The sequence below is a fragment of the Nicotiana attenuata genome, chromosome 2 (assembly GCF_001879085.1).
Source record: "Nicotiana attenuata strain UT chromosome 2, NIATTr2, whole genome shotgun sequence".
Lineage (NCBI taxonomy): Eukaryota > Viridiplantae > Streptophyta > Magnoliopsida > Solanales > Solanaceae > Nicotiana > Nicotiana attenuata.
This window is the reverse complement of record NC_031990.1, coordinates 76,002,996-76,065,875: the sequence shown is the minus strand read 5'-3', so window position 1 is coordinate 76,065,875 and position 62,880 is coordinate 76,002,996. Positions and strand designations below refer to the sequence as shown.

At 38.8% G+C, this 62,880-nt stretch overlaps 4 protein-coding genes across 5 annotated transcripts in view; 2 read left to right on the top strand and 2 right to left on the bottom strand.

Moving 5' to 3' along the window:
- LOC109213050 (apyrase-like) lies at positions 15,719-22,080 on the top strand. Its single transcript, XM_019376799.1, has 9 exons — positions 15,719-16,006; positions 17,466-17,594; positions 17,738-17,794; positions 17,914-18,006; positions 20,005-20,207; positions 20,286-20,380; positions 20,797-21,011; positions 21,478-21,667; positions 21,771-22,080. Exons 1-9 carry the CDS (start codon positions 15,761-15,763, stop codon positions 21,890-21,892), a joined length of 1,350 nt encoding a protein of 449 aa, XP_019232344.1. The 5' UTR covers positions 15,719-15,760; the 3' UTR covers positions 21,893-22,080.
- LOC109213038 lies at positions 24,347-26,444 on the bottom strand. The gene is made up of 2 exons (XM_019376790.1): positions 25,988-26,444; positions 24,347-25,194 (listed from the first exon to the last, which is right to left on the bottom strand). The coding sequence occupies exon 2, from the start codon at positions 25,187-25,189 to the stop codon at positions 24,638-24,640; it is 552 nt and encodes a 183-aa protein (XP_019232335.1). The 5' UTR covers positions 25,190-25,194; positions 25,988-26,444; the 3' UTR covers positions 24,347-24,637.
- On the top strand, positions 36,971-40,161 carry LOC109213031 (BTB/POZ domain-containing protein At4g08455). Its single transcript, XM_019376781.1, has 2 exons — positions 36,971-37,484; positions 39,526-40,161. Exons 1-2 carry the CDS (start codon positions 37,080-37,082, stop codon positions 39,991-39,993), a joined length of 873 nt encoding a protein of 290 aa, XP_019232326.1. The 5' UTR covers positions 36,971-37,079; the 3' UTR covers positions 39,994-40,161.
- The window catches only part of LOC109213017 (3beta-hydroxysteroid-dehydrogenase/decarboxylase), a 24,698-nt gene continuing 24,300 nt past the window's right edge, over positions 62,483-62,880 (bottom strand). For both annotated transcript variants that reach the window (XM_019376762.1, XM_019376771.1), the window contains exon 13: positions 62,483-62,880. This exon is cut by the window's right edge and continues 300 nt beyond it. The gene's annotated coding sequence lies outside the window, so the exon portion shown is untranslated.

Sequence of the window (62,880 nt, the reverse complement as noted above, 5' to 3'; positions counted from 1 at the left end):
GGTGACCGTGAATATGCTCAAAAGAGACACAGAAGTGTAGCATCAGCACCAACCAATCCCTAGGCTGTAAGTGCCTGGGCCTAAACCCGCGAAGGTTAGTGACGAGGCTAGACAGGGACTACCAAACCAAACCTGTGCAGAGTTCAATTATATATATGTGCCAATTAAAAGGAAAGAACAAAAGAAAATTTAAACAGTTAAAGAGGGAGGGGAGCATACTATGGGGGAAATACAGTCCGGAAGTATAAAGTCACATGTTAAGTAAGCAACCAGAGCCAATAACAATAATTAATGAGAGCAGGGAAAGTCAACAGATTGCCGGCATCAACCTTCGTGCTTTTACTCTCATCCTCACCAAAAGTATCAAGAAAGTGCACAGGCATCAACCTACCCGTCGTGCTTTCCCCTCTCATACTCTCAAATCATTGGCACGAGAATGACCCTTCGTGCAAATGATAATCTAAAACATGGCACGGAATGACCCTTCGTGCAATATAATCAAAAGCATGGCACGGAATGCCCTTCGTGCATTATCACTCTTCCTCTCCCAACAGTTAATCACAACCCAAACGGCGCGAGGGGATAAACCGAAATAATAAGAAATGTACGGCAAGGGAATTACACAATTAACAGCTAAAATCCGGCAAGGGAGCAACAACAAAATACTTCACATCCCGGCAAGGGAGATTAATCAATATACTCAAACCCATTCCCGGCAAGGGATTATCATATTCTCTTTTATTTCTTTCATTTCTTACTCAATAGTCTTTTTATCGTCGAGCAAACGCTCCAAAGGAATTTACAATTCATTAATTAGTCCTCATACCTTCACATTGGGCAGATGAGAATTCATCAATATCATGGAAGAGTTCAGTAAGAATATCAGGATAGTACATACAAGACCCACGGTCATGCTAGACACGGGAAGTGTATGAGATACTCAGTCACCATGCCTATACACACCGTACTCGATCATAGCAATTTAGCAAATAATAACACTCTAATCCTATTCCTTCAGCCAAAGTTAGATCCCAACACTTACCTCAAAATGCTCCAAAGTCACTTCAAGCCTCTAGTATAGCTTTGTACCCCTCAAATTCGGCTCCACTCGGTTCAAATCTTTATGAAATAATTAACTTGTACAATATTAATATAGCTAAACAAATCTTAAACCCAATGCCTAAAATATGGACTTTCTAAGCTTTCTTCCAAAAACTCCAAAACGACCCCGGGCACCGCTTGGTCAAAAACCCGAGTTCGAACCAATTTCCATGTTCACCATTTCCCCCCACGACAGCCCGATATACAATTTGTTTTCAGAAATTCGACCCCAAAACGAGATTCTATAATCAAAGGAAAATTGAAAAAGCCCTAATTTACCCTTTTTCCTCCATTTAGCACCCTAATCGTTACATGATTTGTCTGCGAATTTGATAAATGATGATAGAAAATGAAGAGAAAACGAGTTAGAGAAAATACTTACCCAAGAACTATTGGTGAAGAATCGCTCTAAAGTCACCTAGGGCTGTGGAGAAGAAGAGCTCGTGTGAAATTTGCGAGAATAATCCGTCACTTAGTCTGATTTTTAGCTTTAAAAATCAACTGGCGGCAAAAATGCCCTTCTCGTTCGCGGGAAGGGGACCGGCGTCGCGGAACGGGTAAACTTGGAGCAGGTCATCGCGAAACGCGGGAGAATAACGCTGAACGACGTAGAAGGAAATGCGTGGGGAGTCCTAGGTTTGTTCTATTGCGAACGCGGTAAAAGGCCAACGCGAAACGCGATGGACGGAGCTAGCAAGTCTATGCGTTCGGCGGAAAATCTGACTTGCGAACGCGGAGACGAGAATGTCTCTGGGGTCCTGAAACTTGGCTTACGCGATCGCGATTATGGAGAAGCGAACGCGTAGAAGGGGAACACCGATGGGCAGTGCGAACGCGTGCCTAAGCCGCGATCTGCGAAGAAGAAAAGGGCCTGTGCAAAAATTGCAGGAAAATCTGCTAACTTTCCTAAGTTCAAAACCACCCCGAACCACCTCCAAATCACTCCCGAGCCCTCGGGGCTCCTAACCAAACACACCACTAACTCAATAACATCCTACCAACTAACTCGAGCGATCAAACCGCCAAAAATAACATCAAAAATCATTGAATCAAAACCCAAAATCATCATTTTTCATTCTAACTTCATAAACATCTAAACTTTAGATATTTAGGTCCGAAACACGTCAAATGACGTCCGCTTTCGACCAAACTTTACAGAAAGTGCTTAACACATATTTAAAACTTGTTTCCGTGCGTCGGAACCAAAATACGAGCCCGATGCCGTTGTCTTTTAATCAATTTTTATTTCATTTTCCTTATAATTCCAGAAAACAATTTCACAGAAAATTCTTTTCCTCGGGTTCTAGACCTCGGATTTCGACTCCGGGCACATGTGCCGAGTCCCATATTTTTCTACGACCTCCGGGACCGTCAAATCGGGTCCGGTGTCCGTTTACCAAAATGATTGAGCGAAGTCAAACTTTAATCATTTTAAAGCCACATTTTGAAATTTGTTTCACGAATTTAACATATAATCTTTCCGGCTACGCGCCCGGACTGCGCACGCAAATCGAGGCAACTAAAGGTGAGGTTTTCAAGGCCTCGGAGTACGGAAAAAGAGAGAAATCCGGTGATGACCCTTTGGGTCGTCACATTCCTCCACCTCTAAAACAACCGTTCGTTTCCCGAACGGACAAAAAGAAGAAGTACCTGAGTTCGGGAAATAGTATTTAGGATACGCGTCCGCTATTATGACTCGACTTTCAGGTCGAGTGCCTTCGGGAGCTGACCTCTCCACTGGACACGCCACTGAAGGACAATACTTCCTTCGACTCACTGGCTAACCTGCCAGTCGTAGAATGGCTACCGGCTCCGTTCGAAGACAGATCCTTGTCCAACTGGACAGTTGACTGAAATCTAACACCGTGGGCGGATCGCCGTGTACCTCGTTAAGCTGATGGGACACATGAAACAATGGATGACACGGCTGTGTACGAAGCTGGGCGGCAGGCACAGGTCCTGTAAGCCACCTCGTCCCACACGATCGAGGATTTTCAAAATGGGCCAATGAATCTAGGGCTAAGCTTGCCCTTCTTCCCGCAAATCTTCATCACGCCCTTCATGGCGACACCTCGAGCAGACGGCCGCTCGTACCAACCCATTGATAAGTCTATCATCCGAACCTTACGATCCGCATTAACTCTTTTGCGTTCTAGTGCTGGCGACCGAAGCTGATTCTGATATGATCGTTGACCTTATCCAAGGCCTCCTGACTTAAATGTTTTCCCAATAACGTAGCCTCCTCCGGCTACAAAACCATTCCTAGCTGGAGACCGACATCGCCTACCATACAACGCCTATATGGGAGCCATCTGAATGCTGGACTGGATAGGTTGTTGTTGTAGGGCGAACTCTGCTAAAGGCAATAAACTGGTCCCCCGAGCCTTCCAAAATTAATGGACACAGGCTCGACATATCCTCCAATATCTGAATAGTCCTCTCGGACTGGCCGTCCGTCTGAGGATGGAACGCTGTGTGGCTCAACTGAACCTGGGTGCCCAACTCCTGCTGAACTGCTCTCCCAGAAGCGCGAGGTAAACTGCGTTACCCCGATCCAAAATGATAGATACCGGCACCCCATGAAGGCGAACCAATACTCTCGGATGTAGATCTCAGCTAACCTCTCCGGATGAAATAAGTGGCTGCAACAGGAATAAAAATGCGCTGACTTGGTCTGCCTATCCAACAATGACCCAAATTGCATCAAACTTCTTCCGAGTCATTGGAAGTCCAGTAACGAAATCCATGGTAAATCCTCTCCCACTTCCACTCGGGAAGCTCAATCCTCTGAAACAAACCACCAGGCCTCTGATGCTCATACTTAACCTGCTGACAGTTCAGACATCGAGCCACATATGCAACAATATCTTTCTTCATCTACGCCACCAATAATGCTGCCGCAAATCCTGATACATCTTCGCGGCGCCCGGGTGAATAGAATTACGAGGACTATGGGCCTCCGCTAAGATCAACTCTCGAATCCCATCGACATTGGGAAGACACAAAACTCGCCCCTGCAATCTCAAAACACCATCATCATCTAAGGTCACCTTCGTGCACCTCCACGCTGCACGCGTGTCTCTCAGGACACACAAATGGATCATCAAACTGGCCGATCACGAACGCCTACAATAATGAAGAACGAGGGACCGTTAACAAGCTAACACACTCTGCTAGGCTTAGAAATGTCCAACCTCACAAATCGATTGGCCAGGGCCTAAATATCCAAGCAATGCGTCTCTTGGCTGACCGGAACATAAGCAAGACTACCCATGCTGGCGACTTCCTACTCAATGCATCGACCACCACCATTGGCTCTCCTCGGGTGGTACAAAATAGTTACATCATAATCTTCAATAGCTCCAACCACCTCCTCTGCCTCAAGTTCAACTCCTTCTGCTTGAACAAGTACTGTAGACTCTGTGATCAGTGTACACCTCACACGTCACACCATATAGGTAAGCCTCCAAATCTTCAAAGCATAACAATGGCAACCAACTCTAGATCATGAACCGGATAATTCTTCTCGTGGATCTTCAACTGCCTCGAAGCATAAGCAATGACTATGCATCCTGCATCAGTACTGCACCAAGCCCAATACGGGAAGCATCACAATAAACTGTATAAGGCCTTGAGCTTGTGGGCAAAACCAATATCGGTGCCGTAGTCAGAGCTGTCTTAGCTTCTGAAAGCCTCGCCTCCACTCATCTGACCATCTGAACTGGGCACCCTTCTGGGTCAATTCTGGTCATCGGGGCTGCTATGGATTGAAAACCCCTCCATGAACCGGCGGTAATAACTTGGTAACCCCAAGAAACTCTGAATCTCAGTCGTCTGAAGCTGGTCGAGGCCAACTTCTTGACTGCCTCAATTCTTCTTCGGGTCCACCTGAATACCCTCTTGCTGATACGACGTGACCCAGAAATGCAACCGAATCAACCAGAACTCGCACTTCGAGAACTTAGCATATAACTGACTGTCCTTCCAGAGTCTGAAGAACCACTCTGAGGTGCTGCTCGTGCTCCTCCTGGCTGCTGGGAGTACACCAGAATATCATCTAGAAAGACTATCACGAACAGGTCCAAGTAAGGTCTGAACACTCGGTTCATCAACTCCATAAATGCTGTTGGGCATTGGTCAACCCAAATGACATGACCAAAAAACTCATCATGCCCGCACCGAGTGCGGAATGCTGTCTTAGGGACATCAGACGCCCTAATCCTCAGCTGATGGTAGCCAGATCTCAAAGTCTATCTTTGAAAACACCTTTGCACCCTGAACTGGTCAAACAAATATATCAATCCTCGGCAGTGGATACTTTGTTCTTTATCGTCCGACTTTGTTCAATTTGCCGGTAATCAATGCGCATCCTCATCGATCCATCCTTTTTCTTCACAAATAACACCGGCGCACCCCGAAGGAGAAACACTAGGCCTGAATAAAACCCTTCTCTAGCAAATCCTGCAACTGGTCCTTTAACTCCTTCAACTCTGGCGGGGCCATGCGATACGGCGAATAGAAATGGGCTGCGTGCCTGAGCCAGATCATACAAAATCAATATCCCTGTCGGGGCGGCACACCCGGCAAGTCTGAAGGGAAAACCTCGGGGAACTCCCGAACAATAGAACAGAATCAATAGAAGGGACCTCTGTGCTTGAATCGCGAACATACGCCAGATAAGCTAAACACCACTTCTCGACCATACGTCGAGCCTTCACAATATGAATAACACTGCGGGGCATGTCCTGAGGTCCCTCTCCACTCCAATCGGGGAAAAAATCTAGCAAAGCCAAGGTCACGGTCTTGGTGTGACAATCCAAGATAGCATGATACGGGGACAACCAATCCATCCCTATATAACGTCGAAATCCACCATGTCTAAAAGTAATAAATCAACAACGGGTCTCAAGACCCTCAAACACTACCACACAGGAACGGTGGACTCAATCGACCACTATAGAAATCACCCACCGTGTAGATACATAACAGGGATACACAAAGCATCACTAGGCATAGCCAGGTAGGGTGCAAAATAAGATGACACATATGAATACGTAGACCCAGGGTCAAATAGCACGAAGCATCCCTTTCACAAACCATATAGTACCTGTAATAACAGCATCTGAAGACTCAGCCTCTGGCCTGGCTGGTAAAGCATAACACCGGGGCTGGGCCCCACCTCCCTGAACCATGTCTCTGGGACGATCTGCTACTGGCTGACCCCTACCTCTGTCGGTCCGAAGTCTACCTCTACGGTCTCTACCTCCACCTCTATGATCCCTACCCCGCCTCTAGCTGGCTGGGCAAGCTGTGGATCACCTGGTGCCTGTGGATCATGGGGCGAGACCCTGCTGCTGAGAACTACTCGAGGCTCGAGGCAAAACCTGACAATGTAACTCGGGTTCACCACAACCATAACAAGCCCTCGGCTGCTGAGACTGCTTGGCCCTGACGACCTGTAATGTCCTCCTGGAAACTCTGATTGGCGGTGCACTGATGGGCTGCTGATCAGAATAATGCTGCTGAGAACCCCCACCGCCTGGAGTACCATGAGAACACCTGGAGTGTTGACTGAACGGGTCTCGGTGACTGGCCTTTACCATAGAATCCCTACCTCCAGATGAGGTACCACTGAACCTACCAAAATGACAAGGCCTCTTATCCGACACATGACCACCTCCCCGTGCAAGAGCCATCTCAACTCTGCGGGCCCATTGGTCGCCTCCTGAAAAGAAATCTCACTACCGGCTCATAGCCATCTGGAAGACGGATCGGCTGAATCAATCCATCAATAAACGTCCGCACCCCTCTCTCGCTCTATGGGGAGTATAACAATAGCATGGCGTGCTAGATCAATGAACCGAGTCTCATAACTGAGTGCTGTCATAGAGCCCTGCTGGAGAAGCTCGAACTGCCTGCGAAGAGCCTCTCTCGGAGTAACTGGGAGAAACTTCTCCAAAAACAACTCTGCAAACTTGATCCCATGTCAATGAGGGCGACCCTGCTGGTCTGGATAAACAATAGTCCCTCCACCAAGTCTTGGCGGATCCTGCAAGTCGAAAAGGTGGCGAAGTCGACCCCATTGTCTCCACAATACCCATAGTCCGGAGAACCTCATGGCAGCTGAATAAGAAATCCTGTGGGTCCTCATGTAGGAGCACCGCTGAAAGTGGTGGTGAAGAGCTTGGTAAACCTATCCAGTTCTCCACAAAGCATCTATGACATCGCCGGTCTGAGTCACAATACCCGGCTGAATACACCGCTAGCTAAACTGCCACCGCTGGCTGAACCTCTGGAACCTGAGTTAGGGAGCCACCTGCTCCGGAGTGCTGTAGCGGGAGTCTGAAACTCCTCCCCAGCATGAGAGGTGACTGGCGCTATGGGAAGCAAACCCGCTCTAGTGACGCTCTCCATAAGGCCTACCAATCTGACCAGAGCGTCCTAAAGGACTGGCGTGGCTATGAACCCCTCGGGACATGAGCTGGGCCCGCCGGAGCTGCTGGGGCTGGAACCTCCTCATCATAATCACATGAGGCTCAACCTCTGGGACTGTTGCTCGGGGCTGAGCTCTACCCCAGCCTCGGCCTCTGGCATGGCCTCGGCCTTACCCTCTGCCCCTCGTAGGAGCTGCTGCTGGGGGCTCGGGCTGCTGCGCGGTAGAAGAAAGAAGCACGTTTCTCGCCATCTGCGATGAGAACAGAGTAGAAGGACAATCAGTATTGAGAAACAGAAATGCACGACAAGAAAGAACAAAAAGTGAAATTTTTCCTAACTCCGTAGCCTCTGGGGGATAAATACAGACGGATCCGTACCGATCCCTTAGACTCTACCAAGTTTGTCCGTGAGTAGCGAGGCCTATGTAACTTAGAGCTCTGATACCAACTTGTCACGACCCGGATTTCCCACCATCGGAGTCGTGATGGCGCCTACTAGCGGAGCTAGGCTAGCCAAACATTTTAAACATTCCCTGATTTCACCTCAACAATAACAATATAAATGTAACGGGTCATTTAAATAAAAGCGGAAGTCTTTAAAAATATAGATAACTGAAAACCAAAAAAATGCGGAAGTTTAACTTTTCTCTACCCAAGACTTGGTGTCGCTATCTTCACGAACTACTAAAGAGTGCTATAAACAATAACACTGAATAGGAAAATGCATAAATGTCTGTCTCGGTACAATGAAAACAAACTGAAGACATAAAAAGGGACTCCGGCCTGCGAACGCCAGCTAGGCTACCTCGTAATGTCCCTGGACTGAAGTCAGCTCCCGATCAATATCCTACTGCTGTGGTCCAGAAGCTTGCCCGGTACCGTGATCTGTGCAAAAAGAGCACAGAAGTGTAGCATCAGCACGAACCCGACCCATGTGCTTGGTAAGTGCCTGGCCTAACCCCGGCGAAGTAGTGACGAGGCTTAGACAGGACTACCAAACCAACCTGTGCAGTTCAATATATATATATGCAATAAAAGGAAAGAACAAAGAAATTAAACAGTTAAGAGGGAGGGGAGCAATACTATGGGGGAAATACAGTCCGGATATTAAGTCAACTATTTAAGTAAGCAATAGAGCAATAATAATAATTAATGAGCAGGAAAGTCAACAGTTGCACGGCATCAACCTTCGTGCTTTTACTCTCATCCTCACAAAAGTAATCAAGTAAAGTGCATGGCATCAACCTTCGTGCTTTTCCCCACTCATACTCTCAAATCATGGCACGGAATGACCCTTCGTGCAAATATAATCAAAACATGGCACGGAATGACCCTTCGTGCAAAATTAATCAAAACATTGGCACGGACTGACCCTTCGTGAAATATAATCAAAACATGGCACGGAATGACCCTTCGTGCAAATATAATACAAAACATGGCACGGAATGACCCTTCGTGCAAATATAATCAAAGCATGGCACGGAATGACCCTTCGTGCATTATCACTCTTCCTCAACCCAAACAGTAATCACAACCAAACGGGGCGAGGGATAAACAAATAAAAGAAATGTCCCGGCAAGGGAATTACACAATTAACAGCTAACCGGCAAGGAGCAACAACAATACTTTCACATCCCGGCAAGGAGATAATCAATATACTCTAAACCATCCCTAGGCAAGGGATTAATCATATCACTTTCTATTTCTTTCATTTCTTACCCAATAGTCTTTTTATCGTTCGAGCGAACGCTCCAAAGAATTTACAATTCATAATTAGTCCTCATACTCTTCACATTGCATAGAATTCATCAATTAACATGGAAGAGTCATAACAATATCAGGATAAGTACATACAAAGACCCACGGTCATGCTAGACACCGCGTGTATAAATACTCGTCACCATGCCTATACACCGTACTCGATCATTAGCAATTAGCAAATAATAACACTCTAATCCTATTCCTTCAAGCCAAAGTTAGATCAAACACTACCTCAAATGCTCCAAAGTCAACTCAAGCCCTCTAGTATAGCTTTACCCCTCAAATTCGGCTCCAACTCGGTCAAATCTATGAAATAATATACTTTACAATATTAATAATAGCTAAACAAACTAACCCATGCCTAAATATGAACTTTCTAAGCTTTTCTTCCCAAAAATTCCAAAAATCGACCCCGGGCCCGCTTGGTCAAAATCCGAGGTTCGAACCAATTCCATGTCACCCATTCCCCCCACGAGCCCGAATATACAATTTGTTTTTTAAATTCGAGCCCCAAAACGAGATCTAAATCAAAGAAAATTGAAAAAGCCCTAATTCTACCCTTTTCCCCCAATTTACACCTTAAGTTACATGATTTAGTCTAGGAATTTGATAAATGATGATAGAAAATGAAGAAACGAGTTAGAAATACTTACCCAAGAAGCTTTGGTGAAGAATCGCTCTAAAGTCACCTAGGGGCTGTGGAGAAGAAGAGCTCGTAGTGAAATTTGGGAATAATCCCGTCACTAGTCTGTTTTTTAGCTTTAAAAATCCACTGGGCAAAAATGCCCTTCGCCGTTCGCGGGAAGGGGACCGCGTTCGCGAAGGATAAACTGGGCAGGTCATCGCGAACGCGTGGAAGATAACGCGAACGCGTAGAAAGGAAATGCTGGGGGTCCAGGTTTGTTCTATGCGAACGCGTAAAAGGCCACGCGAACGCGATGGAGGGAGCAGCAAGTCTATGCGTTCGCGAAAAATCTGACTGCGAACGCGAAGAGGAAGTCTCTGGGTGTCTGAACTTGGCTTACGCGATCGCGATTATGGAGATGCGAACGCGTAGAAGGGGAACACCATGGGCAGTGCGAACACGTGCCTAAGGCCGCGATCGCGAAGAAGAAAAGGACCTGTGCAAAAATTAGCAGAAAATACTGCTAACTTTCCTAACGTTCAAAACAATCCCGAACCCACCTCCAAATCACTCCCGAGCCCTCGGGGCTCCTAACCAAACACACACACTAACTCAATAACATCCTACGAACTAACTCGAGCGATCAAACCGCCAAAATAACATCAAAATCATTGAATCAAACCCCAAAATCATCATTTTTCATTCTAACTTCATAAACTTCAAACTTTAGATATTTAGGTCCGAAACACGTCAAATGACGTTCGCTTTCGACCAAACTTTACAGAAAGCGCTTAACACATATTTAAGACTTGTTCCGGGCGTCGGAACCAAAATACGAGCCCGATACCGTAGTCTTTTAATCAATTTTTATTTCTATTTTCCTTAGTAATTCCAGAAAAATAATTTCACAGAAAAATTCTTTTCCTCGGGTTCTAGACCTCGGATTTCGACTCCGGGCACATGCCCGAGTCCCATATATTTCTACGGACCCTCCGGGACCGTCAAATCACGGGTCCGGGTCCGTTTACCAAAAATATTGACCAAAGTCAACTTTAATCATTTTAAAGCCACATTTTGAAATTTTTTTCACAGAATTTAACATATAATCTTTCCGGCTACGCGCCCGGACTGCGCACGCAAATAGAGGCAACTAAAGGTGAGGTTTTCAAGGCCTCGGAAGCAGGGAAAAGGAGAGAAATCCGGTGATGACCCTTTGGGTCGTCACACTAAAAGTCCAATTCATATCCTGAAAGTTCAATTCATAAACTAAAAGTCAAATTCATATCCTAAAATACTCAATTTATAAACTAAAAGTTCAATTTATAAACTAAAAGTCCAATGCATATCCTAAAGGTTCAATTCATATCCTAAACCCTAGATTCTAACTAAACTATCAAGACAATACAAAGTATAACGGAAACAAAAACTAGAAATAACAAAGATTCAAGGTTATAATTCAAACCTAAAAGTTAGGATTATATCCTAAAAATTCAACCCATACCTTAAAAGTTCGACTCACAAGAACAAATCCTAAACCCTGGATTCTAACTAAACTATTCAAGACAATACAAAGTAAATAATTCAATTCTAACTAAACTATTCAAGGCAATACAAACTCAAACATTCAATTTATACCATATGTAATCAATTCAATCAAAACAAGACATAAACCCTAGATTTCTATAAAATACAATATTAAAAAATCAATTGAAACACTAATCAATTGAAACTAATTCATTGCTAATAAACAAAACATTAGATTTATATACAAAAGATATAAATTGTAATTCAAACCTAGAATTTTTAGGAGGTGGAGAAGGAGAGCCGCAGCAGTGGCAGTGGCAGCGGCAGCGGCAGCGGCAGCGGCGACGGTGCGGCGGCAGCTGGGCGGTGGCGACGCGAGGTGGGGAATGAGATTTTTGTGAGGGAAATAGAGAATGGGAGGGGAAGGTGTTGAGAGAGAGTTGGGAAAATTTTGGGGAAGAACATAAGAGAAATGGGGGGGGGACCCGTTTTTGAGTGTCTGTTTAAAAAAAGCGACCAACGTTGGTCGCTATTTTTGGTAGGTAAATAAGTTTTGACCGTTTGACCAAAATAGCGACCAACGTTGGTCGCTATTTCTAAAAAAAAATAATTCTTTTTTGGTTTTTAAATATTATTAGCTATAAAAAAAATTTATTAGCTATAAATATTAATTTTACTTAACTACAATTATTATAAATAATTATAAACTATAAGCATAATCTTTAAAAAAATTATATTAACTAGGTAAATACTTTTAATAGATTATAATAACATCTATGCANTTGGTCGGTAAATAAGTTTTGACCGTTTGACCAAAATAGCGACCAACGTTGGTCGCTATTTCTAAAAAAAAATTACATAATTTTTTTTTCTTTTTGGTTTTAAAATATTATAAGCTATAAAAAAAATTAATATTAGCTATAAATATTTATTTTATTTAACTATAATTATTATAAATAATTATAAACTATAAGCATAGTCTTTACAAAAATTATATTAACTAGGTAATTACCTTTAATAGATTATAATAGCATCTATGTAAAGGAATTTTTTAAGTAAAGTATATGAGTAATTTCATACACACGCATAAACTATATTGTAATTGATGATCAATCGTATACATTACTACGTACGCATAAACTAATTATTCTATTAATTGATATAATAGTACTCATGTATTATAACAGAGTTAATGAATTACATTCATTCATCACTAGGTTATAAGTCTATGAATCAATTATAACAGATTAATTGATATAAATCGAGACGTTTTGTTTTTAATATTCAACGATACATCTGAGTAGGTTATAAGTCGATGAATCAATTTACACACAAATATATTTGATGAAAAATTATATATACTAATTAGGATCTTGAGAAGGGATCTTGACGAGATATATATATATATATANCCTTGTATTACATAAGTGTTAACGGATTACATTTATATTATTTAGATAGTAAATACAAAATTGATTTTTAATTTTGACCAATGTGGACCTGAAAAGAGACCAACTTTGATCGCTAATTATCCAGAATTAAACAATAGCGACCAACGTTGGGCGCTAATTTTAAATAAGATTTATTTCTATTTTATAAAATATTTTAAATAATAATATAATTATTAAACGTTAGAACTGGGTCCCAAAATAGCGACCAAAGTTGGTCGCTACTTGCTTCCCCTTTCATAACCGACCAACTTTGGTCGCCAGTTTTAAATATTATTTATTTATATTTTATAAAATATTTTAAATAATAATATAATTTTTAAAACGTTATAACTGGGTCCCGCATTAGCGACCAAAGTTGGTCGCTAATTTCAATATTTCTTTGACCAAGCAAGTCTGACCAGCCCAGTCAACATGTTGACCACTTTACCGACTAAATAGCGACCAACCTTGGTCGGTAAGTTATTTAAAATAATTATTTAATAATTTTTTCCACATTAGCGATTAACGTTGGTCGCTTTTTTTGACCAATCAACTTTGGTCACAAATTTTTGGTCGCTAATTCGCAGCTTTCTAGTAGTGCATCACAGGAATCCCTTGCAAACATGCAATTTCAACAATTTGGGATAAAAATGATGAGGTTATTAATTATGTGGACGATTGCTATAAGGTGGAAACGTATACAAAAAAAGTATGCACCCGCTATTCTTCCGATTAATGGTTCACAATTGTGGAATAAATCAGACAAGGTTCGTCCTTTGCCTCCAAGGTTTTTAAGACAAAACAAGCAAGGAAGAAAGCAAAAATTGAGAGGAAAGAAACAAGATGAAGTAGGATCAAGTAGAACTAAGATGAAGAAGAAGCAGACATCTATTGACTGTGGCCTATGTCACAAGCCTGGCCATAATAGGAGAACTTGCAAGTTTAACTATGTGCAGCCAGAAGTAGGAGTTTTTGAGCCAGCTTGTTGGATGCGTGCTACTTCATTTGTTCCCGAAAAGCTGCCGGTAAATATTTTGATTTGATAGTAGAATTAGCCCGGCTTCTTTAAAAAATTTAAGATTCTTTCTTTTACAGGTTAGAAGAGCAGAAACTGTCCAAGATGATAATGTTACTTCATCCGACGTGAATTTTTAACATGGTACTTTTTTTTTCCGGTTTGATTACACTTAGGCTAATAAGTTACTTTTGTTGTCATATCTAAGCTAATGGGTTCTATGCATATTTGATCGATATGTTGCTGATCTTTTTGTTGATGGAGTAGTAGCTGACTTGAAGTGAAGATATTTTTGCTGGTTTTGGTGTTGGTAGTAGCTGACTTGAAGCCAAAATCTTACAACTTGAATTTAGTTTTTATATTTTGCTTTTCTAATGTAATTTGTAAAACTATGTCCACAAACAATAAGATATGAACCAGCTACTATTCCATCAGTTTAAATTTAATATATGCACCAATTACTAATCCAATTGCAGTAAACTATATTGATAGTTAAAGCTTCATATCTTTTTTTCTTCGACTAATCCTGTTGCACGATGCTTCAGAATTTTCTTTTAACAGAAATCGATTTGGCGTAAAAGACTTAAATTTTGTGTTTTGACTTTCGAGTTAAATGAAAAAGAATAAACAAGAAAGAGATTAATGAAACAAAAAGTTAGAGTCAACCCTATTAAATATGACTTCGATTAGAGCTTCTGTATCGTCCGCTAGTATCAGTTTCCTCAACAATGATATCGAAAGGCTTCAAAAATTTCTTCTATTAGGACTCGCTTTTACCTTCGCATAAGAGCAACTTTAAGAATTTGGAATTTAAAAAAGAACAGAGAAGAGAGAAGCTCCTACTTGTTGTCGACAATTTGCTCCGTTTCTTAATATTGTCAACAAATAGCTTTCTTTGTAGACATTTTTTTATGGCAGAGACGAAAGAAACAGACGCAAGCTCTTCATTCAATGAGCTCTTGTGCACAGAAGCTCTTTGTTCCTCTCCAAATCTCAGTTTTAAGATGGAAAAAGGAAAGCGTTTGTATGCTATAGATTTTAACCGGTAGCAGGTAGTTTTTAACTGCATGTGAGCTACACATGGGCCCCTAGGTTAAATTTAACAGCCCTTTTTGAGAAATATGTTAAGTTTAGGGCAAAAGACCAAATATGTTATCTTTTGATATACATTAAGGACCACATCTGTTAAGGGTAATACAGTAAGGACCAAGATAGAGCAGCCTCCATAAATTAAGGATCATTTTGATCATTTCCTCCCATCACAGCCTATGTGGGAATTAGGTCGTGACACTTGGCTAACATGTTCACAAACTCTTTGTCATTACTAAGATTGTTGACGGCCAACTTAATAGTGTAGAGCTCTTTTCATTTCAGTGTAATGGCCAATGTTATAAGGCCAAGTATTTATGTCTTGTAATAGCTTCTATTATTTTTCTTTAGGTGGATCCGGGGTAATCATACTGAAATTCTTTACTAATAGTATTACTAATTTTGTCTTTGAATCCAACGAAGTGCTCATGTGCAGTACAATTCTCCTGTTCCACATGTGCGTATAAGATATTCTTCACTTTTAAAATTGAAAGAAAATCAAACTCAATGTCAGGACGTACGCATTGGATACAGATGGTTAAAGCAATAAAAAAGATTCCAATTGTACTAATGTATTTCAATAAAGAAGAAGCATTATGATCTCGTCCTTCACCTACCCCTTTCTCAGGCCAACACGAAAAAAGTGTTGAAAGTACTTCAGAAATAAATTACTTAGTAAAAAATTGGTCCGCTATTAGAGACACATTTATTCATTTTGTTATATAAACAACACAACTACTAGTTTATGCTATGTCAAACAGCTCTAAGCTAAAAGGAAAAAATGAAGAGGCAAACCAGTTTTCCTCTTCACTTCATAATCTTCTACTTCTTCTTCTTGTTGAAACTTTTAGTATTGCCTCAGTGTTGTGCTTCATCTCAAGTTAGAAGGCTACTTCTTAGCCATGAATCAGAACACTATGCTGTGATATTTGATGCTGGTAGCACAGGCAGTAGAGTCCATGTCTTTCGCTTTGACCATAACTTGGATCTACTTCCAATTGGTAATGACATTGAATACTTTCTCGCGGTACGTACGTTTCCTTTCACTTATTATGAACAATTACTTGTAGTTATTCTATATGTGATGTTAAAGCAAATTATGCAAACTTTACCACCAAAGGACGTGGTACAGTGGATAAGACTACTCTTCCCTTAATCAGAGGCTTCGAGTTCGAGTTCGAAGCCTGGGTATAAAGATATCCTTGATAGGGAGCGTTTCCCCCCGAATGGGGCCCTACGCTGCGCGAATCCGGATATGGTCAGGCTCCAATGCGAGTACCAGACACCGGGTGGGAAACCAACAAAAAAAATTATGCAAACTTTTTATGTGAGCTTTGTGAACTCCGTTTGTTTGAGCTGTTAGTGCCAAAAAAAAAAGTTAGTAATTTCTTTTGAATAAAATTTAAATATTCAAAAACTATACGAACAGTACTATAAGAAACAAGTTTTTTCATGTTAATATAATGAAAAAATATATTTTAAAAAGTTAGTCAAAGTTCACATAATTTGAATATAGGGAAATAAAAAATTACACATAAATTGGGATAAAGCTTGCTTAGATGAGCAGTAGGGAACATAGGGGGAAAATTTCTATTATTATCTAATTTTGCTCCTCTTTCTACCTGAACAAAATCTACTCACACGTGGTAGACTCTTATATAAAAATACAGATATGATGAAATTGTAAGGTTTTTTTTATATATATATATATATAGAGAAACCAAAGTTTGTTATGCTAGGGACAATTTCATAAAGTATAATTTGTCCCACGTTGCAAAAACGAATATTTTGATCATGATGTTGATCTTACTTCTTAAACCTAGAGTTACTTATACAAACAAACTTTCCACGTAGATGTATCCTCCATTAAGGGAAAATAAGAGCCTTTTATACAAGTAAAAGTAGTCCTCAAAGGAAATGATTTGATAAATGAAAGTAATTCCTTCTTTTTTTTTTAAGTAAAGGATATTATATGATCTTAAAAACAATAAAGGAAGTAGAATAGTACTCTCTCCGATCCATAATAAGTGATTTTTTAGCCTTTGGTACATCTCTTAAGAAAATACAAACTCATAGCGAAAAAAAAATGTATTCACTAAATTATCCTTAATATATTATTAACTTGACACATTGGGATATGTAAATAAGGGCAAATATTAAAAAAATAAAATTTATTCTTTTTATTATTAAAAGGACACTTATTTTGGACAAAAATAAAAAGGCCAAAAAGTCACTTATTATGGACCGCAGGGAATAGATGAAACATTTTTTTCAGAAGTAAAGGACAGTATTTGCTTAACCTTCTTTTTAATTATATGTTGAGTTGAGGGTTGAAGGCTTCCTCGATAGTTACAAATACGATGTTACTGAGAGTGGCTGTATTGATACTTGAGAATGACAAATTAAAAATTATATAAATATAAAAAATACATTAGAAAATAAAAAAGAAAATTGTGATTATTAAAATTATTATGTTGTACATGCAGATAAGACCAGGTCTAAGTTCATATGCAGATGATCCAAATGCTGCAGCACTTTCTTTAAAACCTCTTTTGGACAAAGCTGAAGGTGTTGTTCCTAAAGATTTGCAGCCTGAAACACCCCTTAAACTTGGAGTGAGTAATACGCTCTATTTTTTTATACTTCCTTCACAAACAGAGGCTTTTTGTTTCATTATTTATATAGAATTCTCAAATTTCTTCTCTCTTTATTTTTTCTCCAAAATTTATGAAATACTAATGTCTAAACATAAATACAGGCAACTGCTGGTTTGAGGTTAATAAAAGGAGATGCTGCTGCAAAAATATTACAAGCGGTATATATGAGCTTCTTACCTTTTTCTTTTTCTTCTCATTTTTTATAAATTTTAGAATAAATCTTCAGAAAAATTATCTTCCGTTATACTAATTCAAAATCTATTTTTGTCTGGTTAAGGTGAGGGATTTATTCAAGAATGAAACTAGTCTTAATTACAAGGCAGAATGGGTTTCAGTTCTTGATGGTACTCAAGAAGGTTCTTATTTTTGGGTAAGTCATATCTATCACATGGTTAACCCGCTCTCACGACCAATTGTTATCGGTGGGAGTCTTACACACAATAGTTATGAGTTCAATTTTCACCGTTCATCTCTCCTTTATTCTTCCATTTCGTCCAAGAACAAGGTTTGAGTTAGTGCACTAACTACCTTCTTTTTTCTCGCCTAATGGCTCTCCCCTAGTCACTACTAGAAAACTACATAAAATCGTCCAGAAATACTGACCGAAATCGATAGAAAAACTAGAAAAACCGACTGATTTTCGATCGACTTTAATTCGTCGAAATTAGGTTGGTCGGTAACAAATAGCGACCGAAGTCGGTCGCAATTCCCGACCGATTTCGATCTGTCAATAAAATTTCACAAGCACCAAAAAAGAAAAAATCCGCCGAAAAAACCAACCGAAGTAGATCGGTATTTTAATTATGCAATTAAAAAAGGCAGAATAGCCTGGGAGACACTTGTACTTGTTCCGGTTTGTCATCCCGGTCCCTACACTCCATAAAGTTTCATCTAGACACTTCAACTTAATCAAAACAAGACTTTTAAACCCTTCTGACCGTTGACCGGGCTTATGTGGCATTGATATGGCTGAGGTGGACAAAATAAGTGATTTACACGCACATTAGGTGCGTGAGCTGATGATTTTTCTTTATTAAAAAAATAAAATAAATAAATAAAAAATACTATTCTTCTTCTTCAGCCCCTACCGGGCCCCTTCGTTCTGCCCCCCCCCCCTACCCCCCGTCTTCTTCTTCTTCACCACCTTCCCCCTCGTTCTGCCCCCCCCCCTCCTCTTCTTTTTCTTCTTCATCCCTTTCCCCCTTTCGTTCTGCCCCCCCCCCCCTCCCCTCCTCTTCTTCTTCATCCCTTTCTCCCTTTCGTTCTGCCACCCCACCCCCCCCTCTTCTTCAATCCCTTCCCCTTCGCTCTCCCCCCCCGCCCCTCTTCTTCTTCAGTTCCTTCCTCCATTTTTTTCCGATGGTTTTAGCTTTCAAATTTTTTCACAGCCCTTTCAAATTGGGGTAGAGGAATAAGTCAAAATTCAAAAGACCTAATTCTCTACTCATGTATTTTCATGGATAACTAACTTTTCTTTAAAAAAAGGAGTAAAGGAATAGTGGTACTCATGGTGGAGAAGCCATGGCAGGTGGGTTATTATTTTAAGAAGGTTGAGTGGGTGGGTTTGAAGAAGGGAGGAGGGGTTTTCTTTAATTTTAATTTTTTGCTTATTTTATTTTATTTTTTGTTTAAGAAATTAAAATTTTGTTAAATAATATTATTTTGGCATAGAATCTGATGTGGATGCTGATTTGTCATCCACGTCAAGCAAGTGAGCTTCACGCGATTCCGAAGAGTTTAAAAGTCTTGTTTTGATTAAGTTGAAGTGTCTAGATGAAACTTTATGGAGTGTAGGGACCGGGATGACAAACCGGAACAAGTACAAGTGTCTCCCAGGCTATTCTGCCATTAAAAAATGCACCGTCTGATAATCGAACCGGGATTTGTACTGTGGCAAGATACTATTATACCACTAGACCATTGGTAGATTTTGGTTTAAGACAATCTTTTATTTTATTTGTACTCTTTAATTGCATTTTCACGCGACAATTCGATTTTATTAAAAATATAAAATTTCGGTCGGTTTTTTAGATTGACCGACTGAAATAACCGACCGATTTAGGTCAGTTTTTTGAATTAATTTTAATTTATTTTCGCGGGACGCCAAAATAGTTTCCCGCATTTTTGCGCCAAAAAAAACTCGACCGAAGTTGGTCGATTTCGTAAAAAAATTAAAAAATAAAATCTTTTAAAATACCGACCGACTTCGGTTGGTTTTTGACCGACCGAAGTCGGTCGGTTTGGCCGAATTTCTAGTAGTGAGTGTAACGAAAAAAGATTTGAAAAATAAAATATATTATTCAATTGGAATAATATAGGTCTTCGATTTTACTATATTATTACATAACTTTTTTATTATCGGATACAGGTTGCCTTAAATTACTTATTAGGAAATTTGGGTAAAAAGTATGAAAGAACAATAGCTACAATTGATCTAGGAGGTGGATCAGTGCAAATGACATATGCCATCTCAAAAGAAAGGGCTTCAAAGGCTCCCAAAGTAGCAAATGAAGAGCCTTATGTTCTAAATAAATCTCTTTTGGGGGCTAATTATCACCTCTATGTTCACAGGTAACTTTAGTAACTTGATTCTTATTTTTTTTAAACTAATAATTTTTTATTGTTTTACCTAATATGATTTGTTTGTAGCTATTTGAACTATGGTCAATTAGCAGCTAGAACAGAGATTTTCAAAGTTTCTGGAAATTCATCAAGTAGTCCATGCATTTTGGGAGGTTATAATGGTAAGATTAGTGGTCTATAACCTCACTTGTATCATAAGTTACAAATTAACCCCAATATATATTAGACTTATTTATGGGCTTGGAGTTCATGGTTGGATCATGTTTATTGATATTAGCAAATTAAATACTAGTGTTTTCATGATACTTTTTGACTATTGGTTGGAGCAGCAATATGAAGTTAATGGTTGAGATAGTCACAAATAATTTTCGCCTATAATTGAGGAAAATTCATTTTCCTCCTTTTCGTGTTCATTATGTTATTTACATAGCCGGTATACATAGATCATACACTATTATACACAATTATAGATATTATATACATATATTATACTTCTGCCAGATATGTTTAGTTTAACCGTAGGTGAGCAGCTATTTAAGTTAATTTTTCTTTTAAACATAACTATGATTTGTTTAAGGTTACTACACATACAATGGGGTGGCATATAAAGCATCATCACCAAGAAATGGTTCAAGCTTGAAGAAATGTAGATCATTAGCTAAAAAGGCACTAAAGATTAACGCACCCTGCAACCACAAGAAGTGTACTTTTGGTGGGGTTTGGAATGGTGGAGGTGGAGATGGATACAAGAATCTCTATGCTTCTTCTTTCTTCTATGATTATGCAGCTATGGTAAGAAACTTTCACTTATGGAATAAACATGTTTTTCTTTTTGTTTTTTTAAAAACCAATTCAACTTCGTTGGATTTATTTATTTGCTTTAGAATCTAGTGGCTCGTTTTCATTGTTAGCTAAATTTGTTTTCAACAAACAAGTCCCTAACCCTAAAGGGTCACGGGTGTCCACTTTTTTCTTTAGTGTGACTTGAACCGTTTAATATATGACCGTCTCATCTAAAACAAAAATTAAGAGAATAATCTTTCATGCCCACTTACAATTTGAATAAAATAAATTATCCTATAAAGTTTTTTGTATTTTATTTATAAATTTCTTGTGTTATACTTTACGATCTCTTATGAAAGTGATCATATAACTAAAATAATATTTATAATAGATGACAAAATCAAATCTTCCCTAAAAGTTTAAGTTGCTGTAGTGAGTACACATTTATTTACTTAGTTTAATTCTACATTTGCAGGTTGGCATAATTGACGCCAAAAAGCCCTCTGGAAGAGCTAAACCAATACAATACCTAAATGCAGCAAAGCTTGCTTGCAAGACCTCAGTGAAAGACATCAAATCAGTATTTCCTAACATTCACGAGAGAGATATGCCATATATTTGTCTGGATTTGGTATATGAGTACACTTTACTAGTTAATGGATTTGGTAAGTTAATTCTTAATTATGATCATTAATTAATTATGAAGTAACAGTTAATATTGTTGATGTTAAAATTCTTAAGTTCCATTCTTTTAACTAAAATTGGCAGGCCTGCATCCCAAACAAGAGATCACAGTGGTGCATGATGTTAAATACAGGAATTACATTGTTGGAGCAGCTTGGCCACTGGGTTGTGCCATTGATGTTGTTTCGTCTTCTTCCTCCACCTGATCATTGAACATCATATTATCATCTTTGATCAATTTTATCAATATCTAGCGTTATAATTATTTGGAAACTTGGTATGAGGAAGTCATTATTTTGTGTTCGGTTAACAGAAACTCCATCAAAAGGAAAATTAATGACTTCCTTAATTTATGGACAGTAGTCATTTTTCTTACAACAATCTTTACTTTCAACTTCCTGTTATTTACTTTGAACTAACACCTAGACATATTATTACTTCTTGGTTCTCAAAAATTTTATCAAAACACTTTTCAATTTGCTAATACTATTATTAATCTTTAATAAATATTTTATTCTAAAATATTTTTCATTCACTAACCAAACATAAAAAGACATGAAAAATTTCCTTGCTCATATCAAATACATATAAAGCGGTCCACATGACTATAATATTAAAGCACTCCATGTTTTAACAAGAATTGAAATGGGAAACATTACCATTCAGAGACTGCTGAGTGAAACCAGCAAGAGTATTTTGCTGCTTCAGCCATTGCATTGAACCCTGCGCTTCACAGAGCTTTGGTTCAATGACACGTCCTCTTTAAGAAAGTCCCCGAGAGGGCTTAGTTGATCCATGATTTATGTTTCATCTTTCCTTTCCTTTTCATTTGTTTCGAGAAATCTATCAAAGCCATTACCAAGGAGCTAATTCGTTCAGTACTCAGTTGACTGCTTCTATAGAGAAGGCGGAGCGTCAACGCCTGCTTGACTAGCTCAAAAGGAAGCAGCTGGAGTGTGTAGATGGGCTTTGAATAAGAGTTGGGTGATTTATTTCCAATGATGCCAACGGTGGATGATATTATGGATTAATTGTTTATGTGTGGATTAGACACACGTCACAAGCTCGAATTTTACAACGGAAAACAGTCTAATATTTAAGTGGACAAGGAAACAAGACGACCCATTATTCACCCATTTTCAGACCATGCGCCAGCTGGGCCTCGGAGACAAATTTAAGTTCATAACCTGCTTGCCAGAACATAACCTTGGGATTTTATCCCCTTATTACAGTACGCAAGCTGAGGTAAGAGAGGTTTTCAAGAAAACAGTACACGCTACTGAATCGTCAAAATATATAGTATTAAAAGAAGGCGGAATGTAAGTGCTTATTTGGTTTAGAAGAATGAAATTTGAATCAAAACCTACGCTCGTATTTTGCAGTGAGTTTCGAGCAAGTCTGGTATGCTAATTCCACAAAACTCTCAAGTTTAAGAGTTAGAAATGAAACTCCTTTTTCATTTGAAACTGTAAGCCCCTTATCATATTATATGTCATCATAAACGCTTTCAAGCAGCAAAATAGATGGAAGCCTGACCTCAAGAATCAGTTTCTAAAACAAAATATGCAAAAGGCTAAAAACATGAACTCAGACATGTATCTAGTCTACGCCAATATCAACGTGCAGCATAAAGTTGCAAACAGCAATCCATATCTTTCAAAAGACAATATGGCAGCTCAAAATCAAGAATTACCATCACATCATATGCCCCCTCAGATTTGTCATGATGACATAACAGTAGCAATTGCAAAATCAGCAACAACCACCTAATGTTTAAGCAAGACTAGTTGCCTTTATCAATTGCACAAGCTAAAGCGCCAAAAATGTGATAGAAATTAATTAGATAGCCTCATATATAATACATAGATACAATATATGCATGCACATACACATGCATATATACACACACACACACACACACCTTCATATTTAATGTTTTCAAAAATCAACTCCATAAGGTATTATTCTCCATTAACAAAACCAAAACCAAACTTGTGTGCCAATCCAATTGTCTCTTACCTTAGAAGTGTATACTCATTATAACAACACCAACTACTACACCTCAACCCCAAGTCAGGGTTGACTATACAAATCCTCACTATTCAAGTCACTGAATTTGAACTCATCTCAGTCTATTATATAGGATTAAAGTAAAAAAAACAAAAAAGTACAAGAAGTTCTCTATACTGTTTACGACAAATAAATCTCTGATATACTAAAAGACTCCTAGCAAGCAAAGGATACAAATCTGCATTACCTTCTTCTTAACAGCACCTACCCTTAGTTCCTTACATCTGGTTCAATGCGAAAGAAGCTAACTTATGCTACATATAATGGAATTGGGTGTTTGTCAGTGTTTTTAAGAGGACATCTGAAAATTAACTACTATATCACCAAGAAAGACACTCCATCAGCCCAGAATCTGTGAAGCACTATTATTATGTCACACTGTCCTAAGCACTTTAGGAGTTAAGTCAGCTCTATCTTGGCTAATTTTTATTTGCTCCACTTATTTAAACACCAATTAAGTTACTTCTGAGTTTGTTTTCCTCACACCTGACTCAATCTTGTTGAATTTAAAACGCACAAGAAAGTTTTGAGAAAGAAAAAAGGAGACCACAATATTCAATACCTAAAACATATATTCAAGACTTTCAAGGTAAAAGGCACAAGTGAATAACGTTCCTATAGTACAACGGATACAGCAACATACACAGAATTAATATTGTATGAGCATGTCAGCGCTGGAACTCACATTAGGAAAACTCTCAATTGCAACTACAAGCGAGAACAAAAAATCAGCTATGACTCTAATATCCAGAGAAAAGAAAGGATGATTTTTGAAACTATAACAGCACTTCAACCATGTTGATTAGTTTCTATAACAGCAATATAGAGGAATCCAAAAGATAAAGCCTAAGCTAAATCATCAGAATTGCATGTCTAAAGCTTCACAGTTCAATTGCATTACCAAGCACGAATGAGAACACTTCACAAAGTGGAGGATACTCGACAAGTGCAATATCCGTTGCATACCCAGCAACAGGCAATTTCAGATCCCTCAGAACAGTGAATGCCTCGCCCATACGAGTTGTAGGCACTTCTTCAGCTACCGCACAATAAGGAATCCATGTGTCAGGACGAGACTCTTCCCCCATTTCAATTCCCTCCTTTTTCATTGCATCAAACAACTGCAAATGGAACTGAAGGAGAGACAAAGTTGGAGTTGGAGCAAGAAACAGAGTATCACTGTCACTTGGGAGGCTTCCAATTGAACCAAAGGACAACGGCAGAGGTTCTTGCTTGGCAGCAAAATTCTTTAAAATGTTCTCAAGTTTTAGAGGATCAACAAGCGAACTAGAGAACAGAGTAATGTGAGGCCTAGACTCAATCTCAATAAGTTGAGTGCTAATCTGGCGCCGAGCCAATACATTCCATGCCTTTAGCACCTGGTTTTCCAGCGCAGGGTCAAAGTACAACTCAATGGCGTAGCCTTGTGACATTGCCCCTAAATCAATGTTTAAACAAACAGAATGTAAACCAAGAAATACTTATCAGAAAAAAGAAGTAAACCAATCACTCCCTCCATTCAATTTATGTGGCGGTGTTTGACTGAGCACGAATTTTAACAAAGAAAGAAACTTACGAAATTTGTGGTCTACAGCAAACCATAGACATTTGTGTAGCTATAAATATCTCAGTAAGGGTAAAATGGTAAGTTTAAAGTTAATTGTTTCTAAATAAAGAAAGGTGTTGTTCTTTTTTGGACAAACAAAAAACGAAAAATGAGCCACATAAATGAGACGGAGGAAGTATTCAAGAACTAATCCGGGTCTACTTTGATTTCTCAGAGACACTAGTAACATTAGTTTCTCTTGATTCTTAATACAGTCTGGGATCGGCTATATAACTCCTTAATAACAATTCCCCTCAATTTAGGCCCTATTCATTCCGAATGGCGCGGAACGGTTATTGAAGATTCATATAGTTGACCCCAACTAGTTTGAGATTGAGTCATAGCTATTGTTGTAAGAAATCAAGAAATTCAATCAAACTATCACCCTAAGATAGTGATAGCAGAATAGAAAATTCACGCCAATTATAAACAATGTAGAACACTAAATGCTAAAGCCCGCTAATAACAATTGGAATCTCAGTAAAAAAATAAGCAAAAAATGAACAGAAAATCAAAGCGAACCAACCAGCAAAGCATGAATACACCCAAAAACAGAATTTAATAAATACAGTTAAAAATTGAATCTTTAAAAATAACAAAAGAATTAGCTAAAAGTAGAACATACCCAGTTGCGATGCGAGCCGGATAAAGGGGGTAGAAGAATTTCAATTTGGGGAAATAGTGAAAAATTGAATTGCCCCAAAATAGAACTGAAATTAATTAAGAGTTTAAGTGGAGGGGAAAGGGTTAGTAAAAACAAAGGGCAGAGATAAAGAAGGATATGAAGATGGAAAGAGAGCAAGTTGAGTGAAGAAGCATGTGAGATTTTTGTAAAAAGGCTTCAAATTCGGAAGGAACAGAGGGAATAAAGAGAGAGAGAGAGACGCAAAGAAATGATTTTTTGAAAAGTGATTTCTTGACAACTAATTTCTTGGCAATACTCCACAACAGGAGACCCAAGAATGGAAAGCGATTGAAACACTGTTCTCATCTCCTAGTATATTCCCAATCTCTTTCTTTGTATCACAGGTAGAAGAAGGTCATAGTGCTTTTGTTTTTTGGTCATAGTGCGTACAGCTTGTTTGGATGTTTGTTATGTTTTGTTTCGTAATGTATTTTTTTGTATTAATATTATTTTGATATATATAATATTTGGATATATATTGTTAGCCCTTATTTCATCATGTTATGTAACAATAATATAAAAATAAACTTACAATATTACAAATAAACAAAAAAAGTAAGGTACGAGGTAAAATTATTATGTAAAAAGTAAGATAAAAAATAAAATATGATTATTTAAAAATAAGGAAGGACGATATGAGAGAAAAACAAGGTAACGACGCAATCACACTAAATCTGTCGATACATAAAGTAACACTTTACGTCTTTATTTAACAATGAATTTAATTATACGATAATAAAAATGTAAGTATCAATCAAAACAAATATTGTATTTAAAGTAACAATACAATACAATCCAAATAAGTTGTTGTTTGGATGGTTGTTACCTATTGTATTGTGTCGTATAACTTTAAATACAATATTTATTTTCTTTGTTACTTTTTTTTATTGTGTCGTATCATTAAATTCATCGTTATATAACGACCAAAAGTGCAACTTTATGTGATGACAGATTTGATATGATCACGGCATTACCTTGTTCTTTCTCTCATCTTGCCCTTCCTTATTATTAAATAATCAACTTTTTTATCATTTATCCTACCTTTTTTTATAATAATTATAACTTGTACCCGCTTTTTTTTATAATATTACAAATTTATCATCACGGATTCTTCATGATAGATTCCATTTTTAGCCTAAAATAACTTATTCTTCATATTACCGGTACATGACAACATGAAACGGTGGTAAACGAGATAATTTATCCAAATATTGTATTCATTGAAATAATACAGTATAATATGATATATTATGAAACGACATGCAACAACTATCGAAATAAGATGTATGTAGTTATATGTTATTAGTGTTTTTAAAAGAGATTGAGACTCAGGTGTTCCATAGGTACAATACAATGGTTGTTAGAGTGTCTAATAGGTACAAGAGTTAATTGACGTGTTTAAATGAAATTTGGTGCCTATTTAAAGGGGTTGTGTATGTATTTGGCCTCAGATATTTTTATAGCAACATAATAAATGTCACGTTTAAGAACCTATTTGAAAAGCCACATGAGAATTGGAATTGGGTGTAATTGTGTGTAATTACACATTTTGGCATATTTGTTCGACCAAGTAATTGGTGAGGAATTAGGTGTAATTGGGAGGGAGTAATTACACTCTCCAATTCTCAGAGGATAAAGAATTGGATGTATTACATGACGTAATTACAAGGCAATCTTTCCAATATTTTTTTTCTTTCAATATTATATTACTCAACTGGGAAACAAAAAAGATAGAAACGCAGAGCATTTTTATATTATTCATTGGTTATGTTATAGGCTCACCCAAAAGATGCTAATATAGGACGAAGAAGTTGACAGACTATAATACCTTGGCTTTGATATTTGGAGACATTGTCACTGATAGTAGGAATGGATGTTAAATTAGCTTATGAAGATGTACAGTCTATTGACCATGTATGTTTTGATCAAAACATAAGCTTTACGAGTACAGAAACAACTCAATTAACCGGTCAAGATAAAAGAGCAGGAAAAAGGAAGTTTAGCTGAGGAACAAACTTTGGCATCTCATCCAAAAAGAATTAGGAACTCTATTGGAAGTAGTTTGGCTAAATCTGTTGATGTATGGACAACCATAGCTGAAGAGCAAATACGGCTACAACATGAACCAAAAATACTTCTGTGAAGAAATTAACTTTGATAATGGAACTAGAATTGAACGATGCATAGAATATATGAGTTATTGATCTCCTTACAAATGAGAGAAATGCTGAATTCTTTGTTGTTATGGCTCCTTCGCTTAGAAAGAAATGGGTCATGCACAAACTTGGATTATATGATTGTTGCCGTTAATGTTGTGTTATTATTGTTCGGATCAAGTTATAAGCTATTAGCTTATGTTTCTTTGGATTATGTTAACTATTAGCTCCAGACATGAGTACCTTCTACTTCTTCTTATGCTTTATATATTATGTGAAAATCATGGATTTTAATCCATCAATCGACCAACAATGCTCTATATAGCTTCTTCCTATTTTGTTCCTTTCATTATCGTTTCTACAACGAGCTCCATAGACCAAATAAGTTTATCTTATTTGTTTTTGAAAGCATGATATTTTCTCTTACACCAGTATAATTGTAAAAAAAATTATTTATCATATAGGATGGAAAATGAAGATCAATTCATGATGTTTCTTGCAAAATGTGTGCTTTTAGTTAGCATTATTGGAAAATATTTAGGTGTTTGACCAAAAGAAAGAGTACACCGATCAATTTTACTGAAGCAGAGTTTATTAAAGATTTGATTGAAGAAAATTCCCGTGGATGCTATGACCAACTACATATGAATGTTGCATGTTTCTTACAACTTGCAGATGAGATGAAAACAAGAGGTCCATCAACTAATTCAAGAACGGTCAGAGTTGAGGAACAATTGGCCATATTTATATTTATATTAGCTCACAATTAAAGGAATAGAGTTGTACAAAATCATTTTTAACATTAAGAAGAAACCATTAGCCGTTATTTTAACAAGTGTTTGAAAGCTTGTCTACTACTAGGAAAATACTACGTCAAGCAAGCAGAAAAAGGTATCCCGCAAGAGATATCGTTGATCACACCCAACTATGCCTTATAAAAAGGACTAAGCGGTCATTGCAAATATAATTCGGTTTACAAGTCTGGAGTCGAATCCCACAGAGAACTAAGGCTTAGCTACAGTTGTTCAATATTACTAAGAAGACAAGCTCGAACAATTCCTATGCTATAAATATTAAGATTCTTGTATCTAATTAACTAACAAATTAAATTAGTAGATTAACACTAAAGACACTACGGGTTGGAGACAAGATTAAGGAGGTCTAGAGTTATGATTTCCCCTATTGTCGGAATCCTTCCCGCTAAGTTTTCTATAAATTTGCCTAAGTCTTCTCTACTGATCATGAGAACTCTGGCTGTCGTAACTCTGTCCCGAGTAATTACAATAATTTATTAGACATATTCTCCCGAATTGCGCTAGCTCGCTAAGTACAGCTCACTCGGATCGCACCCAAGGTTTCGTTATCCCTAATCCCACCTCTAAACCCTCCGTATTGATCCCTCATATACGTTAGGAGTGATGTTATTCAACAACTACCTAAATATGCACTCTCTCCCGAGTAATACACACTAAAGAGGCACAGACGATTGAGAGCTCTTCAACCAACCACAATAATAACGTAGTTGAATAAATAGAGAAAACAAATCTATATTAACATAACAGGAAAATCATCCTCCAATAGGTTCCATCAAAACCCTAGATAACAAATTAGCTATTCATAATAGTATGCATAACTACAATACTAGAATTCATAACCAATAATGAAAATAGGAAGAAGGAAGTGAAAAACTCGTAGAAGAATTCTCCGCCTCGCTCCTAGTGTGTTCTTGCCTCCTTAGGTCGAATCCCCGATCTCCTTAGCCTCCTTAGGTCTAAATTATGTCAAAAGTATGTCCCTCGTCCCTCAAAATAGCATTTTTACATGTATTTATACCAAGTAGGGCCAGGCCCAGACGAAAAACACCTTTTCCTGCGCGAAATAGGACTCTGGCTCTGTAAAATTTGCACAGGCGCGCCGCATGGGGCGACGCACTGTGCGGCGCGGCAGTGGGAAAGTTCAGAGAGCTGTTTCTGTCAGGCTATTAGCAGATTCCACAGATGCAGCGCACGCTGCAGCGCACTGTGCGGCGCGGCACTGGGAATTCGCAAAAATGCAAAACATGAAAGTTGTAGCCCTTTCAAATATCTTTCCAACGATATATTGTGAAGCCCAAACGGAGTTCTGAGCGAAAACTTCTGTGCATTTTACTAGACAATGCATCGTATGCCCGCTCGGTTCTCCGTTTCGTTCTTAACTATCATCCGTTGATCCCCGAACACGATCCCGGCTTGATTCCTTAGGCTTTTACTCAGACTTCAAAGCTCCAAATCATTTGAATTTATTCCATAATATCTATGTAGCTCGGAATCACTCCTACAAGGCATAAAATACACAATTAGTGCAAAACACTAGCGACTAAAACTCCAACTGAATTAAAGTGCAGTAAATTAGAGTGTAATAAGCGACTAAAATACGCAATTATAGCCTATCATCAACACCCCACACTTAAACCATTGCTCGTCCTCGAGCAATCAAACTACACTTTATATAGACACGACCTTTTAAACAATTATCCTAACTCATCACACCAAGAATATTTAAAATAGACTAAGCACAAAAGCGTAACATCTTCACCTCAAGATTTGACTCACAAGTACCACACATTATTCATAACTCACCCACTTACTCTAACATAGAGGTCAAGGATTACCTTTCCTTCATGAATCAAGTACCCTCACATAACAAAGAGTGTAGTTTCACACAAAAAAAAAATTTAAGAACACTTAGGAACTCAAGATAGAAAGAATTCACTCACTCTCAAAAATAACATTCATATGCCACAAAAGATGCACCATAGGCTTGCACGTAGTGTACTACTCTACTAATCGAGCTCATTCAGTCTAGGATCAAGTAGGACTTTATTTGATTGTAATGTAGGCTGCGGGACGGGTAAGATACATTTAGATATAAGAGTGACTACACCTCCCTAAGCACTTTAATACATATACTTTAACATTCAAACCCCATACTTTTGTCAAACCAAACTCCACCTCCACATCAATGTATATTACCCCATACTTCTTTAAGCACAATTACATCAAGAGTCACCACTTATCAAGGAATATTTTTTTCACAGCAATACAACTATTTTTTCCTTTTCTTTCTTTTTCAATTCAAGTGGCTCTTACTTTTTCAAAACAGTGCACCTTTCTCCTTATTTCATTAGTTCCACCCAAAAGCCAAACCAACCACCCCACACTTTAACTTTTACAAAGTTCATAACAATTCAAGTGCTCATGAGAGATGAAACGGTTCAAATAGATGGTTAATTCAAACAAATGGGTAAGGCTTGTAATGTGGTTGCCAAAGAAACAGGATTACAGGCTCAAATGGGTTAACTACGATACATAACAATTAGGCGGGTAAAATATACATATTCGCTCAACAAAGAAACGCCTATATCACTTCCAAGACTGAACAAAACTACTATTTCGCTTTGCAAACACACGGGGCAAGTTCTAGGCATCAACTGCAATGCACAGAATAACACCCAAAACTCACACACACATGGCACATAACTCACTCAGGATTGGATTCATCAAAACACTCTAGTCAAAGCAGTTGAGCAAAGTTAAGATCATACAATTTAAGGTACTTATACAAGAGTTAAAAACTGAGCCTAAGCGTCACATCCAAAGTACTCACTATTCTCAAGGCATAACAAAGTCAAGAGATATTGCTTCAATTCAAAACAAAACACAATGGCTCCTATTCCTAAAAAAAATAAAACTAACTACACCCGGTTAAAAATAAAATCCTTGGAAAAGAACCGCGGCACAAAGAAAAATCAAGGGGGAATTACTACACTACCTACAAAGAAAATCTTTTTTTTTACTTAAATCTCTCAAGGAAAAAAAATAATTAATTAAACTAACACAAAAAAAAAAAAAAATAGCATAGGAAGTCACCCAGACAATCTCCTCACCCCACACGTAAAATTGTGCATTGTCCCCAATGCACACCATAACTAAATAAGAGGATAAAAGAAACTCCTTGGTAGGCCAAAGGCCGAAGCACTAGCAGCTCATGGGATACTCAGACTTCTCTCAGGCTTGGTCCTTCTTGCGGGTACCTCACACTTAGTTCCAACCATCTGGTTTGCTGTTGCATCCTTCCAATAGTTTTGCTTTCCATGCTCTTAGAAAATCAAAAATCGAAACTACAAAAATAATACAATTAAAAAAAAGAAAAACATAAAATAAAAGAAAGCAGTAAAGCTGGGTTGCCTCCCAACAAGCGCTTGATTTAACGTCGCGGCACGACACGAATCACTTTTTGCCTCCACCTCGAGCTTATGAATTGAAGCCCCAATTTGGCATCAAGTTTTCGGCTATGCTCCAAGGGTGGAGGAACAAATCTAATTGGCCCAAGCAACCATTGTACTATTCTACACTTCTTGGCTTTTAGATGAGGTATGTAGTCCTGTCTTTCTGGCAAGAAAAATTCCAGAATGTAGGCACTTTGTTCCTCATCCCTTGACTCCTCAAGTGGCTCGGATGACTTTATTTCCATATCGTCATCCAAGCACAGTGTAGAAAGATTTTTGGAGTGAGGCCCAATGCGCACAAACACATGAACTTCAGGACTTTCAACCTCCTCAACATCAATGATACTAGAGTGAACAAAATTTATATCCTCAATGTCCTTGGCTGACTCTAGTCTCACTTCTTCAACATCGACATCCTCAAATTATAGTTGGCTAGGTTGTTGATGTTCTACTTTGACCTCCTCAATTAGCACCTCAAATTCACGCTCTTCTTGGCTCTTATCCCCAAAATTGGCATGCTGAGCATTAAAAGCTTCAACCACTTGACTCACTTGAGCCTCCAAGTTACGAATAGTTTCCTCTTGCCTTTCTATCTGCAATTATTTTTCATTATTTTGTTCCAGAAGGCACATTAACATATCCTTGATCTCCTTCAGGTCTGCATCCCCAGGTTCTTTGTTCCTGTTAACTTCACAAGAAAAGGTAGAACCACCATAGTAAGGGGTTGGGGAAAGATAAAAAATATATGCACAACCATAAAAGTGACCATTTTTACCACCACACACATTCCACAAATAAGATTGAGTTGGTGCACATAACTCGCTCTCGGAAATATTTTGATAATTTTGATACGGGTGGTTTTCTTCACAATATGTATGAGGATCAATAGTAGAATTATCTACACCTAAATTTCCATAATTCCAAGATGTCATGTTTCTCAAATCAACAGTTATAATAACAAGAAATAAATAAAAACAAAATAAAATAAAAGTTCAAACTTGAAACCTAGCAATATATACAGCTACAACTACACCGTTAGTTCCCCGGCAACGGCGCCAATATTTGATCCACGGCAACAGCGTCCAAAATTTGATCACGCCCATTATAAAAAGGACTAAGCGGTCGTTGTAAATATAATCCGGTTTACAAGTCTGGAGTCGAATCCCACAGAGAACTAAGGCTTAGCTACAGTTGTTCAATATTGCTAAGAAGACAAGCTCGAACAATTTCTATGCTATAAATATTAAGATTCTTGTATCTAATTAACTAACAAATTAAATTAGTAGATTAACACTAAAGACACCACTGGTTGGAGACAAGATTAAGGAGGTCTAGAGTTATGATTTCGCATATTGTCGGAATCCTTCCCGCTACGTTTTCTATAAATTTGCCTAAGTCTTCTCTACCGATCATGAGCACTCTGGCTGTCGTAACTCTCTCCCGAGTAATTACAACAATTTACTAGATATATTCTCCCAAATTACGCTAGCTGGCTAAGTACAGCTCACTCGGATCGCACCCAAGGTTTCGTTATCCCTAATCCCACCTTTAAACCCTCCGTATTGATCCCTCATATACGTTAGGAGTGATGGTGTTTAACAACTACCTAAATATGCACTCTCTTCCGAGTAATACACACTAAATAGGCACAGTCGATTGAGAGCTCTTCAACCAACCACAATAATAACGTAGTTGAACAAATAGAGAATATACTATAACAAATCTATATTAACGTAACAGGAAAATCATCCTCCAATAGGTTCCATCAAAACCCTAGATAACAAATTAGCTATTCATAATAGTATGCATAACTACAATACTAGAATTCAACAACCAATAATGAAAATAGGAAGAAGGAAGTGAAAAACTCGTAGAAGAATTCTCCGCCTTGCTCCTAGTGTGTTCTTGCCTCCTAGGTCGAATCCCCGGTCTCTTAGCCTCCTTAGGTCTAAATTATGTCAAAAGTATGTCCCCCATCCCTCAAAATAGCGTTTTACATGTATTTATACCAAGTAGGGTCGGGCCCAGACGAAACACCTTTTCCTGCACGAAATAGGACTCTGGATCTGTAAAATTTGCACAGGCGCGCCGCATGGGGCGACGCACTGTGCGGCGCGGCGGTGGGGAAGTTCAGAGAGTTGTTTCTGTCAGACTGTTAGCAGATTTCACAGACGCGGCGCACGCTGCGGCGCACTGTGTAGCGCGGCAGTGGGAATTCGCAAAAATGCAAAACATGAAAGTTGTATCCCTTTCAAATAGCTTTCCAACGATATATTGTGGAGCCCAAACGGAGTTCTGAGCGAAAAGTTATGTGCATTTTACTAGACAATGTATCGTATGCCCGCTCAATTCTCCGTTTCGTTCTTAACTATCATCCGTTGATCCCCGAACACGATCCCGGCTTGATTTCTTGGGCTTTTACTCAAACTTCAAAGCTCCAAATCACTTGAATTCATTCCATAATATCTACATAGCTCGGAATCACTCCTACAAGGCATAAAATACACAATTAGTGCAAAACACTAGCGATTAAAGCTCAAACTCAATTAAAGTGCAGTAAATTAGAGTGTAAGAAGCGACTAAAATATGCAATTATAGCCTATCATCAATCGTCTAATTTACTTTTCTATCCTTGGTTCAAGGTTCGTATTTAGTATTATATTCTACACTCATTAATAAATATTACTTATTAAAGCGACTAAAATATGCAATTATAGCCTATCATCAATCGTCTAATTTACTTTTATATCCTTGGTTCAAGGTTCGTATTTAGTATTATTAATAAATATTACTTATTAAATATTTGTGCGATATCTAGACCTATTGTAAGTTTTTAAATGATTGTATTGGGGCTATCGGTGGAACTCATATTCCTGCATTTGTTTCTATGGAAGATCAACGAGGATATAGAAATCGTAAAGGAGTTCTTTCTCAAAATGACCTTGCTGTGTAGATTTTGATATAAATTTTCAATACATGTTTGCTGGTTGGGAAGGCTCTGCTTCAAATTCTAGAGTATTAAGACATGTCGTTTGGGAGATGATCAGATAGGTTGAAAATTCCAACTGCTAATTTACTAATAACTCATACACCTATTCTTTTTTTATTATCTTTTTAAAATATTTAAATTGTACTTGTAACTTTGTAGAAAAATATTATATAGTTGATGCAGGCTATGCAAATACAAAGGACTTTTTAATACCTTACCGTTCAGTACAATATCATTTGAGAGAATGGAGCCAAACACAAGCTCCACAAAATGCTCGCGAGCTTTTTAACTTTTCAAAACTTTGTAATATGGTGGAGAGGACATATGCTATATTGAAAAAAAAGATTTCCCTATATTGATGACTCCTCCTCCATGTACTATCAAAAAACAAGGGTGGATTGTGCTAGCATGTTGTATACTTCACAATTTTATTCGTAAGTGGAACTAGGAAGATGCATATTTTTAAGAGCACATGGAAAAGGAAATAGAAGATTCCCATAATTGGATGATATTGATTCTGATTCAAGATCTTGGACGAGGTCCGACTGATTTAAATAACAATATATATTCAATCTAAGAGATGGAATAGCTCATCAGATTTGGAATGCTAGAGCAATTAGATAAAATTTCATATACATCGTTGTTATGAGAATTTTGTACGAGGAAGACTTGCTAAAAAAACAATTCATATTTTACTAAGTTTTTTTTCTAATCATTAGCATAAATATTAACTATGAAGAAAAATATTTTATTAGCTCATATCTATCCTTTTTAATTTGTTATTGAATTGTTTATTGTTCTCTTTTAAGTTACAATATTATTTATAGATGATATCAATTATTTTTATGACATTATGTATTACTTTATAATTATTTAATATATTTTATTATGAAAGAATATGCATTTTTAATATATGATAATATATAATATCTAATATTTATTATACATAAAAATATTTATCACACATTGAGAATTAATTACATATTAATCTGAAAAAATATTTATTTATCTATATAATTATATTTATACTATCAAATATAACACAGGTAATTACACTGTAATTATATCATGTCAAATAAACAAAACAAATCATTGTGATCACATTATTATATAATTACACAATAAAGTAATTACACAACAAAGTAATTATACAGGGCTTTCCAAACAGACCCTAACAACTTGTTTGGATGTTTGTCACCTATTGTATTGTATTGTTACTTTAAATACAATGTTTATTTTGATTTTTACTTAAATTTTATTGTATCGTATCATTAAATCCGTCGTTACGTAATGACAAAAAGTGTCACTTTATGTAACGACCGATTTAGTATGATTGTGTCATTACCTTATTTTTTTCTCTCATCTTGCCTTTCTATATTATTATATAATTCAATTTTATTCTTCATCATATCTTTTTATATAATCTAACTTTTTATTGTAATATTACAAATTTATTTTTCCTATTGTCGGTCCATAACATATATCCAAACAAGCTGTAAATATTACTCCACTTTTGTCTGTCACATGCTCACAGCAAACTTTTAAAAAGGTGGTTTAGCAGCTGGGAGAAAAGAGCGAGAGAAAAAAAAGAATATTCCTAAAAGGAAAAGAAACAAAAAGATGAGAAGGCATCACCGGCGGCGATCATCGACGCCGTCAGTGGACTTCGGAGAAGACGAGGAAGACGACGAGGAAGAAGAAACATCATCGGAAGCACGAATGAAGTGCGTGTCATGTAAAGAAGATTACAGCTCACGTGACGCGGGCACGTGCAGGGAGTGTTACGAGGAAGCAAGCGAGACAGAGGAAGAGCTGAAGCGTGAGATCGAAGACCTTAAATCCAAAGTCAACTTCCTCCGTTTCTGGGCACCACCTGACCCTCTCCACCACCTCCACCACCAACGGTCTTCTTCCACTAATACCGTACCCTTCTTCTCCGACGTCGTTTTGGTCGCTTCTCATGATGATGAAAATGGCAAGTCTACCCCTCACCCTGTACCTGTTCCTGCAAATCGCGCTGTTCTGGTCAGTACCCATTTGAATATTCCATGTATTTTTATAGGTTTTGCATTTGATGGAACAAATTTTGTTATCAAGATTAATTCTTTTCATACTTGATGTATTTCTAATGGGCGTGCGGTTGATTGAACAAATTGTGTTATCAATAAAGAGATAGGATGCCGGTAGATTGATGGTCAGTGCAAAAGTAGTCTAACGGTAGATATAGAGGACTGATATAGTCGACCCGAATTAATTTTGGGGTTGAGGTGGAGTTGGTTGTTATATATGGAGATTAATGGATGAGGAATTGTAATACAAGTATCTCTTTCATTAGGAAATATCAGATGGAATCATATAGGAGGTCTTGGTAGGCAGGGGCGGATGTAGGGTTCAACTTATTCTCTAGATAAGTACAAATAATTGATCTCGAACCTAGTAAATCAAATAACTTCGGGTAAAATCTTGATCTCAAAGTCATAACTTCAAATCCTGGATCTGCCTCCGTTGGTAGGTTGATGACCAGTGCAAAACTAATCTAACTATGAACATGAGAAATGATTAGATGGAATCATCAGTTTCAAGCACTTTCTGAAAGAAAAGGGAAGTGTCCGCACCGCTACAGTGTATTTTACAACTGTTGCAACTAGAATAGCACTCTTATTGTAGATCAAGTGCTTTTGAAAGAAAATAAGTTGCTGGGAGTTTTAAGTTAGACCTTTTCGCTGTATTTATTGGAGTATGAATAGTGGGCTTGGTCGCCGCTATTATTAGTGGATGGGAGGATAAAGTTGTTTGGAGTTGTTTTCTGTTAGGCATTTTTGTTTGAACATGCTCAAAATCTGCAACAACGCTAATGCATTGGCTGTATGAGTTGAGCGAATAAGTCTGAAGTAATTGATATGATGACTTATTGTTTTACTGCTAAAAGGCCAGAATGTTAGAAAAGCTGCAGTTGATGGACTAAGTTTCTGTGCTGTCCTGCAGAGTTGTCAAGGTGAAAGCATAGAAAAGCACCACGAATTGCTGGGGTATTAAGCGCAAACTAGAAATAGAAGCATGGGCTTTACTGAATGATGGCACTAGTGCAATGAAAAATATCAAAAAATATTATTCACGATATTTTGTTAACAATTAATGTCACTTTGCAAGTATGCTGCTATCCTCTTAAGACATAGTATAAGGAAGATGAGAAGCATGCCTTAGTGCCTTGGTATCTGCACTAAAAGCTACCTAAGCGAGGCAAAGCTTCCAACCTAAGCTTCACCGTGCTTTAAAGCTTAGGCACACTTAAAGAAAGCCTTCAACGACATGCTCGCCTGCTAGGCCGCCTAGAAATTTTCAAACTGATATTCTTCTGGAAAATTTAATAGCTGATCTACAATGTAAGTCATGTCATACATTGTCATCTAGAGTCCTGCTGGTAATTTTTGTCATTTTAATAATAGTTCATTAGTTCTAGTAGCATAGCAGCATTGATTGCTGTAGCATATTGAAGAATGTTATATTAAACTGATTCCTAAGAAAGAGGGAAAGTAAATGCTTGTTGCTTGAACTTGTATAAAAGAAGAACACCTGATGTTTTACAGCATCTGGTGTAATTTTTTCCAGTCTATATCTTATACTTAATATCTAAAAGATATGCCACATTAGACAATTTGCAAATTGCCAAAAGCTTATTCACATGTTAGGGACTCATTTTGCCTGATCATGTTGCTACTCTCCGCCCCTGGAGTCTTCATCTTCCGCTGAATCATCATGACAGAGCTCCTGAAAGTTTGTGAACAGTAGCATATCAAAGCTTACATTTAATAATCGGTATTTCATGATCATGTTTTTATGGTTCGCCAAGACACTAAAACTAAGTTTCCCCTATCGTTGTTTCTTTCATTCTTTTCTGCTTAGATATGCTCTGAGCATCTGAAAAACATACCGAATTTAGTCTCCTCTTTCTTTATATCTGTTTTATATGATTTCCTTACTGTTTTAACTATTATTTTTCACTGAAATAGTTTTTTTTAAATAGTTTTTGCACCTAACTTTTTCAAAATTTGGATATTCCACGCAGGCCAGTCGTTCCCCCGTATTCAGAGCAATGCTTGAAAATGAGATGGAAGAAAGCCTTAGCGGCACAATTAAAATTAGTGACGTGTCATATGATGCACTTCGTGCCTTTGTGACCTATTTATACACTGCCGATGCTTGCCTAGATGAGCTTATGGCTTGTGACCTTCTCGTTCTGGCAGAAAAATACCAAGTGAAGCATCTGAAGACGTATTGTGAGAAGTTTCTGATTTCCAAATTAAACTGGGAGAACTCTCTTCCTAACTATGCCTTTGCTCACCAGCACAATGCAAAGAACTTGCTTGATGCAGCCCTGTCATTGATCATGGAAAATATGGACAAGCTGAGCAAGCGAGAAGAATACAAAGAACTTGTGGAGAAAGATCCCAGGCTTGTCGTAGAAATCTATGAAGCTTACCTTTCCAAACAGGTGAACACTGCTGTGCATAAAGATCCAGCTGCTAAAGCATAGTCCATGTTCATATTAACTTCAGTAGTTCCACGAGGATTCTCTAATTTTAGTGGTTAAGATTATAGTACCCTGAATGGTGAACGTAATGCAACTGTTTGATTTGAATTTCATTAATCCATGGATGTATTTTGTTACTGAAGAATTTACCTTTTAACTTTTAGTTGCTGATGTTTATCTTGTAAGGCTATTACGCGAGTGGTTTTACTGGAGAGGGTAATCAATATAGAACTAGAGACATGTATTTACCTCGAAAAATTTGAGTAACAATTAAAGATGATTTGTGGTTTTAAAGATATGTGATTCATTCTAATACTAGTAAATATACAAGTTATATTAGGTTAAAGTAAGAAGAATTGATGAACCAAACCAGTGTTGTTAGAGCGACGGGGACCTCGAGCTCGATTATCTCGGGGCCTCGAGGTGAGTTAAGAACAAATATAATATGAGCGATAAAGTGAAAACAATAAAGCTGAAGAACAATTGTGGAGCACGGTAAACGAGAAAAGCAGAGTAGAATATTCTATTGCGAGATGTCCTTTACAAAGATTGTGGTCCCCTTTATATAGAAGGAGAAAACCCTAATATGGTACATTCCCAATTATGGTAAGAAATTCTATTGGTACAGCTGTATAACAACCTAGTACGGACTCGTACTATTTCGCACAAATCTTATCCTATAATTTACGCCCTGATCCATGTGTCCTTGAGAACTTCCCGCTCTTTCTTGAGTATCATCGAAATTATACTGCCCCCGAGGTAGATCATGACGGTTCTCCGATTTGCTCCCTCAAGGTATGCATTTTTCAGTCAGATCTGGTCTTTACTTCGTGCCGCCCGAGCTTGAGCCCAGGGTATCGTTAAGTTCTTGAAATCGGGCTCTCCGATTTCGGCCGTATACAGATAGTCCCCGCGTTTCTTAGAATGGAAAGATAAGAAACGATCTGATTCTCGCCCCTTCGATGTCCCAATCATGATGTCAGTCTAGTGAGGTTAGCGGTTTGTGTGACTGAAAGGTCATGCAAAAGTTACGCCTACACAGTTTTCGAAAAGCCTTTAATGAAAGACGGCTATTGGTCGTCTGTTTAGCTTCTCCAACACGCTTAGACATCCACTATAAATACTTCAATCCTTCATTCTTCAAACTTTTACTTTTACCGTATTATCAAATCTTCTTTGCACTTGTTCCTTCCTTGTGCCCATTTCTTAACTAGCTCCTTCTCCTTCTTCTAAATTTTCACAACAAAAATGGCAAAAACTTCTAAGATAGTTCCACAAAAAGAGAAAGCCTCTTCGTCTTCACGCCCGTCGAAGAGCAAAATGGTGGTACCTCCTAGCACTGAGGAATGTACCCTCGGGCTTTGTGATACGTCTTCCGATTTCAAGGTCGACAAGCCTGCTTCGATCCCAGGACGATGTGAACCCATGTCTCGGTATATTAGCTTAATAACCGAACTCGAACAAGTGAAAGCAGATTGCCGTTGGGGAGATGAAGTGCACGTGGAGATCCCTTCACCTGATGAAGATATTACTACTCACAAAGCGGGGTACCTAAGCGTATACACATACCCATTTACCTTAGGTCCTGTAGATCCTTCTTTGCCCTTTCCAGACCCAGTGATCCTCTTTTTCTGTTGACAATTTCAAGTGACACTTGGCCAAATTTATTCTTCCTTCTAGCGGATTGTTCACCTAATTAGGTACTTTTCGAGCAAAGTCGAGGGGATGTCTTTTACCCTCGATCATCTGGTCAGACTATACAGCCCTCGTCTCTATCGAGGTGGTCTGATAAAATTGCAATGTCGATCTCCAATGTCTTTCTTCGCTAGCATTGATGAGGATAAAGACCGAGGGTGGATGAGCCGCTTCGTTCAAGTCAGGACCTCCGACCTAATTCCCACTGAAAAGATGCCGTTCCCCAAGGAATGGAATACGAAGCGTAAGTACAGACCTATCGAGCATGTTTCGTTACTTAGACATTTTCCCTTTCCTTTGAACTAACTCCCTTTTGATGATGCAGCCGTTGATTGGTATCCAGGTGCGGTTGCGGACCTCCCGGGCTGGGTTCGGCAACTAGCTTCCGTTTCCACATATGCCGAGCGCGTCTGGTGCGATTTGGCCAAAGGCCTATGGGAGGCCAAAAACCACGCTGAGTCCTTATTATTTGCATATAAATCCCATAGTGAAATACTCATCAGCAATACACTTAACTTTATGCTTGTACAGGCCTTGGAGATGTTGTTTCGATGAGGCCGCCCCCACCTGGCGAGGGAGAGACCCAGAAGCCTGCCAAGGACAAAAGAAGAAGGAAAAGGTCGTCGGCGGAGTCCACGAAGCCTAAAAGGGCCAAGCTTCGAAAACCTAGGGCCGATACGGTGGCCTTGACTCCAGAAGCTGTTGCACGTCTTCGTGCTGAGGACAAAGAGAGAGATGAGGCTGAGGGCGAAGATGTTCGCCCGTTAATAACTCGGAGAGGAGGAGGCGCCGATCTTTCAAAGGCTGCTGAGCCGGAGGCCATCAAAGCGGTTCAACCTCAAGCTGAGGAAGTTCCCCGGGGGAGCTCGAGCAAGGTTCTCGAATCAACTAGTGGCAAGAAAGCGCCCCGTCCTGAAGGGCACTTGTTCGATGAGCTCAGAGAACCCAGCCCTGGGGTTCTTCGAAGGCGGGAGAAGGCCCCGATTGAGCCGCTCGGGGTGATTGACGTAGACGACTCTCCACCAGGCCCATCGTTTTCTGAGGGGCTAATACGGGATGCCCAAGATATGAAGACTCCTGATATGGGAACATCCCACGGGGAGAATAACATTTTCGGCGAATGCCTTGCCAGGATCGAGGAGGGTCTCGACCTAGATGCCTCGTTCATCCTCGAAGAGGCCGAAAAGCTTCGAAAGCAGGTAAACTTTGACTAGATAGCTACATTTAGAGTTAGGTTTCTGCTTTTCTGACCTCCTTCCTTTGTGTTTAGTCTGCGATGCTCTTCGATCGAGCTTTTTCCAAGTCTCGAGCTGAGCTTGCCCGATGTGAAGATGAGCTCAGGAAGCTTATGTCAGTGATGAACGGACTCAAGGCTCTCTATGCCGAAATAGAGGGTGAACTTAATGATCTTTGAGCAAGTTCGGCAAAAGCTTCCCAAGAGCGGGCCGAACTCGTGGAAAAGGTAATATAGCCTTTGTGGGCGCATTTTGTACTTGTTTGTTTTGGCGTCTAATGTTCCACCTTTGCAGTTCCAAGAGAAGGCCGACCTGGCAGAGCGACTTCGGGAGGAGCTTAAGACTAAAGAGGCCGTAACCCTCGGGTGGAAGCAAAGTATGGATCGCTTGGCCTCCGAAAAACACAACCTTCGGGAACAGCTGGCTTCGGCCGAGAGCCAGCTTCGGAGTGCAAAAGAGGAGGGTCATAAATTTTTGAAGCTTCATGCTAAGACGGCCGCTGAGTTGTCTAAGGTTAAGTCCGAAGCCGATGCGTTCGTGTCTTCATATCGAACCGATGTTGCAGTTGCCAATGCTCGGGTTAGGGAGATATCTACTACAGCTGAGCTTAAGTTATCCTGCACCGTCAATCATGCTCGGCTGGAATCTTGAAAGCAAACTCTCGAGGAAGTGCATGCCAAAGGCTTTGACCTTTCTGCAGAAATTGAGAAGGTGAATGCTTTGGAAAAAGAGGCAGCTGCATTGCTTTCTACTGATGAAGATTCTGTTAGCGGCTCCGAGAGTGGGGAGGACGAAGATGATGTTCCCGAGGAAAAATAGGCCCTCGAAGATCAGGCTGCCGAAAGTCAAACCAATGAAGATGTAGTTCCGGTGGATGCTGCCTCCGATCGAGCGACCCCGGACAAAGGAATCTTTATCTCGACCTTAGTTTGTGACGAATTTCGTTTTCCTTCATTTGTAGAAAATTTGCTTGTACAACCTAAATTATCAGCCTAAGTGTTGGTTCGAACTTAGAACGCAATGAACCCTTAGGTTCTTAACTGACTAACATGATGCCTCTTGAGGTTTTAGGTAATTCTCGAGCTTAGATCGAGCTTGTAGTGACGCAACCCTCGGGCCTGAGTTGAATGATAACTTGGCCCCTATTTTCTTGACCTCCATCCGTTTCGGCCCCGCGTTTCTTAGCGTAAGAAACGATTGGGACCTCGATTTTCCTGAGCCTTTTAGGATGATGTCATACACGCGACGTGGGCGCTTGAAATGACCGGAAATGTCATGTCAATGCTCTTCCCCAGGACATCAAATGCGTATCAGTGTTGGTCGGCCACTTGCGCCGCCAAAATCGTCACCGCCTTTCACCGCCTATCTATAAATACAAGGCTATCCGATTTGAACAAAGATTGTGTTCATTCATCATTTTTCTCTAGTTCTTTCCCCTCTCTATTTTTTCATCTAACCATCTGCTTCCATGATTCTAAACCTGCAAACTCCTGGTCACATGGCAGCAACTTTAGCAGTTACGCCAAGGCTTTTCTTTTCGAAGCTTCGATTCGAAGCAACGAAAAAGGGGCGCAAAACCCTTCCCGTATCAGGAGATATGCGATCTTTTCCCTGTCGCTTATCTCTCTTATCTTCAATCCTGGTGTGACACTTCATTCCTTCTGCTTTCCATGGAGTGAGGTGGTACTATCATCTACTAACTTTTGCATCCCACACCGGTATAACGTCTCAAGGAGTGGCTTTCGAATAGTTGTGCTGACAAGACCCACACTTGCCAAGTTTTTCACCAGACCACAATTTTCTCCGCTTGTTAAAAGCTTTTGCTTCTTGATAGGCTATAGCCTTTTCTTCATCTATTGTTGTCTCGGAGGAGGTTCCCGAAGGTGCCGCTCTCGAGGATGTGGCCCTAAAAGCAGATTAGGTTCTTGGCTTTGTTTTTGCTTCCTTGTTCCTATGTAAGGACCCTTCGTGGGCATTGTAAATATATTTTGTAACTATCTTTTGGAAATACAAAAGGGATTTTATTTTTGTCTCATCTTTGGCTTGTGTTGAATCTTGTTCATATTTGTTGAAAATTCGATCTCATAATTTAAATGACCGGTTCGAGTTCTGGTTTGGGTCATGACGGCCTTTGGGTTTCTAACCGACCAATGTAATATTCCTTGAGGCCTTCGTTAGCCCTTGAGCTAAGCTTAAATTGATGTGAGTAGGAATTCCGGGGTCCGAGTTGAGCGAGAGCAAGGTCTCGAGTCTGACACTAAGTTGTCCTTTAGACTCCGTGGATAGTCCCCGAGTGAGAATTTTCTCGAGCTCGAGTAGCCCTTGGGCTTGGTGGTCGAGTGAGTACTTGCTCGAACTCGAAATAAAGTTAGCCCTTAGGCTTCGTGGATAGTCCCCGAGTGAGAATTTTCTCGAACTCGGGTAGCCCTTGGGCTTAGTGGTCGAGTGAGTACTTGCTCGAACTCGAAATAAAGTTGGCCCTTAGGCTCTTTTATATTGGCCCTTAGGCTCTTATACATCGGCCCTTAGGCTCTTTAAGTTGGGGCGATTCGGCCTCCAAAATGGCTATAATTTTTCCCTCTTTTCGGCTAAAAGACTTAGTGAAAATTCTGTATGCTTTGGCATGTGTTTTTTGTACCCGTTTGGGTTTTTCGAAGTTTCGATTGATTGGAACCTCGTTTGTAATTTGATATGCAACGTTAATCGAATACCTCTTGAGGTTTTTCCGAAGGCTGATGTTATCGAAGCCTTCACATCATTCGAGGGCTGATTATATCGAAGCCCCTTATAATTTGCTTTTGCCGAGGGTAGCCTGATTTAGCCGATTTTTTTCGAAGTATATGAAGGCCTTTTAGTTTTATGGCGGAAGTCGGACGTCTCTGAGCCGCATTATTTCGGTCGTAGCCTTTTCATATGACCGTAGTCTTTTATATGGCTATAGCCTTTAGTCCCCGAGTGTGATGGCCTTGGCCTTAATATCGAGGGGATGCCTTTTTGAGGTCTTGTGAGCTCGAGTGTGCCTCTTTGAGGTCTTATAAGTTCGAGTGTGCCTCTTTGAGGTCTTATAAGTTCGAGTATGCCTCTTTGAGTTCTTGTAAGTTCGAGTGTTCGATGACTCGATGTGTCGATTGTCGATGACAGTCCCCGAGTATTCGGGTGCATTTGGGGTTTTGGCCCTTGAGCCGTTAAATGCAAAAATAGTAGACTTCTTTGAGGCACAAAGTGTTTTGATATAATAAGAATGTTTCTTCAACTAACTGACACATGTGTGCATGTTTTGCCGCTGGGGGCTCGACTATTCTACATGGACACGGTTCATTTGACCGTTTGGCCCGTTACAACATTCCCCTATCGAGGCCCTCCTTGGCATGAATCGCTTTCTTCAAGAATGCGTCCTCCGATGGTGATGCCCCCCAGTGTTAGAGGTTGATTGAAAAGAAGCCTTGAATACTTGTAGAATATTCCTTAGGTAGCATATAGGTGTTGCCTCGTTAAAAACCTTGCCGGTAAAACCCATCTAGGATAAAAACCCGGTCTAAGGGAAAAAGAGTGCAACGCATGCTTTAAAACCCAAGGTCTTCGAGCTGAAAGGTGCCTCGGTGCTTCCAATCGAGCATCTGCAAGGAGTTAGTTTTAAATACAAATGGAAAAGGGGAGAAGATCATACCTTAGAAGCAATAGTGTTTGAGCAACGATACATTCCAATTGTTTGGTAGTTGCTCGCCCAATTGAGGCCTAGTTTCCCTTCGATTGGGTCTCGAGTGTTAAGAGTGACTTTCCTTAGGGCTAAGTCCCCGACTCCGAAATATCGAAGGTTCGTCCTTCCGTTGTAATACCTTTCGATCATTCGAACTAATGCGGCCTCAGGTTTTTCATCTAGTAGTTCGAGAGAAGTGTTCGTAGCTTCGTGATTTGAGTCCTCGGTGGATTTGATTTTATCGGGATCGATCTCGATACCCCTGCTCGACACCATGAAACCCAAGAACTTTACCCGAGCTGACTTCAAAAGCACGTTCTCGGGGTTGAGCTTCATGTTGTACTTTCTTAGGATACCGAACGTCACCTGTAAATAAGTCAAACGGTCCTCTGCGCGTAGGGACTTAATTAGCATGTCATCAATATAAACTTCCATGGATTTGCCTATTTGATGTTCGAACATCTTACTAACTAGGTGATGATATATGGCTCCTGCATTTTTTAGCCCGAAGGGCATTACATTATAACAATACGTACCATACTTCGTGTTGAACGAAGTCTTTTCCTGTTCCTCTGGATTCATTTGAATTTGGTTGTACCCGGAGTAGGCATCGAGAGAGGTAAGGATCTTGTGGTCGGCCGTAACATCGATCAAATGATCGATGTTGGGCAGTGGGAAAGAATCTTTAGGGAATATGTTCATTGATCACCTGTCCCTCGGGCTCAACCGAGGGTATGGGCTATGATTGCTATATGGCCGCCTGTTTGTCCTTTGACTTTTCCGATGTGGATGGTGTCAATACCGGTGCCAAGTCGTGTACTACAAACATCTCCTTGGCTGCATGCTGCTCTCTATATACTGTTTTCATGCCATCCTTTGTTGGGAACTTCATCATTTGATGAAGGGTCGATGGCACCGCCCTCATGCTATGGATCCACGGTCTTCCAAGCAAAAGCATTATACCTCATGTCACCTTCGATGACATGAAATTTGGTGTCTTGTATGGTTCCGGCCACACTGACTGGGAAGATGATTTATCCCTTCGTTGTTTTACTTGCCATGTTGAAGCCATTCATGACTCGAGATGCTAGTATGATTTGACCGAGCAACCCGAGCTTCTCCACGAGCCTTGACCTGATTATATTTGCCGAACTACCTGGATCCACGAGAACACGTTTAACTTGAACTTTATTTAAAAGGATAAAAATTACCAGTGCATCGTTGTAAGGCTGAGATAAGGCCTCGATGTCTTCCTCGCTGAATATGAGAGTGTCCTCGGGCATGTATTCCCGAGTCCGCTTCTCCCTTGTGATGGATACTTTGGTGCGTTTGAATATGGGTCCCTGTGGGACGTCGACTCCATTAATGATCATGTGAATAACATGTTAAGGTTCTTCAGGCTCATTCTTCCTGTTTGCATCCTTTCCCGAAAATGGTTCTTGGCCCGGTCGCTGAGAAATTCACGAAGATGCCCCTCGTTGAATAACCGGGCCACCTCCTCTCTAAATTGTCTGCAATCCTCGGTCCTGTGCCCATGAGTACCATGATACTTGCACATCAAGCTGGGGATCCTCTGAGAAGGATCGGTCTGTATAGGCTTGGGTCATCTAGTATCTCTAATTTTGCCAATGGCTGAGACGATACCCGAGGCATCGACGTTGAAGTTGTACTCCGATAATCGGGGTGCCTCCGCCGGTCCTTAGTGCTTATAGAACCCGGTTTTGCTCATGAGTCCCCGGGAACTTTGACCTCGATCTGCTCTTCGATCATTTCGAGGTATGTTACGCCTTGAAATATTCCTTCGATCTTCGATGTATGGCTGATATCTTTCCTTATTCGACCTTGACCCCCTGTCTGCATTTCCTGACTCCTTTGCTAGTAACCTGCTTGGATAAACTGAGCCCGAGGGGGGCCCTAACTGATTATCCTCAACCCTAATTTTAGACTGGTACCTGTTATGCACATCCGCCCAAGTAACGGCGGGGTAGTCGATCAAGTTCTGCTTCAGCTGCTTCGAAGCTATCGAACTTCGTTCATTTAGCCCCTGAGTGAAGGCTTGTACGGCCCAGTCATCGGAGACCAGTGGTAACTCCATTCATTGCGACTGGAAGCGGGAGACAAATTCCCTCAACATTTCTTTCTCCCTTTGCTTTATTTTGAATATATCGGACTTCCTTGTTGCGACTTTTATGGCATCAGCATGTGCCTTTACAAATGAGTCTGCCAACATGGCAAACGAATCAATAGAGTTCGGGGGTAAATTATGGTACCAAATCATGGCACCCTTAGACAGAGTTTCCCCAAACTTTTTTAGCAAAACAGACTCAATCTCATCGTCTTCCAAATCATTTCCTTTTATGCCACAAGTATATGTGGTGATGTGCTCGTTGGGATCAGTGATCCCGTTGTATTTTGGGATGTCCGGCATCCGAAACTTCTTCGGGATGGGCTTCAGAGCCGCACTCTAGGTTTTCTCCTGATTCGATCTGCTTCGTGAGTTCCTCGAGCATTCTCATGACGATGGGGTCAGTTCCCGAGCCGTTATTGCTTGATCTCTCCGGGGTTTGCTCAACACGATGAGCAGTTTCTAGCTCAGCCACGCTCGGAGTCTTTTGCTGGCTCTGTAACTGGGCGATAGCGACTTGTTGTGCTTGCAACATCTCAAAAATCACTTGTAGACTAACTTCTCTTCTCCTTGAGCCTGTGTCCTTTGAGCATCAGGTTGATCCCCTCCGCGTACACTTCCTTCGACGTCAGTGTCCAAATCGACGTTCACGGCAATGTGTGAACCAACATCGACGGGGTTTGGCGCTGGTGCTACCCCAAGGTTTTGCGGTGGCACACCGGTCCCTGCAGTTGTGGCATTGTTTTCTCCATGAGATCCGAGACCGTCGTTTCCATGCACGGGTGCGTTTGCTGAGCTAGACATATCTTAGCCTGAAATCAAAGAATCTTTGATAAGAAAAAGTGTGTAGATAACATGTGTTATCAGAAAACTAGCACTAAAATAATCACTATTATCTTTAGCCCCGCGGTGGGAGCCAAACTGTTTACCTCAAAAACTGTGAGTAACAATTAAAGATGATTTGTGGTTTCAAAGATATGTGATTTATTCTAATACTAGTAAATATACAAGTTATATTAGGTTAAAGTAAAAAGAATTGATGAACCAAACCAGTGTTGTTAGAGCGACGGGGACCTCGAGCTCGATTATCTCGGGGCCTCGAGGTGTGTTAAGAACAAATATAGTATGAGCGATAAAGTGAAAACAATAAAGCTGAAGAACAATTGTGGAGCACGGTAAATGAGAAAAGCATAGTAGAATATTCTATTGCAGTGAATGAGATGTCCTTTACAAAGATTGGGGTCCCCTTTATATAGGAGGAGAAAACCCTAATATGGTACATTCCCAATTATGGTAAAGAATTCTATTGGTACAGCTGTATAACAACCTAGTACAGACTCGTACTATTTCGCACAAATCTTATCCTATAATTTACGCCCTGATCCACGTGTCCTTGAGAACTTCCCGCTCTTTCTTAAGTGTCATCGAAATTATACTGCCCCCAAGGTAGATCATGGCGGTTCTCCGATTTGCTCCCTCGAGGTATGCATTTTCCAAAGTTTGATATTCTGTAGAACATTAAGTTTGATTACTGCTTAGTAATGTTTAAGTCACATATATGACACAATGGCTAAAAAACTTTAAGCAGGGCTACTGCACAGCTGAGAAAATTTATGTCTTTCATTTCATGAAGCTTTTGAAGTACAGCAACATGGTGAACTGTTTTCCTTCTCTTAATGACTTGGAAGTGGGATAGCAAGCGGATCCAAGATTTCAAAGTCATGGGTGCTCGCCGATAAAAGTTCCAAAAGAAGAGGAAAAATGAATTTAGTGATGGGTGCTCACACAATACTTATCTAAAAAGTTTAATAATTGCCTATGTAAATCTACTATGCCTGATCAAAGGCAATGGGTGCTTAAGCACCCATGTAGTTCCATGTAGATCCGCCAATGGCAAACTCGAGGAATTCTTCATCACATTGAAGGGCAAACATATGTTGAGCATCTAAAATTGCTCGTGCCTCAACACCACCATTGATCTTGATCTTGTCGTCAACTATAAGAAGAATGAATTCTTTGATGGATCAGGTGCTGAATTCATCCTTCTATGTCTTCCGAGTCCAAAATCTATGCTTGAAAGAGGAAAATTGATTAAATTGCTGCAGACATAAGCATCAAATTCCTTAACAGGAAAATGGTGCTTCCCCTTTTTCAACACATTCAAGAATTGTCAGCACTAAATTTTGCCCTTGGCACACTTGAAAATAAGTGCAGTCAAAAGCTCAGCACGAGTCGGATTCTGCACTCTTGATTCACCTTCAACCTAAGCTTTAAGTGCATGTATTTTGGAGTTTGGAAAGAAGAATTTTCTCAGCACACATCATCTAGTTTTTGATGATGGGAAGATAGATTCTCCCATAAAACGTGGAGAAGGAACAAAACTGGGATCACGAGTAGTTTTACCCCAATCACTTAAAAAAATCACCATTGAACTCCCATCACCAAGCTTGTGCCACAGGCATACAACAAAAGCTATTCCACCACACTGAACCACTAGTAAATTACCATTATAGGAATTTGCAAAAAGGCAATCCTTTAGGGAATTATGGTATTTCAGGAATTCAAGACATGGGACACTTAATTTGGACTGTGCAGAACTCGGCTCCCATATCGTTACAATTAATTTATAGTTGTATTGTCTTTTAATCTTCCAGCAAATGGATAATATGAAGCTAGAGTTCTTGATAGAGAATTCTGTAGTAGATGAGCTGTTTGATTAGGTTCAATGTCATTTGAAATTGCAGCATTGGCCTCTTTATGCATGGGATAGAAGAAGGTAGGGGAGGGCATCGGTCGGTTCGGTTCGGTTATGAATATTATCGGTTTAGCATATCGGTTATCGGTTTACAAATTTGATAAACCGATAACAGAATCGATAAGATATCGGTTATCGGGTATCGATTAATCGGTTATCGATCATCATCGGTTCGGTTATCGGTTTACCCGATAAGATAACTCAATCTAGAGTTAAGCAAAAAAGAAAAGATAATTCACTGGAGTTAAGCAAAAAAGAGAATAATTCACATATAGTATACTAAAGACTTGCGCTAGGAGTAACTAGTAAGGTCTATGAAGAATGAAGATGAAGCAATTGAAGAGTGGGGTTGAGAAAGAATAGGAGAGAATGAACTGAAGCCCCTAGCATTTGTATATACTTAAGGGTAAAGTCATAATTTTATTAATTCTTATTGGGTTATCGGTTAACCCATTAATAAAATTGGCAAAACGTGGCCCGAACCGATAATCCAATAGTAAAAAAATTCTAAACCGTTAATCCAATAACCCGATACCGATAATCCAATAAATAATTAACGGTTCGGGTTATCGGTTTTACCTGATATATGCCCAGCCCTAGAAGGACAAAGGCTTGTACATGTGACTGACCATAAACTTGTTCGATAAAAGAGAGTGCGATCTCTAACAGCAGAAGGTGTTGGACAGAAAGGCAATGATGGTAAAGCCATGATGATTGAGAAATTTAGTTCATGCAAAACTCCTACTTTTTAATTGGCCTTCCATCAAATGTCACTTAAAATCATCCGTGCTCAGAGTTTACTCCAAATCAAGGACGATGTAACATGCGTCTTATGTACAAACTTTTTATCACTTAATGGTTGATTCATTTCATGTTAATTTCACCTCAATTTATTACTTAAGCATACTAAAGTAATATGGCTTGGTATAAACGCCGGGTGTGTTTAAGGCTTTTTCTGTTGGATAACTCATTCAGGCAAGCCGAATAAGCTTCGCTACACAAGTCAAGAAAAATCGAGTTTGGTACATTGAGTCAAGTCGCGTTAAATCGAGTTTACATTAATAAGCAATCGACTTTAATCGGCTACTTTCACTATAGAATGGTATAAGATCAACAATGCTATATATGAAAGTGAATCTTGAGCCACTAAAGCCGAATACATTTACAATATGGGTGTTGAAGAGATGTGAATGCTAAGATGAACATGTTATCATACAAGATTAAGATTTGATTAGATTAAAATTGATCATATTTGCTAGAAATTGCAAGTAACATATATTGAGGATAAAATAAAAAGGTCGCTTGATAAGGTCTGGTCATGTCCTGCATCAACCTCTAAGTGCGTCGGTCCGTAGGAGTGAAATCATGGTGAATGAAGGCATTAAAAGGAGATGAGCCAGACCAAAAATCACTTAAAAGGAAGTTGTCATGAAAGTCCTACGCTATCTTAAAAATCATGCAAACTTAATAAAAGATAAGCGCAATTAAAGAAAAAGATCTACATAGATATAACCAATTAGTAAGGAATATGTTTAATCAAGTTAGCACATTACTTTAGGCCTAATGCTTTTTAGAAGTCTTTTAGCCTAATTAGAGATACTTATGCTAGTCGAAAGTGTATATATAACTTCTAGTACTCTTTATCTTATTCGCATAATATGGGCCTAAGATGGTTTTAAATGAAAAAGGGACTTTTTCTATTCCTATACACTATTTGAAACTTTATTACGAAAAATGTTCATGTTTTGGTATTTACCCGACCTAAACACATTTTAGTTACAAAATATATACAATCCACCTTAAAAGGCTCTCAATCCATTATTTGTGCCTTCAATCAAGGGATTTAGTGACGCCCTTTTTCTTTTTCCTCTCCTCTCACCCCTCTTAAAACAAACAAGATTAGTAAGCACGACTGAGAAATTTAAACACGCGTAAATTTCACCGAAAGCAATAGTAAAATCAAGAGGTCATTGAAATATCTCAGTATTAATAGTCAGATCGTGAATTACCTCTTCGGGTCATCCTTCAAGATTATTCACCTAACGGGTTTTGTCTAGCCTTTCGCAAGTCCATTGTCTTCTTCCTCGATTTATTTTCTCTCCTGCCTCGTCATTTTATCTTTTTCCATAGGAGCAGGTACAAGTTTGGGGGGTCGATATACATTGCTGCCATCCTGTAGCTCAAGACAAGAAACATTCAACCATCTCTTTTACTTTAGGAAATCATATGGGAGAATGAGAGAGTAAAATCATAATTTCAACTTTTTGAACTGCTAAGGCCATCTCCAATGCTAGCACTATTTTTTCACCAAATTTCACACCAAAATAGTGTAATACCAAATTTACTCCAACCATTTACATAATTTTTTACACCAAATCTTCTCTCTCTTCTATATTATATTATTATCTTCTATTTACTTTTCATTTTTTTCCTTCAAACTAATACTATCTTTTTTCTTTTTTCTATATTCATTATATATAATTCACATTCACCACTTATATAATTATTTATTACAAAATTATTTTAAAGGATAAATTAACTAAAAGTGAAATCATTGATAAAAGATAATTAAATAGATATTACATCATAGTCAAATTTAATTTAAGTACCACATAAATATTTAATTTTCTTTTTTAAATTTTAATTTTCACTTTTCAATTTTAGCAACATTAGATATCTTACATTTGTATTTTTTATTTTAAAAAAATGGTTATATTTATTTTTATAAAATTATAATAATAATAAAATTAACTTATAATTTTACATAAATATAATATATACAAAAATTAATATATCAAAAAATAGGATATAAAATTAAAATTATAAAGATCTTAATATAAAAATTAATTATATACCCAACATATGATAAATTAAAATTACAAAAATAAAAAGATATTAATAAACCAAATATAGAGTGATGAATTTGGTGCAACACTATTCATGCTCTATAATAGTGCAAGAAATAGTATTGCATTGGAACAAAAAAATACTATTTCTTACACCAAATTTAGATTTGGTGCAAAAAATAGAATAGCATTGGAGATGGTCTAATGATCGAGTCAACTCTTTGAACAGGAAGAGGAGAAAGGAACTAAAATGATCATTTCATGGTCAAGTACCAATCACCCAACAAATTCAAATACATTTTTTATACAAATTTTATACAAATATGTCTTTTGTATATTTTGTATCTGATCTATACATAGTAAAAATAAATTTCATATAATTAATTATATTTTATACAACTTTCATGCATTATTCTACCCAATTATATACAACGACAATATCGTACCACGTAAATACAATTTTTATACAAATATTGTTCAACTTTCATACAATATTTAAATAAAAAAATATATATATATAAACAACAAAATACAATATTTCTATAATTTTACTACAACTGTACCACAATTTCGTAAGTATAATGTATGTCATGTCTTCTTCTTCTTCTTCGAGTTTCAATCCGAAATTCAGCCAAAATCAAGTCTAATCTTCACCTAAACACCCTCAAAATTGAGATATAAACTCCAAACCATATTCTCAATTGTTTGCAACAACACCCAATCCAAACAAATAATAGTTTTTGAAAACTCAAATTCGAATTCAAAGCTTCAAAGCTTTTTAATGGCTGTCAATGGTGGAAATTGCTGCTCTCTTTTCCTTTGGTTTACATTATTGAAATTAGGGATTGAGAGATAGAGAGAGACGTAGAGAGAATTCACAATTGTTTGCAACAACACCCAATTCAAAAAAATAATATTTTTTGAAAACCCAAATTCGAATTCAAAGCTTTTTAATGGCCGTCAATGGTGGAATTGCTGCTCTCTTTTCTTTTGCTCTATATTACTGAATTAGGGATTGAGAGATAGAGAGAGAGACATAGAGAGAGAGAGAGAGAGAGAGAGAGAGAGAGAGAGAGAGAGAGAGAGAGAGAGTAAGGATGGGAAATAATTGATTCCTAATATAAAGAGATATTTATTTAATTCCTAAAGTGTATATAATTGGTAAATTTGTATATAGGAGGTAATTAAATTAAAACTTGAGTAGGGAGGGTAATAAAGTTTTCAGTAGTGTATATGTATGTAAAAATCCAAAATATGATTAATGAGAATTTATATAAGTAACTCCAAGTTGTTTTAGATTGAGGCGTATATAGTAGTAGTAGTTGTTGTTGTTGTATCCTGAGACCCAGAACTATGCTTGAGTTACGAATTTGTTTATTTATTTTTTGCACAAATCACAATATTCTTTATTTTTTTTTCACCATAATTTAATTCCACACTCAATTTTGGCTCCTTTCTTTTATTTATTTTTTTTTATTTTTTTTCCTTTTCATTCTTTATTTCTTGTTCCTATTTTAATTTTACTTAAACTCTTTTTTTTAATCCACAATCGAATTTTATTCACTTTATTGCTTTTTTTATTATTCATCTTTTTTATATATAATAGAAAAGATAACTGATATAGTAAACATTCGTTCACTTTTTAAATAAAAATAATATATTATACCTTTTATCTTTTTTTCTCATTTTTATTAGAACGAGTTATATATTATAGATGCTTCCTCTTCTCTTTTTGCTTTTCTTTTTTTTTCTTTTTTTCTTTTCTAATTTCATGTATTATTATTTTAAATATTTTTTTTTTATTTTTTTATTTTTTTCATAATCTAATTTTGCACACCTTTTTGACTCCTTTATTTTTGTTCTTTTTTATTTTTTTCTCCCTTTTCTTCACTACAACAATAAAAAAGATAACTAATATAATATTTTTTATGCTTAGCAGAACTAAGACAGAATACTTAGAGTGCAAGTTCAGCGCCGAATCAAGGGAAGTGGGCGTGGATGTGATGCTTGAATCACGGGTCATTCCCAAGAGAAACAGTATCTTGGGTCGGTTATATGGGGGGATGGGGAGATCGACGAAGATGTCTGTATGCAGTAAAATCGGAGGGTCCAATTTTCGGCCATTACAACGCCTCGTAAGCAAGCTTTCCAAAGGCTTGAGACCACGGTCGAGATTTACCCCGAGGGGCCATCGATGTCCAACCTCGAGACAGTGCAAGTCGGCAGTTATGATAGAAAAGTGGGAAGTTCCCTAGGTGCACGACTAGAGCTGACAAAGTCTAGTAGGCTAGCTCTGACCCGTATCAGGGCATTAAATGGTTGTACCAGCCCCATATCTTTGTAATTAATACATTTGTACTAAGTTCCCCCTCATATATAAAGGGGATCCTGGTCATTTTGTAGTCGTCTGTTGCTCAATACTAAATACACAAGAACATTCTCTCTGCCCTCTAACATATTCTTTTGATCTCATTACCTCCACTTATTGCTTATATTCATTGTGTTCTATTTCTAGTTCTTCATTTATTGCTTATCATTGATAACAAAGAGCCATCACCGTAGCTCTCATAAAGTGTTAATCCTCCTTCGATCGCTCTAAGCAAGTCACCTAACTCGACCTCGAGGGCTTATAAACGACAGCTCAAGGCCCCGATCTCCAACTGTTTGGTTCGATTATCATACCGTCTCTAAGCTGCAATCTTGATTTCTAATCTTTTACTTAGCATCCATTACTTAACAACTAGCATAAAAATAGATCACGTATTTTTAGAACCACAAAATCAAATTTAATTGTAATTATCATTTTCACGGTAAACAGTTTGGCGCCACCGTTGGGCTAAAAATAATAGTGATTATTTTCTTGTTGGTTTAACTACGTAACGCAAGTTATCTTTCACACTTTTTCTTGTCCAAGATATTTGATTTCAGGTCAAAATGTCTAACTCGGTAAACGCACGTGAAAACATCAATCTTGAAGACCATGGAGAAAACGGTGTTGACGCCCCAGGTATTGGTGTCACAAAACCCTAAGAATGCACCAGAACCAATTCCCGTGGACGCGGTCTCACGCGATGCCCAAAACATCGATATAAGCTCCCACACTAACAAGAGCGTGCGCCAAGGAGACCAACAAGACGTTCAGAAAACTCCAGCTAGGGAAGAACGAGAGGTTAGCCATCACGTTATTTTTGAAATGTTACAGGTACAACAACTGGCGATCGCTCAGGTGCAAAGTCACCAGAAAACTCCCAGCACGGTAGCACCGGGGATGGCTCCCTAGCCGAGCAGGTACCAGAGAGATCAAGCAACAACGGGTCGGCAGTTGACCCCTCCATCGTAAAGATACTCGAGGACCTCACAAAGAGGATCGAGTCGGGCGAGAAGAAGATAGAAGCCCAACGACAAAAATGTCGAGACCTACAATTCCAGGGTCGACCAAATTCCGGGCGCACCCCCGATCCTGAAAGGTGTGGATTCAAAGAAGTTCGTACAAAAGCCATTCCCACAGGAAGCTGCTCTAAAACCCATTCCAAAGAAGTTCAGGATGCCCGACCATCCGAAGTACAACGGAACCTCGAACCCCAATAGCACGTCACTGCTTACACTTGCGCGGTGAAAAGGGCAGCTAAAATAAACGAAAATGTCAGCCTCAGGAACGGAAAAGGGAACATGCGCCCCATCTAGAGAAATAAGTACCTGTTCCTCGAGGTAGGTTTCGTAGTTCAGGTTTCGACTCTCCTCGCGCCGCAAGCGCACCAACTCGTCTTCTCTCTCATCGCAAAGAAGCCTGAGGGACTTCTCCCCATCCACGGCTTTTCGCAACATGGCCTTACAACGAAGCAGCTCGGACTTGAGCTTGTCAAAAGCCTATGAAAGAGAAACTCGAAAAGAGAGTAAAAATTGCAAGACTATAAAATCAACACTGACGGCAAAAAACTCACCTCGGAACAGAACCGCTGAGCTTCCTCGAAAGTTGAGCGTAAATCTACTAGTCCGGCTCCGTCTACCCCGGAAGAACCCCACTCAATGGGGGCACGATCGCTCAGTGTATGCGGCTCCTAGTTTCGAACATCCCTCGAAGTACCTTCGATGGGGGAAGACGCATCCTCGCCGAGCCCCCGGCATGGACTCATCTTGCTGAAAGCACCGTCTTCCTGTGAAAGCCCTTTTTGCTTATTATTATCGCTCCGTAGCCCAGAGTCTGGCGATCCTTCCCCCCCTCCAAGAGGGCACAGTCTCGCCCCGAAAGATTCCCCGATGCCTACGATGATGGGGTTAGTACGCGTAAAAAGAAAGTACCCTTAAAGGAGCAAATCACACAGCGCGTACCGTGGTGTTTGGCCTCCCATCTGCCCTTAGACAAAACTCGCCACTTACTCTCATTATAAGTCGAGCGAGTCGCTAGCTTCCGAGCCCAGTACGTCAGATCGGGACCTCACACGACGTCTATGAAATTGCTGCAGAAAGGTAAAGGAAGGCGCATTTACGGAACCTGCCTGTGCCACAAGCAAAACTACGAAGGCACAAGTATATCACTTACGTGTAAAATTCCACTCCTTAGGGAATGGCAGAAACTCCACGAGGATAATATCAACGGCCCGTACTCGGACAAATCGGCTCATCCACTCCCGATCTCCGTCTTATTCATCATCAACAATAAAAGGTGTGGTGGATCGGCATCGTAAGGTTAGCAGACCTCGATGGTGAAAATGCCGGTACAGCCTGATAAGATGACTGAGCGTGAATTCAAGTCCTGCTTTCTCCGCAAAGAACCCCATCATCAATACTATCCGCCAAAATGATGGGTGAATCTACGCCAAAGTGACCTGGTATTTCCGTCAAGCACAAACCTATCAAGGGGGCCTAGCGTGAAAGGGTACGTGTATACGTTCAAAAAACCCTCAGCATGATCCATGATGCTCTCTCCCGGGGAAAGTACCCGCAGTACTACCTTTTCCCCCCATCCACAGTCTTTCTTCACTGACTCAAGGTTCCCCTCTCCTACTAAGGAAATAAACTTCGAAACATACTCCCTATGACCCCAAGCATTTTGGTTCAAAAAGCCTTCAAGGGCGGAACTCCCCTCTCCTCGCCGGGCGGACCTTGGTGTGGCAGCCATAACTGTGGTAAAACTAGAAAATCCGAGCAAAGCCTTCAGAATTGAAATAGTGAAAGCCTTGACATAGGAAAATAAAGCTCTACAAGGGAGGATAACTACTCAGAGTAGCAGAATCTTCAAAAGGGCGAAGGCAACCCTATATATGGAAAGAGCGGCGACTATCCGCCCGCCTCAAAGGCCGATTAAAAATACTGGCTAAAGCTTTTACCACTTTGGGAAGATGTGCCGGCGGGATCGTCTCGGTCATTTCTTAACCACGTCATCCACTTGATACCGCCATACGACGTTTTGGGGTCAGAGACCCCCGCATCAACCAAGTCCCGAGATGGTACCCGATCTCGAGGACCTCCACCAAGAAGAAGACAGGCACCAGGAAGCCAATGACATCACTACACGTCCCGAGATGGTACCCAATCTCGAGGACCTCCACCGAGAAGAGGATATGCTCCAAGGAGCCATTGACATCATCCTAAGCCTCGAGATGGTACCCGATCTCGAGGACCTCTCTCGAAAGAAGATAAGCTCTAAAACCCTACTCATATGGGCTTGGCCTCGAGGTACTATTTAAACCCGGGTAGGCCCCCATCCGGTATCTATCTGCGACGCCTTAAGGCTATCTTTATTCTCAAACTTCCGAGCAAATCCCCCCGTAGAGGACTATCGCAGGGTCTAAAGGGCTAAGTCTCGTATTGAAAGTTCGAAGCCCTACTCTCATTCAACTCGAAGTCGGGGACCCCGACAACCCGAGTTTATCAATCCAATTCGGGCTCGGTCCAAGGAACGACAAAGGGTTCTACGGGGAATCGTATTAATCAATCAAAAGCCAGAAGAAATACTTGCACCTGGACTCGATATTCGCACTAATCCGTGGAGTCGTGCATTCAGATTCTTCACAAATGCAGATAAAGGGAAATAAAGCATAAATCAGAAGCAAATTGAAGAAACACCTCTTTAAGCCAAGGGTCTATCGGAAACAGCCTCTCTACCCCTTGGGGTAGGGGTAAGGTCATGCGTACACTCTACCCTCCCCAGACCCCACTTGTGAGATTTTACTGGGTTGTTGTTGTTGATATAATATTTTTTATTTATTTTTTTCCTATATTAATTATTAGAAAATAACTTATTCTAGCATATAGTACATCAAAAATAATATATTAGTAGTCGCTGAAGTATATTATCACGGTATACTATAATACGTACAAGGTATATATCATATATTGACAGGGTATTATAGAGGACTGTTCATTTCTTCAACAAAAAAAAAATCTCCTTAGTCCTCTATGATAATCACATGGTATATATCATATACTGATAGAGTATCATAAAGGTCTAGTCCATTCCTTTCAAAAATACATTCAGTCCTCTGTGATCCCCAAATAGTACATATAATATATTGATAGGGTATCATAGAGGTTTGGTTCATTCCTTCCAAGAAAATACTCAGTTCTCTATGATATCAAATCTGGTATATATCAAATCTGGTATATATCATATACTAATAGGATATCATAAAGGGCATACTTATTCCTCCAAAAAATACTCCTTAGTCCTCTATGATACCCACATGGTATATATTATATACGAACAAGGCATCATAGAGACCTGGTTCATTCCTTTAAACAAAAATACTCCTTAATCCTCTATGATACTCATATGCTACATATCACATATTGACGGGGTATCATAGGGGACTAATTTATTTCTTAAAAAAGAGCCAGTCCTCTATGATACCAAATCGGTATATATATCATATACTGACACGGTATCATAGAAGACTGGTTCATTCCTTCAAAAATTATTCATTAGTCCTCAATGATACCCACATGATATATATCACATATTGTAAGGATGTTATAGAGGACTGGTTCATTCCTTCAAAAAATATTTAAAAATACAAAAAAAAAAAAAAAAAGTTTAAGCTTAAATTTAATATTTTAATTTTTATAATATTTTTAGAAAATTTTACTTGTGAAAAAAAATAATAGATTCATATATATATATAAGAAAAAAAATAAAAAAAATTCTATTAATTTAGGTTTTAATAAAAAAAGCTTGTGATTTTAGTATTTTTCTTAATTACCTCTTGTTGTAGTCTAGTTATTTATTTCTATATTTTTATTAGTCTAAAAATTGTAAGCTACTATATTTATTTATATTTTAATTTTAAAAAGAAAAACAAGAAGACAAAAAAAAGGGAAAAGATAAATTATATAAAATGACAAAGAAAAGAGTTGGTTAAATAGAGTTTCTTAAAAAAAAAACACTTATTGGCATCGTTGAAATAAAATTCAGTGTGAGCAAATTTACTTTCTAAATATGTTGTTGAATGTGTTAGCATAAACTTTGATGAATACTCTTCTAAATAATAGTAAAGCTAATATTCTTTGGTCAATTGGTTTTTTGGCTCTTTACAAACTTGTTTTTAGTTTTATGGCTACCTTTTTTTTTTATACATGGAAAATTTACTTTTGCACGTAAGAGATCTGTCTTTTACACATAAGATATCTAAACAATCATTTTCTTAAATTCAAATTGTAAAAGGGCATGATGTACGAATACACCTAAAAATAGATGTGCCGCAAAAGTATGAAATGAAAAAGAAATGAATGTGGTAGATAAAGGTAATTTTTTTGTCTTTTATGGGTATATAGCATAATTTTCCCTTAAATTTTTAGCAATTAAAATTAATTTACCAAGTTTCGTATAAACACTAGGGTCTATATTGGAAAAGGATCCGTTCTTTAGAAGTTTTTTTTAGTATTATGTTTCTCAAAAGTTTAGCAAGCTAAGCGTTTAATACAACGTAAAAGGATATTGAAATTGTTCACGAAAATGAGAGGAAAAGGAATATTGTCCAAGACAAGAAGAGACGACAACTCAGACAAATAGAAATTGAAGTTAAAGAAGAATGTTAAGAAAATAGATTTTGGGTTTAACTTATGAAAGCAACGTTACAGATAATGGATAATAGCTGCGTGTTACTAAGCATATGTCTAAGCATTTCAAGGTAAATGGAAATATCGAATCAAGACGCTAAAATACTAAACATTGACACTTCTACAATTGTTATAGATAACAAATTACAGATAATGGATAACAGCTGTGTGTTACTATGCACGCAGGCCATGGAAGAAAAAGATAACATTAAGATGCCTTTCTTTAACATTGAAGTCAAACAAGATGATTAGCCAAAACAAAAAGAAGCCAAACTAGACGAGAGCTACCCTGACACAAACTAACACATTCTTGATATTCACGAGCAAGCAAAATTACATATTATCACATGACAAATAATCTGTAACTAACCTGCACCTCACCAAAACCACTATAGGACCAAAACAAAAACGTTCACACCAATGCAGCCAAAGAAGAGAAATGAGAAAATGAAACAAAATATCGTCCCTTGGCACACTGGCTG

Coding starts and splice junctions, on each gene's coding strand:
- LOC109213031 (XM_019376781.1), top strand. CDS start 37,080: ATGAGAAGGCATCACCGGCGGCGATCATCGACGCCGTCAGTGGACTTC. Junction 37,485..39,525: donor CTGCAAATCGCGCTGTTCTG/GTCAGTACCCAT, acceptor TATTCCACGCAG/GCCAGTCGTTCCCCCGTATT.
- LOC109213038 (XM_019376790.1), bottom strand. CDS start 25,189: ATGTCACAAGGCTACGCCATTGAGTTGTACTTTGACCCTGCGCTGGAA.
- LOC109213050 (XM_019376799.1), top strand. CDS start 15,761: ATGAAGAGGCAAACCAGTTTTCCTCTTCACTTCATAATCTTCTACTTC. Junction 20,381..20,796: donor CATTTTGGGAGGTTATAATG/GTAAGATTAGTG, acceptor GATTTGTTTAAG/GTTACTACACATACAATGGG. Junction 21,668..21,770: donor TTTACTAGTTAATGGATTTG/GTAAGTTAATTC, acceptor TAAAATTGGCAG/GCCTGCATCCCAAACAAGAG.